This window comes from Wolffia australiana, chromosome 1 (assembly GCF_029677425.1).
Source record: "Wolffia australiana isolate 7733 chromosome 1, ASM2967742v1".
NCBI lineage: Eukaryota > Viridiplantae > Streptophyta > Magnoliopsida > Alismatales > Araceae > Wolffia > Wolffia australiana.
Genome location: NC_135835.1, coordinates 24148476 through 24220564, shown reverse-complemented (window position 1 = coordinate 24220564; position 72089 = coordinate 24148476). Strand labels below are relative to the sequence as shown.

The following is a 72089-nucleotide window of genomic DNA, read 5'->3' as shown; positions in this document are numbered from 1 at the left end:
ATAAAATGAGTGAGGTATTTTATTTTCACAAAAATAATATGAAAGATTAAAATCCATGTTACCAAATCATGAATCATATTTTTAATAAAAAATTAGGAGAATCAGATAAGTCCTTGTAGATGCATATAGTGGTGGAAATTTTATGATAGTGTATAAGTGGACCACCATAGCTCATCAAGAAAATATAATAAAATATTATATGTCATGTAACACAATAGCAAAAAGGAAGATCTAATACCTGAACCAACTATTAGCCCAAAGGTAGAGACTATACCATTAGAATGGCTCCAAATTGTAATATTTGTTGGCTGAATAAAACACAGTAAATAGAACTATGTGGTTAAAAGGCGAATACAGATTTTACTTCTTGTTCAGAATTCATTAATACAAGCCCTATTCATTTTTCAACATGTGAGCCTAATAATGAACTCCATGGATTTTGTCAATAATAAGCCTATTATAATGATAGGATAATAAGATGACTCCTCATTTATAATTTAAAAAACACATTAAATTATTTTGATAGGGTAACCGCATAAGCTCATGCAGATTAGATGAAAATGGTTCATCATGTAACCATTTATGTGGCGACAGAAAGGACGGTTTGTCGATTCTCTTTTGGGAAATTATTCAACCAGTTGACCAGCATGAATTCATGGATGATATTGTACCCAAGTATCAACCCGGTATATGCATGTTTCAGTGGTATCAGTATTCCTTAGATCTCAGAACATAGGATATCTTATAGGTATATGGTTTTGTTTTTACGATTTCATATTGGTCCTTAATATTGTGATTTAAACAGTCCTAGATCAAATATAGGAACCAGTATACAAAGGTTCTCGTGTGGTGAAATGGGATACCCCCCTTTGGGTACGAGAGAAGACAAACTTTGTAGAAACAGGGCAATTAAATCATTGTCCGATGTGGTGGAAATAAGGAAATGAAATTTTCTATAGATTTCCTAGTGTATCTGTCCCTGTTAGGATGTCTGATTATGATTTGAATAGTTGACACTGTTTCAAGTCATCCTAAAAAAACATTGTTTGATAGTACAATCATAAACTGACTAGATCCCCTTTGGTCTTTGAGTTATAATCCGTCAGCCAAAAAAGTTGACATGGTAGATTAGTGATCAATTGGATGGGCTCAATCTTGATTTAACCAATGCGCTGATCCAACCCTTACGATAAATCAATCAATGATTGTCAATATGATCAAACTTTTTTTATCTGATTGATACCTTTGCATATCACACAGGTACATATCCATCAAATGAACAGCCTCCATGTGTCAACATTAATACCACAAGGAAAAAATACGGCCACCAAGATCAAAAGTGATTATAGTATTTCTATCATTTTACATAAATTTAGAAGTTAAATTTTAAGATCTGACATGATGATCTAACATGAGAATTTGATCAAGGATCACCCAAACATGTGAGGTGTTATCTGAATTGAAATACCAGTAACTAGAACTAATCAGATTAAAGACCTGAGTACTAGTAACAGTTAAATCTTTAAAGAAAGTTTCCATGAAATGTTTGAATAAGTGAACGAGTTTTTTTATGAATTTTCATTTTTTATTTTATGGTATTTTAACTTAATTTTTCCACCCTAATTCATGAAGAATATAATTTTACAAGTCATCATAAATATTTTTATTTTATTGAAATAATGTTGGAATTTATTAGATCTGTAGAATAATAATATATTTTATATCAATTTTATGATATTTATACAGAATTGTCTTGTGTTACAATCCTAAAGAAAATAAGTTTATTAGTCATTTAATTATTTAAATATCTTTAGGGGTTTATATTGATCTAATCCACCCTCCCATGTGTCACAATCCAATTATTTAAATAATTGGTATGAGCCAATCATTGATGCCAAAAAATGAATACATCACATTTTTGTGTATTAATTTTTACCTGATCAAAACTCGGGGCCAATAGAATAAACATGGTTTTAAAAATAAATGAGATGACTTGTTTTTTAGATGCTGGGGCACATGGCAGAACAAGAATGAACAGTTAAAACGTACATTAAATGGGCCATTATCTTTATATTCTTTCCTTTTCATTGTTACACGTGGCATTTTCTGATTCTGCACTCCAGTGCAGAAAATCATGTCAATGATTGGGAAATTTTGGCAAAAACAAGGCATGTATCAATGAATTATTGGAGGACATTTTGAGTGAAAATTATGATGGAGAATATTTGGAAATACTGATGATTCTGTCTTTGATAACTATCCAAGACAATGAGAAATAAAAACAAGGGCCTAGATTGTTCAAATGACAATATGTGACAATCTAGGAGTTTTGATCATATTTTCAGGTTAGCTTTGTCTTTATCCCCTTTATTAATCCACACTCTCATGATATAAATGTACTCCTCCATCCTTAAAAAAATGCACCCTCGGATTGTTCCTACTTAGAAGTGGAGGCAAGACTTGTTCATTCAAAATCTCATTTGGTTCCATTGTTAAATTATGTTAGAGTATAGTATGTAGGCCAAATAAGCCTACATCCTCTTTTATGAAGCCCTTATTGGGCTTCCATAATCTAGCCCAATAAGGGCTTCTATGAGAGCGTATCTCTCTCTCACTATCTATATCACTCTATCTCTCCTATTGGGCCTATATTAGCCCATCTACCATTCTCTCTCTCACGTGCCCTATTTAAGGGTTTTATGGAAACATCACATCAATGACCTATGAGAAAACCCTAGTTTCTATCTCCGCCACATCTTTCTCTCTCATCTCCATCTATCTCCTTCTTCCTTCCTCGCCATCTCCATCTTCTACACCCTCGGATTGTTCCTTCTTAGAAGTGGAGGCAAGACTTGTTCATTCAAAATCTCATTTGGTTCCATTCTTAAATTATAAGTGCAGTAGATTAAAGGAGTCACATTCAGGAAAATACTCATGAAGATGAAGCATCATTTGGCCCATTAGGCACTGATAATATTGATTTTCGGGGTTTTAATTCATCGTTGGTATTGAGATTATTCAATAAAAATATATTTAGCTGTACTTAGGAATATTTAGTTAGTGATGAGTACGGATCGCCTCCACTGGGAACAATTACTAAGGATTTAATTTTCTTAGTATAGTGATTATGAGAAGAGATGAAGACAATAATAGAATATGTGAGCTAGTGATATTGAGTAGAAGGATGTAATAGTTATAATTCAACATAAATTAGTAAAGGAAAGAGGAAGTGAACGTATAATTATGTGAAGCGATGTGTGGGTGAGATAGAGAATGTGATGGATATGATAGTGATTGAATGTAGGAATGTTGTGATTTGAAAAGATAGAGACAATATAAGGGGGATGTAAGGAAATGGAATGATAGAGAAAAAGGTTATAATAAAATCTAAGTAAGCTAGCAATGATGTTGAGAAAGAGCAACATAAGGCGAAGATGCTTACCTTAGATCCTCATGTTTCGCCACGATCATAGCAATATGCAAGTGATAATAAGCTCCCCCCTTCTCTAATGCTTTGTCTTATACACCCTGGACACCAAGAACACACTTGATGGATCTCAAAACTCACTATCTTTCAATCAGCCAAGACAAGTAGAAAGCAAGTTCAAGATGAATTTCATAGTAATCTAGAACTCTATTTATAGATCAGAGGGTATGAATGGAAAGATCAGGGGGAGACAAAGCAGTGCTGAAAATTTCAGGTCAATCGGAGCTGTAGATCGTCAGATATCTCTGTTTGAAGTTGGAGCAATCCTAGCCCTTATTTTTTTCTCTCTCCTCATCATCGTCTCTGACGCTTCCTCTTTTTATGTTTCCGTTGAACCTTCATGTCATTCAAAAGTCTGTGTCTTCTCAACTTTCACACTCACGTCTTTCAGATTCGCCATCTGTAGCTGTAGTCGGAAAAGGACAAAAAAATAATCATTCTATTTATATTATTTAAAAAGTTTACTTTATTCTTCTCGCACTTGGCGTGGCATCGAGCTAGCGTGCTCCACGTCAAATTTTTCTTATTTTTTGCCAATTGTCGGCTGATGTACACGCACCACATGTACACGAGGCACCATGTCATTACACCATGTCACCCGCCTGCCATTTTTGTCTTTCAAACAGAGAGAGAGAAGAAAAGGTCAGTTTTTGTCTTTTTTGGCTCGGTCCCCCATGCATTTATTGGGAAAAAATCATCCCTTTTTTTATTGGTCCATGTGACCCCTGTGCCATAAAAATCCAAAAATTGAGTCATTAGTCATAAATGCAATCATGGCTTCTCTAATCATTAACTAAGTTAATGATTGGGATGTCACCAATTATTATCGCTAGATGTAATTCATCGCAGTTCGACGAATGAAATGGCAACACAATGTGGCACGAGATAAAAGACGTGAAAAATCTTCTAATACAAATAAATATATATTTTGACTTAGAAAAATCATATATTTCCCAATTTAATATCATAAACTTCCAAAACATTATATTCTGTCTCAGAAAATTATATTCTTTTACAATCTATTGCCAGAAAAATCCTCCAAAATGCATAACAATGCAGAAAATTCAGAACATCATTCTAAAAATATATTTATTCTTTTAAAGCTTGATAACATTCAAATATAAGTGGTTTAATGCAAATAAACATGTAAATATGATCAGATGAAAGTACTAAAAGTGCAAGTTATCAGGCACATGACTCTAAGGATAATGTGACATTTATCATTTTTCCAACTCATGTCTTCATCCTTTACCTAGGCTACCATCACTGATGTCGTAGTTTTTCACCATCATGCACAGTGCCTCCAATTCTGTTACATGTCAGACTGTATCCCCCTCATCTCCATTGCCACCGACGAACATAAACTTGTCATCAGCTAACATCATTTATGAGGGAGCAGGTGTCATTGAGTTAATAATTTTTTATTAATATTATTGCTAATTCTCAATTATTTTAAGTATAAAAAATGCTCAAAGGAGTACCTCAGAGGTAGGCTTTCTCACTTTAGCCTTCGAATGTCTTCCTATAATACAATGGGTTCATATTTATATGGAAGAAATTTTAAAATTGAATGATTTTTAGCTTAATTAATTTTTTTTGTTTAATCCCCAAAAAAATTTTCAGAATATCCTGAACATCATAATTTTCATTTTTCTAGACATTATGCTTGAATTGTAACCAATTTATTATTTCACACGAAGTAGGTTAGCCTTGATGATTCTTCTCAAAATAATGAATTATTAAAAAGATGTTTGATGAATCATCAAGAGGATATCAAATATAATTGGCTCAACGTAATCCAGTTGTTTCAATACAAGATTGACGATAACATTTAAGCAAGTGGCTTTTCGTGGCTTTTCATAACTTTTGAGTTAAGTGAATAATTTATTTTCAATTTCATTTAGATAATTTAGTGATTCTTAGATTTATTACTTTTAAAGAAAATTGAGACTTCTAAAATAGAAGTTGTGTGTGATTATTTACGTGAATACTTATAAAATAATAATTAAATATAAATATGATGAAAAAACTTAATAGCATAAAATACGACAAGAATCATGACCAATGGAGTGAAAATTTTATCTTTGCTTCTTCATATTGTTCTATATGATGTACGTATAATTATGAAGAAGAAGAATGTCCAGTTTTAAATTTCCGAAAAGAAAGCCATGGGATTGTCAACAATCCCATGCTTTGAATAAGTACGTAACAATGCCCATGCTTATGTTAAAAAATAGACAACACCACAGGAAAAGCCTGTGAACTCCCTTCCATTAACCCTGAATGTTTATCTGGTATTGAGTCACATGCATGATCTTCCATGTTTTCAGTTTAATGTATTACTTTTCATTTTCGTATGCTGTTTATGGATAATGAAATTATACAATGATATAAGAAAAATAATATTATATGTTGATAATAAAATAACTTCTGGTATTCATTTACTATTATAGATGACATTTCAGTAAAGAAAATCTCAATGCCTTTCGAGAGAGTAGATTAAACATATATGGTTTTCCATTATACATTTATAAATAGATGTATATAATTATTTATCTTAAAATAAAATTATATATCATTATATTAATAAATTGAGATATCCATGCTGTTAGCACTTTCGCAAAATGATTTCCCTTTTTAGAGCTAGACTCTTTTATTTTTTTAACGCATTTATTTCGCAATATGATTTAAGAAAAAGAGATCATTTAAGGGTGGGGTGCTAAGATAATGTGTCCCAAACCTGATGGTACATGGGTTCGCACCATTCCCATCATTATAAAGAAATGTTGAATTATTGTGAGAGATTCAAACTTATCTACCTACATGGTGAATATTTGTTGATTTTTAGAAACTAAATTCACCCACTAAATAGAAGGGCGTCCCTTTTCCCTTCATTATTTCTCAGATTTATCTAACTTAAAATAGTGATATCTACCAATCCAAGAAGACTTCTGGGTTGAAAAATTGTTTTTAGTTTCATCTTTATCTCCTTTATCCTCCATCCTCTCAGAACTATAAATAGATCTCCCCATACTTGTAAAATATGCACCCTGAGGTTATTCCCCATATTTATGATTACCAGAGTGATCTTCTCACTAAAAATATTGTTTAGGTCTGTTCTTGCATTCAAAGAGTGATGTTCAAATCATGAATTGTAAAGAAAAACACTCTCGGTCGATTGGGCACATGAAGACGAACTTAGTGTAATCTTCACCTTGTTCTGGCTCACTTGCTGTCATTAAATATTATATCAAATTTTAACTTCGCTTAGCCAATACTTGTTCCATATGTATTTGGCCCTTACTTCTATGTACTTCTAAGGAAACATATATATATATATATATATTTCTAAATTAACCCCACTTTATGATTCATCAACCACAATAACTTGAAATTGTTGAGGTAAGGTTTTATCATTAATTTAACAATTATAGAATATAACTCGTGAATAAGATTAATAAATCCATATTAATATGTTTTTTATGGACATGAGTAACTTTATACTTGGAAAATGATTAAAAACAGAAATATCACAGATGGAAAGTTTGATAAAACTGTTTATTTTTACTTTGCCCATCTTGGAGAACCTGCACTTACCATGGTTATGTAGGTTCCGTCAATTCATCCAATCAAACAATGTATTATTGACATTGGAATGGTGATGACTTTAACATTAATCAATGCATTCTGTATTCACCATTTAATGGACGCAAAAAGTATGGATATCAACACTCATACTTGGTCAATGGCATCTCTTTGCGATGTTCATGTCTAATACTATGAAATATTGACTCAGTGATTGTCATCAGTGGCTTCAGGAGGAGATCATGCTTAATAATGTTTAGCTCTTTGAAACTAGCTTGGGCCATAAAGTTCAAAATGAGTTCAATTCACCACACTTATTTTTTCTTTGAGAACTGGGAATTCACAATTTCAAATTTATGACCTATAACATATATCATCATCTTTTTCAATGCATTGAGTTGTTATTCAGCACGACACTATAAAGATTAAATGTGAGTTAAATGGGGATCCACTGCCTGTGAGTGAATGATAAGAAGAAACAAGGGAAAGCATCACCTAGATTATAATATCATACCCTGCGACAAGTAGGCTTCATTCTTCATGACCACCAGCTCTTTCCAGCATGACAAGGGAGTCTTTCATGCGTATAATCATACTTAGACATGTAGTTGATATAATATTCACTTCACGCTCATGGTGTTGAGATCACAAGGGGAATGGATTTGGGAATGAGATTATTAAGGAACTAGCAATAATTAATTTGGGGGTCTGATACCATGTATTTTTAATAGCATAATCTGACCATATTTACATGTTAATTTGCATTAAATTAATTGTATATGCATGTTATCAAGCTTAAAATATTAAATTAATTTTATGGAATGATATTTTAAACTCTCTGGATTTTTACATATTTCTGGGGATTTTTCTAATATTAAATTGTGAAAGGATATAATTTTTAAAGTCAAAATATCTTTTTTGTGGAATTTTTTGACATCAAATTGATAAGATCCTATTTTTATAAGTCAAATCAAATTATAGTTTCAATCTTTGGGCCTTTATTTAATTTAATATGAATTTTATAATTTTTTAACCCTTTCTTTTTTGCGACACCCCATGCAAATCGAAGGGCAAACCAACCACGGTTAGGAATATTGATTGACGTTAACCAAAAGTTAAATCGGTTAATGATTGGTGTCAGCATATCATTTAACTAAACCATTATGGCATCATGATCAATGGCATAATGCCATCTAATGATAAATGATTTTTATTTTTACTCTTTCTAACATAGGGTGACATGGCCCAATCAATAAAAGGAGTGCATTTTTCCATTATTAATGAGATGTATGGACTGAGGTGAAGATGATTAAAAGACTCCTATTTTTCCTCTCTCTCTCTCTCTCCTATGACTGGTCAAATATTGCGGCATCCATTGAGCTATATCGCAACACGTGGCACCCATGTGTCCATGTGGTGCCTATTTGGTGCTCTCTCTTTGGGAAATCCAAGAGAAGGCACTAACATGGCACGTGCTACGAGCTAGATATTTAATAATAACTAATATTTTTTTATTCTTCATTTTATCTTTTCCCAGGGTGACATGTGGCGCGACGAGAGACGTTGATTACGGATGATGATGAATAATCTCAACCAATCATTGCATTAAATGCCAGGATGAGATGGAACCCTAACCAAATGATGTGATGGCCTTGACGAGGATGAGGAGAGAGATATCTTTGGATTAAATCGACGGCTTAGAATCGTCCAACTTGCATGCTTGATGTACGACAAACGAGAACTCAGATTGAGCTGAAATTTTAAAGGTAGTGCTTGCAGAGGTTCAACATAGAGGTGATGATGTCAAACGTTGTCGATGGTGTCGTTCGATAGGTAATTCACTAAGTGAATGTAACTACATGGCTACGAATGGCCATGGTGGAGAGTACGTGCAGGGTTGACGAGTTGGGATTCACCGAGTTTTGAGCTCCAAGTGAGCGACTGGTGACGGTGACAGCAACCTTCTGACCCTCGTCGGAGCAACGATGGTGTCTACAGCGCCGAACGGAGTAATTCCATAGGGGCTCACACGTAATAGATGACCTCAACCCCTACCTGGAAATTCGCTTGAATCGTAGTTTTCTCGTTAATTTTATCTCACCTAATCTAACTCGAGCGCGGTGGAGTGCAGTCGAAAATACACTGAAAGACGTAATGTAACCAACGAGCAAGGGGATTACATACCTTGTCGGTGGCATTGATCGTCGTTGGGATCTTCGCCGATGTGATTGTTGCCACTGGCAGATGTAGTGAGAGATTGTCGAAAGTAAGCGATAGAGGGCTATAAAGATGAGGCGGCACAAATGATCGGCCGAGGTTCGACCGGTGCGCCGAATAGAAGGATTGGAACGGCCAGAGCAAGGTCGGATGACGTTGTCAACGCGAAGGTGGTCGCCGTACAACTCAGCCTCGAGCAGCAGCAACACCGATCACAGTAACTCTGGATGCGGCCTGAGCATGGTGCGCGAGGATCAGCAACCACTCGAGGGGGAGTTGTCAGCAACATCAGAGACATGCAATGTTGTAGGCAATTGACGTCCTTGTGGTGTGGGCGAAGCCGTTGACCAGCAAGCTGCACAGACAGATCAGCACAAGCACCCTACAGCATGTGCAGGCGGAGGTGCTAGCACATGGTCAGGACAGTGACCAGAGAAATTCAGGTAACATGGCGTGCTATAGGGCGTTCCTAGAAGGAATGGAAGCGGCCACCATGGTCAGCGACCCTAATGCTCCAGCGTCGTCGAGATCCACTAGTTCGGTACGGCCGGAGTACTTTGTCATGTGCAGGCCTCTAGTATCGCGGACGTGGGGGGCACGGTGATCAGGAAGCGCACCCTAGTGGCGTGACGGTTCCTGTGCTAGCCGGTCAACAAGTCGACTGTTTGGTGTGACGAGTGTGGCGCTTGAACTGTCTTGTGTCCAAGTCGCTGGAGGCGACTCTTGGTTCATGAGCGAACTGGCAGAATGACAGATACCTCTTTGCGGTGTTGTTAATTGATGCAAATGTAGTGCGGGTTGTCGGGAACTCAGTCAATGGTTGAATGATGTGAACGGGCTGTCTAAAGGGTTGCCCCAAGACATCGATCGTCATCTGTGGGGGCGGCACACCGGAGGAAGTCCACTGACCACAAGCACTTCTAAACGGAAGTCCGAGAAGCACCCACCGGCATGGAGTCATGAAGATTTGCCTGACGACTCGGGCGGTGACGTTTGAGGCGGGTTGACCGTCGTTCAGGATCTGATAAAATCCACTACTCCGGAATGAAGCACGGACTGGGCTGTGCTGTGCTGATGGTGGTGTTCCCTTTCTTCTCTAGAATCCTCTTTTCCCTCTTCTTCCCTCCTCTTTCTTACCTTCTTCTTCTTCTCCTCACTCTCTTCTCTCTTTCTCTCGTTGGGTGAGATCTGAAAACGTAGAATAACTGCAAAAAAACACTTCCAGATCTGTTCTGAACGTGGTCCCATGATGGCCTTATATAGGGCCATGATGGGCCCCTTACAAGGAGTTCAACAAAGGGGAAGTCCAATAAGAGACCTCCCCCCCATTTCACAACATAAAAAAAAGAAATTACGAAATCCAAAGATGTGAAAATAAAACAATACGGATGGGAATGAAAACACGACGACACAGACGCATCACGACGAGTAGGGTGCACTCGTCGTGATGAACACAAAATTTAAAACGACAGAAAGCAGATAATGAAAACATGAAGATACGGATGCGGACGTGCTCTACCTGGGTTATTTAAACCTGGCATCTTCACGGACGCTTTGGCGTGCCGATCAGGCTGGACACGGACCGGCGGTGATGCTGATGACGATGAAGACGGCTCCGTTGATGATTCGTTGGCGTCGTCTGGATGCGCTCCATCAGGTGGGGAGGTTTATATGTATCAAGAAGACAACTTGATCTGAACAGAACATAGGGATCTAAGGTTAGCATTGATAACATGCAAATAAGAGCTAATAAAATGCTAATTTTATCACATTTATGCGCTTTTAACGTTTGAAAACACTAAATTCCAGTGCGTGTTATCATGATTTTGTGTTAAAACAAGACTTTTCTTAATTTTCAAGAGAAACAATACTTTTGATAAAGAATTAGGTTAATGAGCACATTTTAAACATTTTAAAATTGAATTTTATAAGAAATTAAATGTTTTAATTGACCTATTTCTATAAATAAAAATAAATTAACAATAAAACTTATTTTAGAAATTAATAAAGCATTTATATGCATTAATAAATGGTTTTTACAATTTATTTCAGTTGTTTTTTAATTAAAAATCATTTTTTGTGAAACTGGCCCTTATTGGGCTAGGTTAAGCTCTAATCGGGTGTTAAATGCGCAAGAAATGCATCAAGACATGCGCTGTCTGATCAGAAGTCTCGATGGCATCTTTGGTACGTGACACACACGTACACAACGTTGTGCATGTTGCACACCACAAATAGCTAGCGTGGACCAATAAGGTGCGACTTAACTCACTGTGTGCGATACATCGAGTTAAGTCGTAAGAAACTCGCATGGACCAATGGGATTTCAGATCCACATGGTCCATGTGAGTCTCGTTCGTGTGAATTTCACTTACACAGCACCATGCGAATGAAGTCCAACGTGTACGTGGCGCCATGTGGTCCAATCGTGGCGCTTCGTTCAACCTGCGTACACAGCAAAAAAAAAAGAGTCAGCAATCGGAAGAACGAGTTCTTCTGATTCTTCCATGATAAATTGGGGAAAACCAAAAAATAGGTGTTCTTGATTTTAAGCTTGAGGAGAGATTTCCTGGCTTCCTTGATGACTCTAGAACAACCTGGAGTGCATTTGGAGCTCAAATTGGATAGCAATTCTGACAATCCGGTGGCGGGTTCTTCCCCAAAGTTCAATCATCAATTCATGGAAAATCTGGTTGTTCGTTGCACACAATTCTTTCAAGTTGATTGATAATCTCAATTTTAGGGTTAAAATTTGTCGTTGGTGATTGAGATTATTCAATAAAAATATATTTAACCATACTTAAAAATACTTAGTGATGAGTACGGATAGTCTCCACAGGGAACGATGATTAAGGAATTACTTTCTTAAACTAGTGATGATCAATGAGAGGATTGACGAATGCAAGATTTGAGGACGTGAGCTAGTGATATCGATAAGAGATACGTAATTATAAGCTAATTTAGCTTTGAGAAAAGAGTAAGTGATTGTGATGGATATGACGATGATCAACGGTATGCACGAGGATTGTGGTTGGATGTGGAGTGGTACGATGGCAGGATAGACAGACGAGAGAATGGGGACGTATGAAGTGAAGTGATAAATGAAACGTTGATAAAAAAAAAACTATAACTATGATAACGATGATGTTGAGAGAGAAACAACGTAAGGCGAAGACACTTACCTTAGATCCTTATGTTCCGCCAGGATCACGGCGATTTGTGAGTGCCGGTAAGCTCCCCCTCTTCTCTTTTGTCTCTTCCCACACACCCAAGACACCAAGAACACTCTTGATGGATCTAAAACTCACTCTCTTTCAATCAGCCCACAAAAGTGGGAAGCAAGTTCAAGATGGTTTTAACAATGATCCAGGCCTCTATTTATAGATTAGAGGGTATGGACAGGAAGAGGAGGGGAAGATGAAAAGTTATGGCCGTTGGAAGTTGAAGCAACCCGAGCCTTTAATTTCTTCTCTCTCCTCATCAATGTCATCAGTTTGTGCCTGTTAAGAAGTCAAAGCACTTGGTATTCTGTGGCTTTTCGTATTCCGTGGCTTTTCATATTCCATGCCTTTTTGTATTCCGTGGCTTTTCATATTCCATGGCTTTTCGTATTCTGTGGCTTTTCGTATTACGCAACTTTTCATATTCCGTGCCACATGTACATGTCAAAAGGACAAAAAATAAAGAAAAAATCCCTTTCTCAATGCTGACGTGGCGGCGCATCTGCACGCCACGTCACACTATGCCATAAAAAAAACCAAAATACTTAAAGTTTCATATTAAATCAAATAAAAGCCCAAAAAATACGTATAAATATATATTTTGAATCAGAAAAATCATATCTTTCCAAATTTAATATCCAAAAATTCCAGAAAAATCATATTCTTTCTCAAAAAATTATATTCTTTTAGAATATACTATTAGAAAAATCCTAAAAATATAGAAAATTCAGAAATTTGTTCTAAAAATAGATTTAATCATTAAGCTTGATAACATGCAAATATGAGTAATTTAATGCATAAAGACGCATAAATATAATAATATAAGGCACTAAAAGTGCATGTTATCATTGATTCACAGATAATTCCTGGTATTTCTAGGCTCAATTTGAATTCAATTTACACTTGATTTTGTGCTCAATTTTAGCAATTTCATAATTCCATTTAGTTCACGATTTCTATTTTCAATTATTTTGATCTGGGAATTTCCGTTGTTTCTAGTCGTTTAATATTCATTAGCTAAGGATAAATCATGTCGAATTAAATTGAATTTTCACTCCAAGAAATTTAGTTCCTAAATTCCTTAATTAGCAAAGCTTCCTTAATTAGCAAAGCTTAATCGAGCTCTGCTAATTGAAGATAGTTTACGATTTCTGGATTTAAGTGGGATAAACAATTTAGTCCTAATTCGTTTATCCAAATTCTGGATTCAACTTGGACAAAAAATTCTGAATAGCAGTTTCTGATCCATTAGGAATAGCTGATCCATTCTGAATCCATTCTGAATAGTTGTTATTGATAAAAAAATCGTGAATTAGTTTGAATGTAATCAATTTGCGAAATACATTTTAAATTCACTAAACAACTTTAAAAAGCAAGGCAGATAAATTTAAGTTTTTACATCAAATGAAATATTAATATCTATTATCGACTTCTAAATATTAATATCAATTATCGACTTCTAAATATTAATATCAATTATCGAAACAGGTAGTAAAAAAGGTAGTATTAACATTAAAAAAAATATAAGTCCATTTGGCACATAATTGGTCCAAGTTAGGGGATTACTTAGCAAATCTTATCAAGAATTGCTAAGTAATCATAAATTTGATTCTCATTGATTGCCAAAAAGATAAAAAGCAAGTCATTTTAAGACTCTGATAATTGCGATAACTTGAATTTAAAAAGTTAGAAGGTTGGATACAAGTTACAAGCATTTTTTATTACTTGAGTAAAAAATTTTATATCAGTTAAATTTAGAGTTCTAAACCCTAATTCAATAAAAATTGAACTTCACCATTGCCTCCCTAGGGTTTGACCCCTTACTTGAGCACTAAGGATAAATAAAATTTATAGATTAATTTCAAAACCCTTAATAACGACATTAAACACACATTTTTTGAGCTTATCAAGCATATTGCCTTACATGGACTCTTATTCAAGACACTTAGGTAGTTCAACTATTTTTTTCATCCGTCATCTTCATCCATCACCATCACTCATCCACCTCCATCTTCACCCATTATCTTCCCTACGCATCCTCATCTATTATTCATTTCATGCGTCCCCTACACTGTTACGATCTCATCGCCTATTTCTCTCCTTCCCTTTAAGAAACATACATCACTATATTTCCCACTTTAATCATCATTCTAACTTTTCTTCATCACCTATTACTACACCTTGCACTGCCTTTCCTTCTAGCTAGAATGATTCACTACTTTTACTCTACTCATTTCATCTTCTTAAATTACTACCATTTCATTGCAATTACTATAATCATCCATTCACTACCTTGTACGCTATATGTACCTCTTCTCACATTCTTGAATTGATCCGATCGAGAGAGTTCCTCCCCTAATATCCATTCCATATGGAGACCACCCTTACTCATCATTACCTAATTAAGTGTTATAAATATTATTTATTAAACTCAATTTCACAATGATGTATATGTACCTTAATTTTGAGTTTATCACCTACTTATCGACTGATGTGTTATGCCAGCACAAAAATTATTGCATTGATCTGAAGATTTTTTTACATTTAAATTAATCAACAATTATAAATGTGTTTATCAAGATTAAATCTATTCAATCCATTTGAAAAATCAGATTTTGGTTTTTAAGTATTTTTTTAGTATTTTATGTATTTTTTCTGAAATTTAATTCAGATTGATATAATCTTTCTAAATAATAATATTAATGATCTTTATCCTATTTACATAGTTTTTTTGCTTTTACAATTGTGTCTTTCACCATGTGTCACCATCCGATTTATTAGAATGCCTATTAATCAGTTATGTTTTCTAAGCAGTAGCACAAATAATCACTAAAAAATATGACCTTTGTGGATCACAAATTGTGATGCCAAAATTTTCAGTCATGAACTGGTGCCGTTTTTTATGCTTAGGCATACGCGTCCCAAAAAAAAGGATGTGATTACAATCACAATATACATGATTTTAAGGGAAGGACTCAATGAATGTGATTGTTGATTAAAATTACAGCTAATGATATAAAAATCTATGATTGGGATGGCACATGTATTGTCACTTATTGACTGAAATGACAAAAAATTATTCATGTGGCATTGAAAAAGTTTTACTCTTGCTTTTTTCTGCTACATGGATACATGTCACAACTTGATAAATATATCAGGGAATACTTTGAAATCAGAGCCAATCACCAAAATGAACCTTTGGGGTTTTCAAATCTGCAAAACTCTAAAGAGAAGTTACTTCATAGGAATTATAAAAAAATGACACATATAGTGAAAATTTCAAACCTTCACATTCAACGATCCAGAATGAGAGCTTCATATATCTTCTTCTATCCATCCAGGCCCTCTCATTTAATAGTGCAGGTGCCAAAATGTCGTAAAATTGTCTTTGAATTTTCTTCCTACATATTTAGCCTTCAAAAAAAAAAGTGAGTTGGAGATTCATCATGGTATTTTCTTCGTTCTTTTAGATGATTAAATAAAATAAATATAGAACATTAGGATCTCACATGTATCTTCAAATAATCGCAGTCTCGGCAGAATAGGACCTATAGTTTTAAAGATTCAAGGCCATTGATTTCAACTCAATGTATGGATTTTGATGAATTTACCTTATGAAGTCTACATGGAATTTGGTCCAAACGTGGAACTCTATCAATAAATTACCATTGTATTTTAAAAACCATTTGAAATCATGTCCAGAGATCTTTTGGATGAGTCGGAAATTCAAAACCATCTCATGCATTCACACATCACCTATGCTCAAGGAATGCCCTGTCATATTAAACTTAGCGGGTAAGTTCAATGCATCAGACCAACAAAACTTGACTCCAAATTTACATGGTAGACTATATATTAATTTTTTTTACTATATTTATTAATTTTTAGATCAATTAAAATTTTTTTGGTGAGTCAAAAATATTGCCCAAGATATGGCTTCTCTTTACGGGTAACCTTGAGTGATTTTCACTAAATATTTTCTACAGTAAAATACAAAGTGAATCAAAATATGATATTTAAATCAAAATTTATCTTATAAATTAAGAATGCAATATATTTTATTACATAATTCTCTGAATAGATATGTATCAGATTGAAACATTAAATATCAGTTAAGTTATGCATCTCATTTTTAAGTCAATCATAAACGAATTAATTGTACATTTTTTATATTTGATAAAGATCAAATCATTAGGAGTTTTCAACATAAAGTATGTGATATATTAAATAAGCTTTTAAGAAATATTTTTTCGTAATTTTATGACAAGTACTCGAGAATGTAGGTTGTACACATCAAAAAAATATATACAAGTTGACAGTTGACCATGCTACCTTGCCTTTATGTTATAATATTGATTTCTTATTTACCTGCACAATATGATGCCATTTTATGGAGTTCAGGGTTTTTCTAGAATTCCCAAAATACCTATTCCACAAAGTTGTTCTGGTAAAAGAAATAAAAGGGCAATGAATGTAAGTTATCTCATTTTAATTCAAAAGTTCTCTGCCTTAAATGCTGCCACCAACTATTTCTTAAAGGAGAAGAATGTCCCCTTATTTTAGCACTAGTTTTTTGAATTTGAAAGGTTTTTCCTCAGGCACTCTCTCTTCAACCAAAATCTCCAAACACAGATAGAGAAAGCCTTCAAGCTTTTTCTCCCATTGTGATCATCTCTCAAGAGGCAACTGATGAGCCAATTTTAAATTTTATAGGGTTAAATTTTATGCAATTTTAAACCCTTGTCGTTGTCAATTTTAGCTTATACAATAAATTTTTTAAAAACTCTACTTAAGATGTGTAGTGATAAGTACGAGTGTCGTCCAAGGGAAGCTAGTAAGGAATCCAATTGATGTTCTTCTTGAATAATTTGAACCTAATTGGGGTTAATTTAATCTTCAGCAGAGATTAAATCACCCTAATTAGATGAGAAATTTGGAAAGGGGGGTAGAAGAGATGAGAGGAGTAGATGAAATAAGGGACTCTAAGTTGAATTAATTGATCCAATTGAAAGCATCAACGAATTCAATTAGAGAGATTAAGAAGAAATTTTAGAAGTGTTTTGGTTGGTTCTTTAGGTTTGACAATTCAGTAATAACTACTCTATTGGATAATGAAATGGAAATTTTAACATCCCAGAATGTTAATCCTTTTTATAAGTTTTTTTATATTTTTCATTTATATGCACTTGAAATAGCTAGGAAATCTCTCAATGTCTCCTCTAAATCCTGGTCAGTGCTTGTACATTCCACTTAAGCCAAGCGATTTAAAAGTTCAGACAGGGATCAAGAAGAAAGATTAAGAAATTCAACTAACAACATCCAAAATACACCAAAAGTTCAAATACAAAGAAGAAAAAGGTACCAGATAGGTTGATCCAAGCTGGAGCTCCTCTCTGTCTTACGATTGTGATAGAGCACCATCAAGAATGACCCCCTCCTCTCAAAATTCGGCTTTTATACCTAGGTAAATGGTAAAAATTACCATTTTACCCCTAATTAGAAATTAATTTTTATCTATCAATGTAGGCTTGATCTCAATGATCCTACCATAGATAGAAAGAGGGGATCAAGACGAGCATATCCATAAAAAAGTCATCTCAATCGGACTTCTGGATCAAAAGTTATGAATAAATGAATTTAAACCAATATTAGCCATTGGATTTGAATCATTTATTTATAACTTTTTTCTTTTAACCGCTCGCTGAGGTGTCGTCCTCTCACTGGCGGCGACCTTTCAACTTCTTCAAGTGGGTGCATTCTCGTTGCGCCACGTACCCCCTGGGGAAAATAAAAAAAGAAAGAGAAAAGGTGAAAAAATAAGCACCGTAAATTGCGCGAAGCACCTAAGGTGCGTTTGTTCACTGCGATATCCACTCGCAGTTCGCCACGCCAACGCCCGTGCGTGCGCTTTGTATGCGCCGCACAGGCGGTAAACTTACCGGCCAGTGGCCGCTATCACTACCCGCCGTCGGATTCTCATCCGACGGCTTTGATGAGGCCACGTCGTTGCCAACGAGGGTCGCCCTGCCATTTTACACATCAATCCTTTTTAAAACATAAAATTGCCGCCCGACGCCGCCCAAAAATAATTGTGTATATACCCCTTGCGCATTCTCTCTCCTCTGGTTTTTCCTAAAAACATTAAAACAAATATTAAATAATTGCAATAAAACCCTAGAATAATTTAAATGATATCTTTACTCCTGCAACCACAACCGAGAGCTGTTTTTGAGGGCATCATTGCAATGAAAATTTACTAAAAGTGCTTCAAAGATTGAAAATAATCTTAATACTCATTTTTTTCTTATAAATATATCTTTTTTTCTTAGAAAAAATGCATTTCTTCCTCAAATAAATCTCAGAAAAATCCAATAACATCCTAAAAAATCCTAGAAAATTCTAGAAAATTCACTGTTTCATCCCCATACTAAAAAATCTCAAAATTAAATATTAAACTTGCCATTTTCATTCAAAAATAATTATTTCAAGCTCAAATAAATCCCTTAAAATTCATAAAATTAACAGAAAATTAGGGAAAAATCAGAAATCACTTGAAAACAGTATTTTTATGTAAATACATGATAACAACCCCATTTTAAGCTCTTTAAATGCATAAAATTGTGCTAGTAGCATGAAATAAAAGACGAAACTTAGGGTGTTATCAGCAAACAATGAAAGAGGAAGAATCAAGGATTAATTATCCATTCTTGTTACATCTGGATTTATTTTCTCTTTTTGTAATGATTTCAGGTTTATCAAGAGGAAGATGAAAGTTGGAAAAAGAAGAGAAATAATGAGCATTCAAAGGGAAAAGATAAGAGGGAAAATATCTGAGGTTTGAATCATCAAAAGGTACACATTTCCATTCTTAAGTGTGATAGGTTTTGAAGGAAAGGAATTTTTTTTGGATATAGATAGACAGATAGTTTGGGTTAAATCGAGAAAAGTTAGAAGATTTATAGAAGCAATAAGGTGCGAAATATTCAAAAGAAAAATGAGATGAAGTTGAAGATTAAAGAGAGAATAGAAAGAAAGGGGAATTATAAATATATATTTACCACCTGAAATTCAGTGAGCTACATTACATATCTTTTTGAATACATATCTTTTTGAGAACACAGTTGATAAGCTTAAATTTGATTTAAGCTTATGCAATAAATTTATAGAATTCCCTTTCTCAAAATATAGAAAGTTTAGGATGAGAAAGGGGTCAAACCACAGGGAGGCCCTTTGAAAGAATTTTTGTGCTAATTCAAATGAATTAATTCAATGATGAATTAATTTAGTGGGCCTTAATTGTGTTTAATTTTATTTTGTAATTAATCAAAATTAAGCAAAATCTTAATAATGATTTTAATATTTTCAGTCAAGACACTCTAGATAGGATAACTTTGATATTTGAATCAGCTTAATCCATATTATCAATCTGATTTATCAACACAATTTTTTATGAACTAAAATCAGGAATTTATGAGCAGGAAAAAGATTTTTAAATTGGGCTTGAAGATGGATGAATGTTTCAATGAAATGTTGGATTTAGGTTTTTTATATCTTGAATTGAACTTTAAAATAATCAATTTCTATATCTAGAGAGAGAAAGTAAACGAATTAACCGAGAAAGAGAAAATAGAAGAATTTGGGAAAAAATGAATTAAAGATGAAATTCAACCCTAATCTAGAGATCTAAGATGCAATCTGAGATGAAAATTAATTTAGAACTAAGAATTAAGAGTCATATCTTGAATCAAAATCAAATTGCAATGCTAATCACCATAAAAATAATTTCCCAGGGCATGTACATTTCACCCATGCCTTGGCATTTTAGAATAGTTCAAGAAGAAGTTCAAACAGTGAAGAAGAAACTTACAACTTTGAATAATGAACCAAAATGTATCAACTTCAAAAGCAGCACGTGTCCTTCCTCGCCAATTTCTTGGGGGAGAGCTTCCAAAATGAATTTCCCTTTCTTCGCGAGCTCTATTTCAAGATCCAACTGTGTGGATCGTAAAGAGTGAAAGACAAGCCTACCCTCAAAGTTTGAGAGCGATTGGACCGGCTTGATCTCAAGATATCACCATTTTACTGACGAGTACTCCTAGCCATTGGATTTTTATCTCTCCTCCACGCAGCTAGAACATACCTTTTTTTTTCTTTGCCTTGTTTTCTCCGCCCCCGGATCGCGTGCTGCCACGTCGTTGTGTGCACTTTCAAAGGGAGCATTGATTTGTTGATTTTTATTCCTCTTGAGTGGCTAGGACGGCGCCACATCACCTAATCTGCGTTCCTATAAAAAGTTAAGAAAAGAAGCATGTGTGTTTTTCTCATTTTTCATTTTCCTCAATCAATGCGCGCGGAATCGATTACCATATGCAATCAATGCCTGTGGCTAATCGATTCCTCATTCATTGATTATGTGGAAGATTCTTATTTCATAAATGCACTGAAAGATCGATTCTCCGCATGCATTTATTGCACGAAAAAGCGAATAAAAAAACAGAACATACTCCTCGCCGCCCGCGCCAGGTAATCTCTTCAAAATAATGATTTGCTCATTATGATATCGCGCATTGCAATGCCATAATGAGCCAATAAAGCGCTCATTAGAAGCGCCACGCCATGGCGCCAACGAAGACACCCGGCGCATCTATCGTATTTTGATTTCCCGCCATATTCGTTAGTTTCGTTTCGTGTTTTTTTTCGGAATCATCGAGTCGTCTACATCGCATCGCGACACGTCCGTCATTTTGCCCGTGCTCGTGTGTCTTGTCGTTGTGTAGGGAGGGATCCTTAGCCATTTGGACTCCCTCCCTCTTCCCCTTCCTTTTTTTTATGTTGTTTTTTCCTTTATTTTCTAATGGGGGGGGGGGGGGCAATATAAGGGCCCCCTAATGGACCCCTAATTTCCCCCTCTTTGTTGACCTCCCTTTATAAGGGAAGCATGGGCACCCTAAGACAACAGACCAGGTAATTGTGTTTTTGTGAATGTATCGTTTCCCCATTTACTTGGTCTCACCCCTCCTCTATCAGGAAGATGGGAGGGTGAAGAAGGGAGGGTGAAGAAGGAAGACGCTGGTGACGCATCACAGATTGCCCCTTTCTCCTCCACCCCTTCTAATTTTCTCACCCAGTGGTATCAGCTACGCGTTCGGTTTTCCAAAGCTCGTTGGGTAATTAACTAGACTGATGCATGGACCAAGAAGGTGACACACAAATGGTCTTTTAGATCTCAAAGATATCCTTTAAGTATATGAATTTTATGAACAACTTAACACATGAACAGTCTTGAGTTTTATCAATATGAACCAAGGTGATTTGATCGTTGGTTTTAGAGTTTGCTTGTTTAACGTCTTCTGCTACATGAATTGTTGTGGCAATCAAAGCCCTAGAAGCCAATATTGACAACTTAGTTCATTTCTCAATAAAGATGAACTTTGATCACAATATATTTATGAGAATAGATTTCATAGCACAATAGTAATATTTTTTTATCTCCATTTCATTTCACTACGCAAGGGATGACCAAGTCAACGCAAACCCTGGATGGAATGGCCTCTCCTTTCACTAGAAAAATGGACAGCACTCAAGAGCATAGTAGACAGAATATAGAACCTTAGGGTCTTCACCTCCATTTTTTCATGCATAAACATCTCTTTTCCATTTTGCGAAACATGTTAACTTTTAATAGTATTCATGATATGCTATGCTCACACAAAACCATTTGCATTATGATGATGCATTGGATCTACGTAAGAAACACCAAATGTATACAGTCGACATGCGCCATCTTTGACCTACTCAATGGGCTTCATGTTTTTATGATAACTGGAATAGTCCCTGAATAAGTATCAATATATTTTAAGCGAACAATTTTTTACACGTTGTCCTCATTCAATCAATTGTCATCCTACTATCTTGAATGTCAAATAATCATTAATGGGGTGGAGAGCCATTGGGAAAATGAGAGAGGGATAGTGCTTCACAAGGGGCATAATGAAGTTAAATGGAGGAACTATTTTGTTTTTATAATCAAAGTTAGCCAAGACCTTCAGAAAATGTACTGCTAATTATGCCAACATATGCATTGACTTGACAGAAAATGCAAAACAAACCATCCACAACAGATTAGAGACTTTACAAGGTCAGTTGAAGAAGGACGAATAATCGTGGCCAAACTCAAATCATGTACTCGTCTTACTTGCAAACTTTGCGATGGACTGTCCAACATCGGATATCGGGACGAATACCGAATGGTGACGACATCTCCACAGGGATTTCTTGGAGTGAACATAATATGAGGTTTTCTACATGGTTTTTTTTACATGGTCATAATGACCAAAAAACCCTCTAAACTCTTTTAATTAAACTCATGTCCTTAGTCTAGAACCTTCTTCCAGACTATCCGTTAGTCCCTACAATCCGTTAATCGCATTGTTTACTATATTTTTTCGCGTCCACCTCTTCAATCGGCGTTTCGTTTTGAATCTCCGCGGGAATTCATCGCTGCTCGTCGCCGCCGCCAAGAAATCGATCAACGATTTGGCAGCTATCTTGCCGTGGAAGAGGCCGCCAACTACAATTCTTGCGGTGAATCGATCTCGCAGTTCACCAGTTCTTTCCAGTTCTTGATTACTATATATTTTCACGTCCTCGTCTTCAATCGGCGTTTCGTTTTGAATCTGCGCGGGATTCCATCCCTGCTCGTCGCCGCCAAGAAATCGATCAACGATTTGGCAGCAATCTTGCCGTGGAAGTGGCCGGCAACTACAATTCTTGCGGTGAATCGATCTCGCAGTCCACCAGTTCTTGATTTCTATGATTTTCTGAAGAAATTACCTCGCTCACCTTCTTGTCGCAGCCAGACCGGGGCAAAAATTCAAGCAGCGATCAATCCGCAATGTCCGAGGAGACGGACGAAGGTCGACCGCGATCGGGGCAGAAGAAGCGACCGCCTTCATCCCCTTCCTCGAGCGCTGAATCTCGTCCTCAACCGCAAATCGATCAAAACTCCTGTCCAGCGACGAAGCGGAGGAAGACGACGCGGCCAGATGACGGATCTCGGTTCAAGATCCTCGGCCCCTTGCATCTCCCAGATCTGTTCCAAGTCCATGGAACCGAATCAGAATCTCAGAGACTGAATCAGAGGCTGGCGTCCATCAACCGACGGCTGAGATCTCACAGATCGAAGACTCTCATGGCAGAGAAGCAAGCCATCCTCGAGGCGCTCATCCTCAAGAATCCAACCTTCAGTCCTCCATCAGACCACAAGAAGAACTGTTCAAAGAAGAGGATGATGTTCAAGAGGAAGCTCTACCTACCTTCCAGAAGGTTCCCTTTTTATAACTTTGTGGGCCTCCTAATTGGGCCCAAGGGGAGAACTCAGAAGCAGCTTGAGAGGGAAACTGGGGCCAGGATCCAGCTTCGTGGCAGGGGCTGTGGGAGGAAACACTCGAGGCCCGAGGACGAAGAAGACCCGCACGTCGTCGTCGAGGCGGATGACGAGCGCTCCCTTGACGCCGCCTCCGCCGTGGTCGAGAGGCTCCTCGTTCCCGTCCCCGAGCCCGCCAACTTCCTCAGACGTGCCCAATTCCGGGAGCTCGCCAAGGCCAGCTGTGGGCCCCCCAGGCTGTGGGCCGTGCAACCAACCCTGCCTTAAATTGATGGTGATGGTGATGTTGATGGGATTGCAGCAGGCCGGTCTTGTCGAGGCGTACCCCTGACTGTTGATGTGGCCTGTCAGCGGCAACTGTCATTTAAGCGAAATTCAGCAGCGGCACGCTATTTTAGGCATGGGAGCGAACGTTATCCAGCAGACAAATAATGGTAGAGCTTTTGAAGAATGACTACAATCTAGGGGTCGGGGATTCGGACAGATCGTTCGAATGTTCGATCGAATCGGGCATTCGAACGATCGAGTCCGAACACCGATCTGTCCAGTTCAGATCCGATCCGAACACGATCCATTCAGATTGGATTGTTTGAACAAGATGGCTGTTCCGATTGAATGTTTGAATTCGATCCGATTCGATCACGTTGTTCGGATCGAATGTTCGATTCCGGATATGGTGTTCAGTTCAGCTCCTGCAATACTGGGTTAGCCAGCGGACGCGAGCCAGCGATGGCCGGCCAATGACCAAGTTGTTCGAATTTGTTCGAACAAGTTCGAACAAATGGCCAATCGAACGCGAACGAACCAAATTGTTCGTTTGAAACTTTCGATCGAACACGAACAAAGGGTCTGTTTGATCGAAAGATTCGAACAGATCTGTTCGAATCGGCATTTGTTCGTTCGAATCTTTCGATCAAGATTCAAACGATCCGATCCGATCTGATCCCCAATGCCGACTGCAAACCATTGTAAGATAGCATCGCCATGGAGGAGAGGGTTCTTGTGGCCCTCAAATCTTTAGGTGTTCTACACGGGGGCCACGTGCCACTGTAGGCAGTTGTCATTGGCAGGTGCCGCCGAGAGTTGATGTCAACCATCATATTAGCTAAATTTCAGTTTAAATGAGAGATGGTAGAGGATAAATGTCTGTCTGTCGTCTATATATGTTAGTTTACAATTGTCGACGAGGTCAACGCCCAATCGTCAACATCAAAGACGATCAGTCTATTTCGTCATCTGCCATCGGAATAAACTGAATCAGAGAGAGGGAAGGGTCACTGAGGGAGGGGGACACACTCGAGCTCGATCTCGAGCTCACCGGACTCGACGTTTTGGAGCGGGATTATCATCTTCTCCCGCCGCTGAACCAACGGGCCGATCTTGATCTCAGCCTCGCCCATCCGGTCATCTGTGCTGAATTTGTCCTTGTCAAACACCTCCAGTTTCAATGGCGGGGTTGGACTGGGAACAGACAGCATGAGGCTCTCGTTCCAGATTGGATTCAGGCTGCGCTTCACCACCTTCGTCTTCACCGACTGAGAAGAGAAAACTTATTTAAATGTTCAATAAAAATTCTCTTTGGCATCTCCCCTCAGTATTTCAATGCCAAGTAAATCAACTTTGGAGTCAATCATAGAGATTTAAATAAAATCTATACTCGTTTTAGTTACAAATTTTTTGTTGGAATTAAGTAGAGGTGTAATGCATATTACTCTTAAACTGAGCACTTGAAAAAGATTATACGTTTTACAGAAGAAAGTGAACTTACTTGGTGGCCCAGAGTGAGGACGACGTAGGGGTCACTGCTCACCACGTCTCTGATCGCCAGGTTGGTCCCTCTGAAGATATTCACCTTGATCATGCCCACAAACTCCACCATCCCTCTCTGCAAATAATTATCTCCCCACTGGAAATCAATCCAAAAAAAAAAATTAATTTTTTTTTGGTGTTGGGGGGGGAACTCACAGTGGAGAAGCTCTTCGCCTCCTTTCTTCGCCAGCTATGACGGAAGGCCTGGCGAACCCCCACACGGTGTTTTGCCTGGTTTGTCTCCTCCTGGGCATGGTCGTGGTCGCTACTGGGGCCGAGAAATTGCAGCAGATCATATTTTCTTCTGAAAGTCAGATAATTTTTTTTTCAATGGGTTATTTTAGAATTTCAGTGAAATGGATGGGATTTGTGAATTCTCAGACCGTATGAAATCAGAACGTTCTTCAGTGGAAGAATCCGGCCCGGGCTTGCTGATGTTCTTTGGAATGAAAGCTTCGTATCTCATGTTTACTGTGGAATTCCCACCACCATCAATTAGTGTATTCACTTGTTCTTCGGTCCATTCATCTAGTTTTACGGACAGAACCTGCGGAGGAAACGATATATTTTTTTCATTTTTCATTTATTTGATATTTCAAATAAGAAATGCAATATTGTCCCCATTTCAGAATTTTGAGACCCTCTACATTTATTTTATTCCGCTCCCACCAAAAGCTGTACGAATATTAATAATTAAAAAAAACATAAAATATGGTTGAATTAAACTATGTACTGAAAATGAAGAAATTGACTTATGCACTTATATTACATTTATTCAGACAAATACCTTTGATATGTGAACACCAAGGCTCCTGTGGACACCAGAGCATTTTATACAAATAAAGACGCCAAGATTGAAGGACCTGATTTCATCAGACAAATCAGTAAAAAATAGGGCACTATCGACCTCTGAAAATATTAACGCACTGAATCAAGATGGCTTGGAATGAGAAATTTAGAGAAAAGGGATTCTCCTGTCATTATACATGTATCTGCCACAAACTTTTCCTGCAGGTCCCATGACATTGATTTTTCTCTGAATTAGGCAAGAAAATTGTTCAATGGCAGGAAAGAGTAAAAGTAAACCAAACCAACAAAAGCATACAGTTCAATGACTAATATCCTCAAGGAATATCACAGCAGTTCATTGACATGAGTTATTTTGGCCAAAATTAAGTACCTAAATAACATAACTTTCATGAAACAATAATCGACGACTTAGAAGGAAATCACAGTGAGGCATGGAAGGAATAGAAGAAAATCAACGACAATTTTTTTATGAACATATGAGGCATTGAAGGAAACAGAGAAGGGCATGGGGTGCAGTGAGAATTTCGCACCATGTGCGCGAAAATTCGATCACAATAAACCCCCTTGTCAGGTGCAGTGCAAATTTGTGCAGAAATTCACATTGCACGTCACACAAAATCGGACAATTCAGGAAGAGAAAGAGAGATGGGTGTGAGAGAGAGACGACCGAGTGAAATAGAGAGAGGAGAGGAGCAAGCAAGATAGGGAGAGAGAGGAGTGAGATAGAGAGAGATGGAGAGGAGCGAGCGACATAGATAGAGAGGGAGAGAAGAACAAGTGAGAGAAAGAGAGAGAGAGGTTTCCATAAAACAGAGCGAGCAAGAGAAAGCTAGAAGGAGCGGAGCACACAAGATAGAGAGGGAAGGAGATATGAGTGAGTGAGTGAGGCAGAGAGAACAATCAAGAGAAAGGAGTGAAGAGTGAGCACGAAAGAGAGTGAAAGAGACTCGGGAGGAAGGGAGGAAATAATTATTTATTAAAAAATTCGCACAGAGAAGCACATTCGCATGGCATAGGCTTCTGTTCGGTGTACGATGAGATTTTTGAGTGGGTGAGTGATGTGCGGTTTGTAATTTGAACTCCACTGCACACCGCACTAAATTATGACTGGTCGCACGAATTACAAATCCCTAGAAGGAAATAAACGACTATGGTTGCCAAAAGTTTTTAAAATTTATTGCCATTTGAAACGCTGAGGCTTAAAATGTGGTAAAAATGAGGAAAACTATAATTTACCCGATTTATTTAATATTGATGATAACCCAGTGACAATATTACTTAATCTGAATATGTGAGACGAAACTAACCAATCTAATAATGAAAAAATAATTCGGAGCCAGATACATACACCCATTTAGGATCTGGGGAGCCACAGTCGGCACAAAATCTATTATCTGGTTTCTTCATTAAAATTTCCAGCCGATCCAGTGGGCCTACCAAATGCGACAACAAACAATGTTAAAAGTGATAAAATTTAGTTCATTGGATGGATTAAATAACCGGAAAAGTTCAATGAAAGCTGTATGTTTAATAAAACTTTGTATATTATGGTGGATAATATTCTAGATTTATAAAATATAAATCAGGCTTGAAATTGCCTCCACTAAACAAGAATTAAAGGTATTCTCTTACAATGCGACATGATATTAAATCTAGTATATCAGCATTGATCAATCGATGAGAAGGTCAAAACCATAAAAGATAAACACCACAAAATCATAGAAATCATAAAGTAATGATTTTTCTTCATGAAAGAGTGAGGTGAAGGAGTTGGACATTACACAAATTCATTGAAAATTTATGTTCATCTGAAACATATAAGAAAACGTTTATTTGAAACACAGTTCTCTCTGGGAAGTTCCCCAGCATATTCCGAAGAATTGACTCCGTAACCTAAAGTCCAACCTTCTGAAGCTCAGAACCCCACAACCTTGAAACATTAACTTTTGATAAATATCAATGAAATTAAAGGTATCCTCTAACAACCCTACGCTCGTGTAATCCACCAAATTATGTCCAGAAGATCCCATCTGGAGAAGTCACCACAAATGCCTAGCTGCGGTAGAAGATTAATCCTAACGAGAAAAGAAGCTAAATATTTTGAAAGAAACAAATCAAACATAAGGGAATCAGTACCGAATAGAGTTAGAATCAATCCTCCGAATTCCATTTCAACATCCTCAGCGCATTAAATCTTGAATACTTCTCGGCAAAGAATAACAACGCATCGTACTTTTTGTAGATTGTTTCCAATGTTTGACATACAAAATTGGTTTAAGAACAAAATATAATGTGCATTCTTCTGATCAGATCAGAGAGTGGGATTGAATTTTACACACTTAACTGTGGCTAATCTAATATAATGTCTTCCCGCGACCAGTTTCCAGTGGAAACACCGATTCGGCCTAGTCGAAGAATTTAGGCGATATAGTTCAAACCAATCCGTGATGATTGATCGAATACACAAACTCCAAGCAAATGAGAAGTTGCAGTCGATGAATTTCGGCGATTAAATTCAAACCAACGAGTGATGATTGATCGAATGCACGAACTCTAATCAAATGAGAAGTTTCGGCGATTAAAGAGGAGACAACGCCTAAAAATCGAATTCCTTCGCCATCACGAACTGATGGAAAGCAAAGGAGAAACACTAACCAGAATGTGAGCTGGATGCCATCGATCCTCAGGCAAACGTCATAGCGCTAAAAACGAAGCATCAGCTTTCAAAATCAGGACACAGGCAACAAAAATTGGATTCGTCATTCTCCCAACGAACTCCCGTAGCAATCATTTCTGATAGGAACTCAAACGATCAATCGGATCTCATAAAAATAGGCTTCTCGGAAGAATCTGATTGAGAAAAATCACGAGAATACGCTCCATCGGATTCCGTCTGGCCGTAGCCCTCGCTACCCTTTTACAAATCGGAGAAGAGAGAAAAATAAGAGCGAACAACAGAAGAGAGAAAGAGACGAGAGAGAAATAGAGCGAGCAATAGGAGATAGAAAGAGAAGAGAGAGAAATAAGAGCGAGGCAGCGAGCAATAGGAGAGAGAAAGAGAAGAGAGAGAAATAAGAGCGAGGCAGCGAGCAATAGGAGAGAGAAAGAGAAGAGAGAGAAATAAGAGCGAGGCAGCGAGCAATAAGAGAGAGAAAGAGAAGAGAGAGAAATAAGAGCGAGGCAGCGAGCAATAGGAGAGAGAAAGAGAGAAGAGAGAAATAAGAGCGAGGCAGCGAACAATAGGAGAGACAAAGAGAAGAGAGAGAAATAAGAGCAAGCAACAGGAGAGAGAAAGAGAAGAGAGAGAAAGGGAAGAGAGAGAACGAGGAGAGAGAAATAAGAGAGACGTTCTATTGCCGTAACGAGTACGAACGACGCTTTGGACCGGGGGAAGAAAAAGCCGGGGCCCGGCCCGGTTTTCCGGTTCGAACCGGGCTGAACCGGCCCAGCAAACCTTCCAGTATTATATTACAGCAAAACCCGAGTCCGATAAATCCTACCACTCGTCCCATCCATAAAAAGGACAGAAACACAATTTCCCTCCAACCAGGCTGAATTCGAGGTCAATATATATACACGTCATCAGAGCCCGGGAAGAAGAGACCAAGCGAGAGGCAGCTCCTGTCCTCTTCGGCATCATTCTTTACCCTTCTTCCTCGTTTCCTCGTTCGGGAGATTTCGACTCTGGCGATTTCGAAACCATGCCGGACGTGCACGAACTCGTCAACGACCTCGTCCTCAAGCTGAAGCGGCGGTATTTCCTTCTCTTCGATCTCGTTCTTACCTGATTTTTGAGCTGTTCGCGTTGGATTTGGATTTTTTTTTCAAAGTTGTTTCGGCTCCTCTGATGCGAGAAATTTGGCGATTTGATTTTGAATTTTTTGGATTTTTTATAATTTTTCTGTGACATTGTCAATGTGTTCGCTCAGGAGGATTGAGGGATCGCATGCTTGCGCCAAGCTGACGGCGGAGTTGCTCCGTCAAGTGATTTCTCAGCAGAGAGTTCCTCACACAAATCAGGCCGCTGCTTTAATCGATGCGGTTAAGTCCGTCGGCGAGAAGCTGATCAGTGCCAATTCCGTCGGTATTTCCTGTCGCACTGATGCCCTTAGATCTCAGTTGTTCTTGAGTTTTGACAGAGTTTAAAAGCTTGCTTTTGCTGTTAATTTTGAAGATTTCAGTCTTATTTTGAACTCCATTTCTATTTTGTGGTTGTCAATTGAATTTGAGGTGGAGAACTTTGGTAGACAGAGGTGACAGTCGGTAATAATCTTAGTCGCGTCCTGCATGTTATCATATCTCATCTCCGTAGATCTCAATATTTCTTGAGTACTAACGGAGTTTAGAGTCTTGTTTTGGCAATAAGTTATCTCCGAATTAGTCTTATTGTCAATCACATTACTATTTTTTTGGGGTTATCATTTGAAATTGAGGTGCTAAACTTTAGTTGACAAAGCTGGCAGAGGGGAATATCGTAAGACGTTTGATGCATTTAATTAGAGAGAACGACGTTTATTTCTCCTTGTCTCCGCAGATCTCAATCTTTCTCGAGTTGTAGCGTAGGTTAAGGACATGTTTTGACAATTAATTATCTCCGAATTAGTCTTATTGTCAGTCAAATTACTATTTTTGCGGTTATCAACTGAAATTGAGGTGCCAAACTTTGGTTGACAGAGCTGGCAGTGGGGAATATCGTGAGTCGTGTACTGCATATTATCAGAGAGGAAGATGTTTCTTTGACATCGTCTGCATTGGAAGGGCTTGGATTTGGCAGCGATGATGAAGAAACCCTTGCAGACCGTGAAGAGCAACATCTGGGTGCATCTCCTGCAGTGGCAGCTGCGGCTGCCAGAAGCGCTTTAAGAGCTCCTTCTTTGCACACGCTTCTGGAGGGCATTCCAGATTCGGCAACGGTCCCCCACCCTTCCTCTTCTGGCGGGGATTCTGAAGGCAGAAGCAGATGTATGATGTTTTCTTTTATGTATATATATATATTTAATTTACTTCAATTACTTTTTATTCTCTTTGGTTATGGAACACGATATGGTAATTATTCTGGAACTCAAAGTTAGTTTTTCCTTTGATGCTCTTTTGATGCACAGCTGATAAAAGCTTGAGGACGAGGAGGTTAAAACATGCAGTCATTGAAGCTATCAACGAGCTCATTAGCGACATTGATACTTGCTGTGAGCAAATATCTGAGCTAGCAGTCGAGCATATTCATCAAAAGTACGGGCCTTAATTTCATTTTTGATCTAGTTTCTTGTGATTATAAATTGCTATTTTATTAGGGGCTGCTGGTGCAGTCACGTTGTTGATAGTGTGTCATGCTTAGTTCGCTGCCCGATGCGCTAATTTCAATGAGAAAGGCTGTTATTGATTGTACAATCACATTTCTTCATTTCCGAATCAATTTCAATTGTGTTAGTCTTTTAGTGCTAATAATTTGAAGCCAATCAGCCTGGTCGGAGTGAATTCTAGTTATTTCCTGCCCTCGTCCACTAATGACTCCATAAAGACTCTTCTAAAACCCTTGCCACATTTTTATGGCTCCAATATTTTTCGTTTAATATTATCCTCGAAAAGGTATGCCTAGTGGAGGGTATACTACGAAAAACTGTAGTGTGTAGAATTTTCTTCTCCGATGAGAATACTAGTAAATTGAATAGTGTTCAAATAGTTGTTCTAGATTTTATCTGTAATAAATGTTTTTGAGCGCAAGGTAGTGAGGCATGGAAAAGTTGTGATTTTATGAAGAAATTTTTATCGGTTTTATGAACTCTTTCCTCTTCTTTCTCTCACTGAGAAAATCCGCTGTTGTGTATGTGTGGTATATGAGTCAAGTTTGATCAGACGCCAATTATATCAAGGCATATGTTCTACCCAAAATTGAGAGATTGAAATTGATATCTTCATGTATTTTTGTGAGCCTTTAATACCATCTATTGCTATTTTTATTTTGATCTTTATGCTGTTATATGATTAATTTTGATCTTTACTCGCAAATTACTGGTTTTGTGGCCATTTTACTAGATTTTAAAACATTCTAATACTCTGGTGAAGGAGGTGTCACTCGACGCTCTATATCCTACGTTTTTATTATGATGTCGCATTCATTGATCCTGGTGCATATTGAAACCCAGGTTGACAAGCTTCTCAATTTATCTATTTGGATATGTCTTTTATCTACTTGGAGTACGTACACTTAATGCAACTTAGAGTTTCCTTGTTTTCCCAGTGAGGTAATATTGACCTTGGGACGTTCAAGAACGGTTAAGGAGTTCCTTTGTGCTGCCAAAGAAAAGAACCGATCATATCGCGTATTTGTTGCAGAAGGTGCTCCAAGGTCCAAATCCACGCGTTTTTTTGTATACATCAATTTTATTTTATATCTAGCCATGTGACCGGTTGGATTTGAGGACAATGATAATTTTGTCACTGTCATGATCGTCCTCTCATGGTGATGATGATGATGTGACAACTTTAGATGACAAGGGGACGAAAAAGAATGTTAATTTAATTATTATATATTTTAAAATATTTAAATGACGGTTACTCTCCTCTCTATATATCTTTCAATCTCTCTATCTCTCTCTAGCTTCTCTTTCACTGTCTCCTCTCTCTCTAGCCTCTCTTTCAATGTCTCCTCTCTCTCTCTCTCTATCTTTCCCCGCTATGTCTGTCTCCCTCTTTTCCTCCCTATCTCTTTCTCTCCCTCCATCTATCTCTTCCTCTGTCCCTCTCTATCTCTTTCCCTCCCGCCATCTGTCTCTTCCTCTTTCCCTCTCTATCTCTTTTCCTCCCGCCATCTATCTCTTCCTCTGTCCCTCTCTATCGCTTTCCCTCCTGCGTTCTATCTCTTCCTCTTTCCCTCTCTATCTCGTTCCCTCCCGCCATCTTCTCTTCCTCTTTCCCTCTCTTTCTCTTTCCATCCCGCCATCTTCTCTTCCTCTTTCCCTCTCTTTCTCTTTCCCTCCCGCCATCTTCTCTTCCTCTTTCCCTCTCTTTCTCTTTCCCTCCCGCCATCTTCTCTTCCTCTTTCCCTCTCTATCTCTTTCCCTCCCGCCATCTATCTCTTCCTCTTTCCGTCCCGCCATCTATCTCTCTCTTTATATCTCACTTCTTCTCCTCTTTCTCTCTTGCTCCCTCTTTATATCTCATTTTTCTCCTCTATCTCCCCCCACCTTTGTCTTCGTCATTATCTTCAGCCAAGATGATGAGATGATGGAGACTTGTCATCATCTTCAGCCAAGATGATGACGATGAAGACTTGACATCATCATCTTGGGGTGCAAACCCTGCACGTGAGCTTACTTGAAATTATTGTGAAACATATACTCTGTGTAATCTCAACATTTATGTCTCTACATCATCTATGTCTCCCATAATTGATTCTCTGACATGTTGGTTTAAACAGATATCAAGGACATGTTCTTGCCAAAGAGCTCGTTGCCAAAGGCTTAGAGGCAACAGTTATCACTGATTCTGCCGTTTTTGCCATGATTTCTCGGGTGAACATGGTAAGATAGAACCAGATTATCTCTTCCATTGTCATGATATATGTCTTCCGTGTATGTCATGGTTTGCCTATTAATAGGTGATAGTCGGTGCTCATGCAATCATGGCCAACGGGGGAATCATGGCACCGGTCGGGCTGAACATGGTCGCCCTAGCTGCGCAGAAGCATGCCGTTCCTTTTGTTGTTGTCGCCGGTAGCCATAAGGTCTGAAACTCTCTCCCTAGAAAATTAACGATTCACATGTCAGTCGCTTCTTAATGCATTATCTTTACTTAAAAGGATAATGCTATAAAAAATAGTATTAATGTTGAAACTAACCATTCTCAGCAATCCTCTTCCTGTGCTTACCTTCTGTAAAGGTTGATGTTTTTACAATAATTAAATTATTAAACAACACCCAGTCCAATATGGTTAAATTATTCTTCCCTCTTCCCCTGTTTTGTTTGAATAATATCTGATGTAAACCTTGATGTGGTTTTGTTTTAATGAAAGGCTTTTTCCCTGACGAAGAGATAGAACAAGAGGGGATAGAGGAGAGATTAATTGAAGACGAGGGAAGGATTTAATCAGGGGGAAGCGAGGTGAAGAGCCAGGGATAAAGAGATGATCGTAGGGTAAGCAAATAACAGAGGGTTGAGGGGAAGTACAAAGTCATTGGAGGGCAACGAGGTGGCAAAAGTATTAATTCTCAATCTATTTTTGCTGCCCTCCAAAGGAAACCACCTTAAGGGGAAAATGATAAAACAGCCCTCCTGGGGTCAATGGATTAAGAAACACTTTGGGCATAGGATAGCATCACTATCCTGGCGATATCAGGAGCAAAGTATATGGATATTAGTGAATCTTCCGTGTAGCCAATTACTCTAGTCAAGCACTGCAAGGGTCTTTCATCCCTGAGTGCAACAGTGTAGATTTAGGGTTTGAAAGAAAAACCTTAATATCGTTACTCAGTGATTACTGGCTTAGTAATGCTATCCTTGATATCTTTAGTCGGTTACAGGTGGAGGGCCAAATAGAAGTCTTTAGTGGCTCCAGAATAATCAGAGGCAATATAACTCAAGTTATCCGGTATGGGCCTAGTTGCTTACTCTCCAATACTGGTTACGAGGCAAATCGATAGAACAACACAGCGGAGGATGACCGTTCTAATGACTTCCCTGAACTGATCACCTTTTAGTTAGAGTTTTGATAAGATAACAGATGAATGATCCACTTGTAAGGTCATGAGAGGGATTTTTGATGAATGATCAACTTGTGGTTCTTGTCACAAGTTGCTGCATCGGGCTGTCGTGAGGGCAAGAACTCTCGATTCGGAGTTTCTTGAGGGATCGGTCGCCTATCTCTCTCTCTTCTTCTATCTTACATCTTCTATCTCTCCCATTCTCCTCTCTCTCCCTCATCCCATTTCATGAGTTTGTTGGATCTCCATGGAGATCGTAACAGTACCCTAGAAGGTAAGTGACCAAAATGCCGTCATGGGTGATTTTGACTAATATACCCATGGGGGCATAGGGTTAAACTGCTTTCCTGATGACATCTGGAGCAAAGTATCTGAATGTTTGCTGTACTTTCAGCATAGCCGATTATTATCCATGGCACCCAAGAAGGCAAATGAGTAAAATACCCTTCCTGGGATGAGTTGACTAAGATACCCCTGGGGGCGCGTAGAATCGTATCACTCTCCTGATGACACCATAATCGAAGTATCAAGATGTATAGCGGACTTCCAGCCTAGCTTATTACTCTCGTGATACGATGGAATATTGTAATTTTATATTGTACAGGATTGAATTTTATATTTATGATTCCCTTATCTGATTTGAGAATCTGGTGGTTGTGACAGATGTGCCCACTTTATCCCCACAATCCGGAGGTGTTGTTGAACGAAATGAGGTCTCCATCCGAGCTACTGGATTTTGGCGAATTCTCAGACTGTATGGATTTCGGCAGCAGGAATGGGGCCCCTCTTCTTCATGTGATCAACCCGGCATTCGATTATGTTCCGCCAAATCTTGTCAGCCTCTTCATCACTGAGACGTAAGTCAGATCTTTCCTTTAAATTTGATTCATTTCTCCCTGACTAAATTCAAAAAAAAATATTGCGCTAAATTAGTGGGAAATGACAAAGAAACTAGGAAAAATGACAAAGCATTGATACTTTGATTTCTTTGGTGATAAATTGCTAAAGTTTGCTACATTTTTTCCGTACTAAATTGGAATATTTCAATGTTGAATTGTTATTAGAGCACACAAACTAGGAAATAAAACTTTTTTTGTGACATCTGGGCATTGGTCTTTCAAATGTTGATTTTTTTTTAACGTTTTCACTGATGAGGAGCTGAAGTTCAATTTTTAATTTGTATGACCGTAATGGGTACTCAGATTCATTGGCTTACCAATTTGGACAACTTTTTATGGGTATGAGTAGCAGCTCATTCAGGCCATTTCTGTTATATTTTTTTTCGTCATCATCGCAGGGGAGGATACAACCCATCATACATGTACCGTCTCATAGCGGACTATTACTCTGCCCATGACGTCATTGTGCAGCAGCGGAGATCAGGTTCTGGGATATAATGAATAAGAATTGAAGAGTCTAATTGTGTCATCAGTTATGATTTGTCTTTGTAGCCAAAATGTTGAGGTTGATGCCAAATTTTGAGGATTTATTGGCATTTCCCGGCATTCTATTCTCTATATGTATCAACACAGCTTGAGATGGCGAGAAGTTTTTTTTTTACTTATTTATTTATTGGTTGAGAATCTTTTGTTGACATCATATGAAATTAGCGTCTTGAGTCATACTTTCTTGCTGATTTTTCTTGCGCTGACCTCAAGGTTTATTACAAATGAATAAATAGCATCTCGGCAAAGTAATTCTATCCAGTTTGACTTATGTTTAAATCCTCCTGTTTTATGGGCCATTGATCAGTCTGCGATGACTGAACTGCCCAGATCCAGTTTAGGGTTCCAGACGATTATGAAATTGTCAACATTGTCAAAAAACATTGGTTGAGATGGCGAGAAGTTTTTTTTTTACTTATTTATTTATTGGTTGAGAATCTTTTGTTGACATCATATGAAATTATCGTCTTGAGTCATACTTTCTCGCTGATTTCTTGCGCTGACCTCAAATTTTATTACAAATGAATAAATAGCATCTCGGCAAAGTAATTCTATCCAGTTTGACTTATGTTTAAATCCTCCTGTTTTGTGGGCCATTGATCACTCTGTGATGATTGAACTGCCCAGATCATGAAATTGTCAACATTCAACATGGCAGCCATGTTGTCCATGAATCAGCAGAAATATTTATACGGCTGCATAGAATATGTGAGCATTGTCCATTTCATCACCAATTTCTATGATGAGGATGATGATGATTTTTTTTGTTAAAAGTCATCGAAAGCGCAGACGAGTGTCAATGTCGATGATGACTTCGTCATTCTGGTGAAGATGAATGGCGAGGGTGATGACGAGGACTAGTCGTCCCTTCGTCGTCTTTATCATGGACAAGGACAAATCCTAATCCATATTTTGTTTGAGGCCTCATTCAAAATCCAAATGGTATTTCATGTCAATGTTTTACTAAGGATTCCTAGTTTGAAAATATAATTTCTCCTTGATATTTGCCTTTTGCCTGATTTATATGTTGCTCTCATCCTCCATGACGACAGGATTAATCCTGTTTCTGAAAATAGAATCTCTAGAAACCCTAAGAGAGTGAGGAAGAGGACAAGAGAATCAAGAAACAAAATAACAGCTTGTTCAATTACATGCCAAGTTGTACATCGACATGTGCTGATAATTGCAGGCCCTTTCGACTTATAGAGGAAAAATAACAAAAAAGAAATAGAAAAAAGGGATTGTAACTGTGTTTTGGCAGACGGACCTTAATCATTGAATTTTATGCTTCCAGGTAAAGTTTTATCATAATGAATAAACATGAGGCCTTCTGATATTATATGATAGATTCTTAGATTATTTGTTTATATCTAATGTATGTAGCGCGGACTCCCTGATTAAAAAATAATAAGATATTAATTCATCATTTCATCATTTGGGGGATGAAATAAATTATTAACTCATTAAATTAAATTATTGCAACAATACAACATATATTAGTTAGGACCTTCATTTCAGCAATATCAAAGTAGCATGTTAAAGTGTTACATGAATAAAAGTTCTATACACCTACTAATCTAGTTGTACATGAGTCACATTTTTAATTATTTAATTGATCTTAGTGAACGAAGGGAAGTAATCAAATGTTTTCTGAATATTTAACATTTTAAAATACATACTTATTTATCTGTTTTTGTTCTATGACAAATAAGTTTGTGGATTTTTGTGGCTGAAAATTATGTTGAATGAGAAAATTAAAAAAAGAATGTTGTCCAGTTAGTGATTTAATGAAATCAATATCAAAATTCCAAGAATAAAGGAAACAAAAAGTGGAAATGTTGTTTCCAGGTCATATGAAAGAAAATGTGATTAATAAAATTTGTAGTACCATTTACTTATTCCAGGCAAAAATAGGCCACATAATCCCCATTTTGAAAACTCTTTTTCCATCATCCCCAGACAGTATTTTGAATTATCAGGCTGCGACAAACTGGTAACATATTTCATTTAAGAAGGTTTTCTGAAATTATGCATATAAATGAAAGAAAATAAATGGTGGTATCCCGGTCTTCTAGAAAATAACTTCATGGTGGCTATTTTAATTTTGATATCTTCCCAAAGTTCCTAAGTATTTCATGATGACTGATAAATGAATCGGAGCCCTTACTTTATCACTTAAAAAATGAAACTGTACTGTCTGATAAGGTTTGCCATTCAAATACCAGTGATGGATAGTGGTATCAGGAACTGGTATTAGATGTGGTTAACGGCACCAATGGTACTCATCAGCATCAAATTACTTACAACAGAGTTGTACAGTACCCTAACGTTATCAATACTGGATAATGCTATGACTACCCATCATGTTATGACATAACTAAGGTTGGATGGTCTAGGAACAGTCCCATTTTTAGCAAAGAACTATACCTAGGGAAGGACAGTCTGGTATCAGTCCGATTTTATTGAAAACCTAAACTAAACCTGAAGTTCTGTCTGGTCTCGGTCTGAGCTCGGTCATTCATAGCGACTAGTCAATATGAAAGTCATTGTCAGGTTTACTTGGTCGTCTCACTGCATCTAGCAAGATTTAATCTGCATGTTGCCAAAGTAGTGTTTGATAATGAGAAAGTGAGAGAGGGGGAGTGCGAGAGGGAGAGGGAGAGGGAGAGAGAGAGGGAGAGGGGGAGAGAGAGGGAGGAAGGGAGGGGGAGAGAGAGAGAGAGGGAGAGAGAGAGAGGGAGAGGGGGAGAGAGAGGGAGGGAGAGAGAGAGAGAGAGAGAGAGAGAGAGAGAGGGGGAAGGGGGAGAGAGAGGGGAGAGGGGGGGGAGAGGGAGAGGGGAAAAGAGAGAGAGAGAGAGGGGAGAGGGGGAGAGAGAGGGAGAGGGGGAGAGAGAGGGGGAGAGAGAGAGAGAGAGAGAGAGAGAGAGAGAGAGAGAGAGGGTGAGAGAGAGAGTGGGATAGAGCAAGATGGAGAGAGGGCGAGAGTGAGAGTGGGATAGAGAGTGAAAGAGATAGGGAGAGAGTGAGAGTGGGAGACAAGGAGTGAGAGAGAGAGAGGAGAGAGAAAGAGAACAGGAGGGAGAGAGGGAAAGACAGAGAGAGGGAGAGAGTGAGAGCAAGAGTGCAGGGAAGAGAACAGGATGGAGAGAGGGCAAGACAGAGAGAGGGAGAGAGTGAGAGCAAGAGTGCAGGAAGAGAAAAAGGAGGGAGAGAGGGCAAGAGCGAGAGAAAGGGAGAGAGTGAGAGCAAGTGCAGAAAAGAGAACAGGAGGGAGAGAGGGCAAGAGTGAGAGTAGGAGAGAAGGTGAGATAGAGAGGGAGAGAATGAGGGAGAGAGAGGTAGGGAGAGAGGAAGAGAGTGAGAGTGAGAGAAAGGGAGAGAGAGAGAGGGAGACAGAACTCGATGGAGAGATTGAGAGTGGGAGAGAAACAAGAGAGAGAGAGAGAGAGAGAGAGAGAGAGAGAGAGAGAGTGGGAGAGTGGGAGAGAGAGATAGAGGGAGAGAAAATGAGAGGGAGAGAGGGCAAGAGAGTTAGAGGGAGAGAAAATGAGAAGGAGAGAGGGAGAGAGGGTGAGCCAGAGAGATTGAGAGGACAAGACTGAGAGGGAGAGAGTGAGCGAGAGCCGACGAGAGGGAGAGGGGGAGAGAGTAAGACTCAAACACGGAGAGAGGGAGAGCAGGAGAGAAGGTGTGTGTGGGTGAGAGAGAGAGAGTGCACGAGGGCGAGACTGAGAGATGAAGAGGAGGAGAGAGTGAGAGAGGTAGGGTCTAAGAGAGAGATAGGGGGAGAGGGAGAGACTTATTATATTATAATATTAAATATTATAATTATATGAACCGTCTTCATTCTGGTTCGACGTGCGAACTAGACTCAGACCAAACAGTCGATCAGCCCTACAAAGGCTAAGGAACAGTTCCACTTTGGTCCGGTCTGACCAAATTTTGGTCAGATCATGTCCTTCCCTACCAATACCTTACCTAAACTTCTGTTTGGTTCATTTCCAGTCTTTTCCCGTCCTGTTCTGATACCAGTCTAGTCAAGTTGATTTACCAGCTAGTTTATCTGTCTCCCTGGAGCCGACATCCTCCTTGTATTTGTGAGCTGAACCCTCTTATATATTTCTTAATTTATATTAATTTTTTTAATTTGATAAAAGCTTTGGGATTTTATTTTTGGGGGGAAGGTGCTACAATACACGTCAAGAGTTGGATGCAGCTAAGCCATTTTGAAGATGCAGGAGGTGTTGATAGCAGAGATGATGAAGAGGGAAATGTAGAAAATATGTGACTCAACTCTTCTCAAGGCTGTTCAAGGTTGAATGGGGGAAGGTTGACCAGGTCTACAGCCTCGTCAGCCGCAAAATGTTGAAAATCTGAAGAGTCAATTTTATATTTTCGTTCAGGGTATTTTCATTTTTATACTAAGCGGTATTTTTTCATAACCCCCCAAACTTTAAGTATATCTTCTGATGTCCAAACGACCATTTGTGTGTGAGCCTCTAGGCCGATGTATTAGTCTAGTTAACGATTCCACTGGCTCAGTAACCTTGATTGACCTTATAAGTTAGTTTAACATATAATCATATAGATTAATCAATATATTGATTTAATCAAATTGATAGGTCGAGTGTCCAGTCTGTGGGGTGTGAAGATGCACTTAATGCTCTAGAAGATATAAAGGAGTGTGTATTGACTCATTCATAGAACTCTTCAGTCATTGGTTATTGTGTGTGTATAGTCCCTCATCTTCTAAACACTCCTGGGATAAGTTAGGGTTTGGTCAACAATAAAACCCTAATCAGTTCTCTGAGTTGGTACTTATGTGTTTGAAAATCATCGAAGAACTCTTCTATGATATTCCACAGCCTTGGCTGAGCACTTCATTGCATCATCTTCATTTATATGTCTTATACCGAAGCCGAATAATCCCATCTTGACCCCTCAATCCTCTTTGTGAACTTCTTGATGCACTCTAACTAAGAATTTTTAGAACTCCATGACTAGGAACTCATAGTTCATTATCAAAGTATAATCATCCATCCACAAGACGTCTTTCATGTCTCAAGTTTGAGGACGACATACACAATCATGGACGTGAATCAAACTGATTGATAGTTTTGTATAATACCTGAATGGTATTCATATGGATCAATTCAGAGATCTCTTTTATCTGAAGAGCATCCACTATCTATCCTTGGTGTATCCTTATGGCTATGGGAGCAACCATAGGCATCATATGAGTGAGACTAGATAGCATTATTCTATCTGGATACTTTAATTTATTTCGAGTATCCTTCAAATATGAATATTCAGAACACATGCTAAAAATACTAGTGATATCCTTATTATAATCTCATCAAAATTCACTAAATTTTGATTTGAATACATTCTATTGATGAACAATAAACAAAATCTGAAATGTGTGATTGGCTTGGCGACCACATATATTTCATCACCCCTCTCTCGATCTCAATGTTCATCTCTCTTGTTTCTCATATATTGTCTCTCTCTCTCTATATCGTTTTACCTCTCTTTTTTGTGTTTCTCATATCTCTCTCTCTCTCTCTCATTTTTCATTTTTCATTTTTTCTCATAACACACACACACACTCTCTCTCTCTCTCACTTTTCCTCTCTTTCTCTTGTTGCTCATCTCACTCTCCTCTTGAGTGTTGTATGATTTTATATTATGAATATTATTTAAATATTAAAAAATATGCACACTTGGTGTGAATATCTGCACCCCACCACTCAACCATCCCAAGATACAGATACCTGATGTTGTTATGGACCAATTAAATTAATAGAGAGAAATAAGATATAGTTGATGGAGCAATCAAAATACTCTCTTATCTCTCTATGACTTCATTTGGACCGTATCAATACCCAGTATTGATATCTGAGACCATAAAACTTTCTCGTATCTCTCCCTATTGAATTAAATGGTCCATACAATATCCGGATATCTAATATCATGAACTTATCTTTCTCTAATACCACAATTGTTCCATATCAATATCTGGTATCGATATCCGATAACATAAACTCTCTCTCTACTACTTTAATTGAACCATAACAGTATGTCAGATCCCATAACTTCTCACTTACCTATCTCTATTATTTTAATTGGTCCATAACAATATCAATTATCTATATCCCATACCATAAACTCTCTCATATCTCTCTCTATTACTTTAATTAACCCATAGCGGTATCTCAGATCCCATAACCTCTCACTTACCTATCTCTATTATTTTAATTGGTCCATAACAATATCAATTATCGATATCCCATACCATAAACTCTCTCATATATCTCTCTATTACTTCAATAGGTCCATAACATACCCAGTATTCATATCCGATACAGCCTTATCGGGTATCGGATATAGATATCGATTTACATATAGTTGGTCAGAACAGAACCATGGTATGAACTGCTTTGAGCTCGAGGAGGAAGCGAGGAATCCCTAGATCGAGCTCGCTGCAATCTTCAATGGCGGCGGCCACCGTCGCCGCTCAATCTCCAGCGGCGGAGGAGGCGGTGGACTTGGAGGAGACGGCCATGGCGACGTTTCCTCCGTCGTCGGTAGGAAGGTGGAAGAGGAGAAAGAAGGGGACTTCTGTAGCTGTCGATCTGGCGCCGATCAATTGCCTCGACGATGGTTGCCTGATGCACATCTTCAGCCTACTCAGCCCTATCCCAGGTTATGTCCTTTTCTGATTCCTAATTGCTGTGGACCGATTGATGTTTTTTGGATTATCTCTTTTTTTTTCTTGATTTATCCGTTAATAGGCAACTTGGGTATCTTTAATTTGTTGATTTGAGATAGTTTTTAAAGTAAATCTTGCTCGTCGAACCCACCTCGAAAAACCCTACTAGGACTTTGGGAAAAAATCTGTTTAAGGCATTGTTAAAAGGTATTACATTAGAATTTGTTATATATTCATCATCTATCTACCTGATTCTCTCTGAAGTTGGTTATTGGATTTTAGGACTGTGGTGATTTATTTGTGGACTTTAAATTGCTTGTGCAAAATAAACGACGCCTTCAAGTACTCTTTGCTGATAGAAATGTTCCGAGCTCAATCGTGGTGACCGTTTGAGCATGAAAGTAGCCCTGTCCCTGTTGCTCTCTGTTAGGTATTGTCGAGACCCATCATCAATTTTCTGACAACGAATTGGATGAAAATGCTTTTAGCATCCATCATTTTGTGCTTAATTTTTGGCATTTGAATTTCATATGGGTAGGTCTTCCTCGTTGTTTACACATTTATGTGTTTTTATTCCGATTCTATTTTATGCAGATCTTTTGGGACTTTTATTTATCTCCAAAATTGACTGGATGAGAGCTGAAATTTCGATTTTTTTTATTTGATATAAACATCTAGAAGAGCTTGGCCTTCTCTGTTTTGGTGCTAGCAGATCCAGTGGGTGTCCACTTGGTGTTTTCATTCGTCTATCAAGTTTTTGACGGGAGTTGGGCCAGATTTTCGGAGAGTGAAGGCTTTCACGTTATGGCTTTGGATTGATGCTTGATCGGATGTCTTCTGGAGGGGGTCTTTGATACGAACCAAGATCTAGTATCGGAGGGAAGTTAGAGGACGAGGAGAGGTAGAATTTCCCGGGGTAGAGAGGTGAGACGGGAAGAGGATCGGAGAGGAGGCCGAGCAGAGGAGGTTGGGGATCGGCCGAGGACAAGCTGCCTGGAGACGCGGTGATGCAGAGACGATCACAAGTGGGATCTTGGAGGGAGATGGAGCGTGGATATAAGAAGGGACGAGAGGGAAGGGAAACCAACAATTACTTAAGAACCAACTTCCAGTCTGCCCTCACAGAAGGAGGGCTGGGCTATTTAAAGGAAATATAGAGGGAAATGGGCCCGGCTGCCCTTAACATTTAAAGGAAACATAGAGGATAATGGCCCCAGTGCGGGCCCAGGGAATCCTATCAGTCTTGAATTTCTATTGATAGAAAACTTCAAAATAGATTTATGGCCTAAGTTTATTCCTTTGATTCCATGTCAGTTTTTCTCAATTTGGCTACTGGTCTATCAATACTTATTATAAAGTCCTTAGAGAAGTAAATGGAAGGCAAAGTCCCCCTAATTTTGAAGAAGAGTCTTTTTTTCGATTACTGGGTGTGAGTTTGGCGTCAAGTATTTTACTTATGGTAATATCAGAAGTTGGAGCCGGCTTCAGCCTTTTGAATAAAGGGTTTTTAAGGAGAAGCATCTTGCCGATATTCATGAAATTCCACTTTCCCTTCGATGTCTTTTCTCTCTCATGTAATATTTCCATTAGCCCTTCGTCATAGTTGATGAAGTAAAGCTTTCCTGCAAAACCCCTACATTATGTTGGCAAGCGAATTGGGCATGGAGTGTAAACGGGGTTCAAGCAAATAGAACTGTTGGCTGGAGATATTTTAATTTTTGTAATCAGAAACTTTTGGCAACTAATTTGTGTTGCATCTCTAATGGGCGTTTGAAGATTTGTCTTTTTAAATTATTTACAGTGCTCTCTTATAGTAGGACTGCTCTAGTTGTTTGTTCAATTGATGTTTTCTTTGCAAATTTCTCATGCTTGCAGATCGGTACAGCACCGCTCTTGTGTGCCAAAGATGGCGGCACCTGGCCTGTCACCCGCGCCATTGGTTACGGGTTGAGCGGCCTAGTAAAGCCCCCCAGGTGCCCGGTGTCTTCCCTGATCTCGAGTCTGCAATCTCTGCTGCCAGGTTGGCATCACCCGCTATTCTTCCTTCAGAATGGTACAAAGAGCTCGTAAAATAGCCAAAAATCCTGGTTTTTGAAGGCCAGGTGACACAATTCTGATATCTGCCGGTGGTTCTCATCCTGCATCCGACGTCCAAGTGAGGAAGCCTCTCTGTCTCGTAAGATGGCCCCTTCTATTACTCTATAAATTGTGTATTGGGTTCCGCACGTCCCAAGTCGGGGTCGGGTGGTTGGGTCAGATGGTTGGCTCGGGTGTCGGCTTAGTTGACCCAACCACCAACCTGCCCTCTTGGGTGGATTGGCTTAGTCATCCATGGGTAGTACCGAACCTTATTTCCACAATTTCCCTTCCTATTTGATCTCTACATTTTTTATTAGGTGGGTGGGGGGGATATTGCTGATGACACCATTTTGACCTGCTCCCGGGGCTCGGACAGGTACCCATTTCTGTTTTTCTCCTAATGTGTTCTTGTTTCTTCCTTTTTTATAACAATTGTTGAGATTTGGATAATTGGTTGGTGCTTTTATGTTGACAGTGCAATTGAGTTTCTATCAACATGCAAGGTGGTGAACTTGACCGTTAGGGCCGAGCTGGGCTGCTGCTTCCTACACAGGAGTGGACGACTGACCATTGAGGATTGTGTGCTGCAGTGTGAGGAGAATGCTCTTGATTTTCTCTCCTTCCCAATTGTGAGCACTGCCCAAACCAGCCCTTCCTCGTCGTCAAGGAAACACGGCGAGGACCGTGTCACAGTTGCGCAAACCCGCATTGAAGGGGGCGCCAAAGCTGTTCTCTCTTGTGGGACTTTGACTCTTCAGCATGTTCGAGCCATTTATGCGCCCAAGGCCATCTTCTTCTGGTTTGAAGCTGTAGAGAAATAGAGGTTTGAGACCAAAAATGTATATGTGGGCTGTGTTTGTTGGTTGAAATTTCTGTCTTCTGTTAAGTTCTATTGTATTTATATTTCAGCAGATGCAGATTGTGTAGATACATCAACAGCTTGGAAGTGTACTATGTTAAAGCCATTTATGCCTGTCAAAGCCTTTTGATATGTAGAGTGCAGGGACGCAGGGAGATGGTTTTTCATCCCTGGAAAAAAAGATCGTCTTGTTTGTGAGGTCAGATAAATAATGGTACAGAAATTGTCCTGGGACAAAAAGACAGGATGGTTTTTTCTACCTGAAACAAAAAAATCATCCCACCGTGAGGCGATGAGGGACGGTAATGACGAATTTTTTTTGTTAATTTGCTCGAAAATTTTTCCCAGGTAATTAACTTTCACTTACATCGAATTGTGGGGTATGAAAATTATCCCCCCTCTTGTGAAGGACGAACAAAGCTGTAAGTTTTTTTTCTTCCATCTAATTATGTCTAGATAAAAGTTTGATGCTTCAACAATATATTTTACAACACGTATGAATGTGGCTGCAGAAGGTCTAGAAAGTTATAGGAATCCTTTCAAACATAGGCAGTATGATTTGCTATAAAGTTTGTCTACGAAGATTCAGGGATAATGTAAAATTACAAGTGGGACAAAGTAAAGGCCAAATATTTTTTTCCTGGACATTAAATGTTATTCAGCATTGACAGGGTCTTCAGTGTTATGTCCTCTTCAGGACTATCAACAACCGGCAAAATCAAAGCTCCAAAGCTTCAAATGGTGAGACAAAAAAGTCAAGAACAACCAATTTTGGCAATAATGAACTTGAACTGAAGTTCTTTTACTCATCATGAAACAGCATAAAAAAAAAATACCTTCGCTGAGTTTAAATGGAGAGTCAAAAGTCAGTCAAGAACAAGCAAGTGACACAACAATTCCACAAGTCCTTTTGCTTTATAAGAAACAACAGAAAAACTTCCTTCACCGACCCAGAAAAATCTCTCCTTCAAATTGACCATTGATAGACGATCCAAACCATGAAAAACTTTTGATTCATTATGATATACCCTGATCATCAAGTAATAAAAATGGGTGGTTTATAAAATTATGAATAATGAATAAAGGAACTTGCTTTCAATTTAACTTAGGGACAGTTGAATCATTTCAATTATTCTTCTGATATCCAATGAAAGTTATTTGGCATGCAAGAACTCAAAAAATCAAAACCATAATCGAAACCACACAAGGGCGTACTAAATAAAATTTCTAGTGTCGGCCCAGTGTTGATTGCACAAAATCAGTAAAATCCCCAAAATAGAACCGGCAAAGTTCTAATAGAGGATAAAAAGCCAGTCAAGCATTAGTCGTCAATTACAACAATAAAATCAAAGCAAAATTCTTGCACTTCAGACAACCATAAAAACTGAAAGGGCCCCAAAACTTCAATTGGAAATTCAAAAGATCAGTCAAAAAAGTCACTAAAAACAACAATCAATTTGAATGAAAACAAAATCAATTAGAAGCCCCTTTGCTCAATCACCACTCACTGTAACCTCAATCGGAACTCTAGAGAGAGAGATAAGAAAGAATAGAGAGAGAGAGTGAGATAAGAGAGAAATAAGAGAGGGTGAAAAAAGAGAGAAAGTATAGAAAGAGAGTGAGAGAATAGAGAAAACATAGAGAGAGAGAGAAAGACTAGAGAAAAAATAGAGAGAGAGAGTGAGAGAAGAGAGAGAATAGAGAGAGAGTGAGAGAAAACAGAAAGTGAGAAGAGAGAAAGAAGAGAGGGTGAGAGAAGAGAGAAAGAATAGAGAGAGAGTGAGAGAAGAGAGAAAGAAGAGAGAAAGAAGAGGGAAAGAATGGAAACAAAGTGAGATGAGGAAAGAAGTGCTAGAGTGAGAGAAGAGAGAAATAATAGAGAGAGAGTGAGAGAAGAGAGAAAGAATAGAGACAAAGTGAGAAGAGGAAAGAAGAGAGAGAGTGAGAGAAGGGAGAGAATAGAGATAATAGAGAGAAAGTGAGAGAAGAGATGGTCGGTCCTTGCTTACACATTTCTTTGTACTTTCCGTCATTGTGACTGCTGCCTTTGCAACTACCACTTGGGCTTCCACTTTATGCATACGGACAATAAAGTAAAATATAGAAAAAAATAAAATATGAGAGTGAGATGGAAGGGATGCATATAAAGAGTGAGATGGCCGAGAACATAGATGGAAATAGTAAGACATGATACATGTTAAGACAGATATTAAGCCATGTGTAGTTCTCAAATTCTAAACGTATTTCTACACCAAGTTATAAAGAAATAAGAAAGCACGATCAATAGTCGTCTCTTGTTGTGTAAATAGAACCAGTAGTTTGAATAGCAGTTTGAACTCGCCTTTGATGTGTCTGAAGATGTGCATTATGTCCCATAGAGTGCCTTTTGGGTGTTCCCTTTAATTATTCTGTTAGATGGAGTAGACATTATTCTTAATAGAAAATATAATTATGCAAAAGAATTGAAGTGATTGAACATAACTTACCGGTACATAAATTGTCATCATTGTCGTCATCATCATCAGAGCCTAAGGAGCATTGGTCTAGATGACATAACCGTGCTCATAACATCATCAACATCTCAACTCGCTTTGAATCAAGGTGTGATCTTTGATAACTAATCATGCCTTGGCCGACAGAAAAGGTGTTCCAGTGTTGCACTCGTCGGTGATAATCTCAATTTTAGGGTTAAACTTTGCCATTGGTGATTGAGATTATTCAATAAAAATATATTTCATCGTACTTAAAAATGTGCAGTTAATGATGAGTACAGATCATCTCCACAGGGAATGATGATTGAGGAATTACTTTCTTATACTAGTGATGATTGACAAGAGGATCGATGGAAACAAGATTCGAGGACGTGAGCTAGTGATATCGATAAAAAATACGGAATTTATAATTAAATTAAAGAAAAGAGTTAGTGATTGTGATGGATATGATGATGAACGATGGTATGAACGAGGATAGTGAAAGAATTTGGAATGGTACAATGGGGAGGATGAAAAGACAAGAGTAAAATAAGAGTGCAAGTATGATTATAAACCCAAATTATGTTAACTTTAGTGACAGAAAAGAGACAACATAAGGCAAAGACACATACCTTAGATCCTTACGTTCTGCCACGATCACGGTGATTTACGAGTGTCAGTAAGCTCTTCCTATTCTCCAATGCTTCTTCCCACATACTTAGGAAACGAAGAACACTCTTGATGGATCTCAAAACTCACTATCTTTCAATCAACCCACAAAATTATGAAGCAATTTCAAGATGAATTTTACAATGATCCATGCCTTTATTTATAGATCAAAGGATATGAATAGAAAGAGGAGAGGGAGATGAAGCAACTCTGAAAATTTCAGCTAAATCGGAGTTGTAGATCAAAAGTTATGGCCGTTTGAAGATGAAGAAATCCTAGCCATTGATATTTTCTCTTTCCTCATCATCATCGTCATTTTCCATGCACATTAAGAAGTCAGAGAGCTCCAGATTTCGCGCCGCTTTGTATTCCGCGTGCGCTTGTCATTTTTTGCACGGTGGCTATTGTTTTCCGTGCCCCCTGCGCCTGGAAAGAAGACAAAATAACAAAAGAAGAAGAAAGACAAGAAATAAACAAATAAAAGATGAGGGAAGATTCACGCTTATGTGGTGGCGCATCAGTGCGTGCCACGTCAGGCGCATGGAATATATTCTTTTTTACTATGTGCATGCACGCCACATCACTGCTGCTGGAAACCAAAGAGAGGACTAGAAAAGGGAATTTTTGTCCTCTTTCGCTTAGGTCTTCACAGCAGTAATTGCGAAAAAAATGACTTCCTTTTTTGTTTTTTTGTTTGGCCACGTCACCCTGCACAGAAACACATTTGAAATATTGGTGTCGTTAGTTTGACTGCAATCATTGCTTCATGAATTGCAAAGCGATGATTGCATGTTGAAATGATTGGTTGACACCAATCATTAAAATAACTTCTTATTCGCCACCGTTCGATTCAACGAACGGCGACGCGTGGCGTGCAAAATAAAAGGGCTATAAAATATTTAAAAATCCATAGTAATTAAAATAAAAGCCCAAATAATACATATAAATATATATTTTGACTCAAAAAAATCAAATATTTTCAAATTTAATATCAAAAAATTCTAGAAAAAATCATTTTCTATCTCAAAAATTATTATTTTTTAGAATATATGTTTGGAAAAATTCCAAAAAGATAGAGAAAATTTAGAAATTCATTTTAAAGATAGATTTAATCATTTTGAGCTTGATAACATGCAAACATGAGTAATTTAATGCAGATACATATGTAAATATGATCGTAGAAGGTACTAAAAATGCATGTTATCAGATGCACTTAAGGAAAGAAACTAGAGCGCAATTTTGGACAACTTTGGAAAGTATCCTGTGCCGACCTCCTTCCACAAACTCAATGGAGTATCTTCCTCCTCACTACATGGGACTTTCAGATACTTCTCTAGCTCTTGTCTGGACATTGAGCATGGTCGATGAAGATGGCTCGATCGCATAAACTGACGTCTTGAGGAGACGTAATATGGTGTTCGCTAGCCTTCTAACACTTGTTTCTGCTTTGACTGATAGTCACTAGCGTTTGGATCTGATGCATAGTCCAAGAGGTTGCGAAGATAGGAGAGCACATTCTGGCGGCATGATGGATCCACTACCTCTAATTTTGTTAATGATCTAATATCGCCACAGTAGCAAAGGTTTGATTGGCCCAAAGTAAGATTGCGTATTACATCAACTTAGTATGCAGAGAACTGCACGCGGTCCGTAATGCATCCCTCTGCTCTAATTTCAATGCTTCCCCTAAATTCTGCATAGCGTCTTCAAGTTGAGCTGTGAGCTCCATGATTAGTGGTGTAACTTCAGTGATCGGTAATTTCTGTTGGATTCTAGAGGCCTAGATCTAGATGAAGATGAAGATTCCACGCAGCGGAAGATCGTGTTTGTGATTTCTTGGATCCCAGAGTAAGAAGAGTCGAGCTGCTCAATTGTGCAGCCTCTAGATGTATCCACGCAATCCTCGCCACGTCAAATCTTTTCCTTCTCATTAAGGAGCCCCGTTCTTTCTCACTTCCCGATTGCATCATTGTTACGTCGTCCCGATCGCATCAGACGCGGAGAGGGGATGTGGAGAGAAGGGAGAAGAAGGGGAAAGGCCCGTGAACAACTCTCACTTGGGTGAATTTCATTCAGAGCCTTCCCCTATTTATACTAAGTGGATATTTTTCATAAAACCCCCAAAACTTAAGTACATCTTCCGATGTCCAAAAGACCATTTGCATGTGACCCTCTAGGTCCATGTATCTATCTATTTAATGACTCTAGTGGCCCAATAACCTTTATTGGTCTTATAAATTAATTAACTATATCATCACATAGATTAATTAATGTCACATTGATTTAACCCAATCAATAGGTTGAGTTTTCAACATGTGGGGTGACAAGCTACACCTCGTGTTCTAGAAGATACAAAGGAGAGTGTATCGACTCACACATGGAACATGTTCGTCATCAGTTACCATGTACGTATAATCCCTCATCCAATTGACGCTCCTTGGATGACTTTGAATGTGGTCAACTGTCAAGCCCTAATTGATCATCTAAGTTAATATTGATGCATTCAGAAATCACTGGAGAACTCTTCTCTTGATATCTCACTACCTTGCTCAAGGACTTCGGTGCATCATCTTCCTTCAGCTGTCCCATCTTATACCGAAGGTGGATGATCACATCTTGACCACTCAATCGTCTTCGTGAACTTCTTGATGCACCGAAACTAAGACTATTTAGAATCCCATGATTAGGGACACATTGGCCATAGTCAAAGTACAACTATCCATCCACAAGACTTCTTTGGTGTCTCAGATCTAATTACGACATACATAATTGTGATGCGGATCAACCTAATTAACAGTTTGGTATAATATAATTCAAGGATTCTTACAGATCAATTAAGTGAACTCTTTTCACTAAAGTTATGGCTACGAGAGCGATCGTACTCATCATATGAGGGAGACTAATAGAGTGATTCTATTCAGATACTTTAATTTCCTTCTTGAGTATCCTTTAAATATGAATATTCAGAACACATGCTAAAAAGACTAGTGATATCATTATTATGATCATATCATAATTCACAAAGTCTGATCATGTATTCATGGACTTCATTATAAACATCACACGTGCACTATAATGAATAAAGTTTATTAATGAGCATGGAATGAGCTATGAAATGTGTGACTGGCTTACCAGCCACATATATCTCCATCAATTTCTTTGTTGAACAAAAATATTAAGAAGCGTCCCACAATGGACTGACGATGCCCACATATTCATCAAGCATGGCTCAGTCATTTTGACAAATGTCGTAGTCCTTCTTTGATGTGAAGATGAACCATAGAGCAATATTATCGAGCACTTCTCTCTTGGAAAGAGCACCCTCTAACACGTCAAGTGTGGAGTTCCAATGCGTTGGGCAATGAACCTTTATTTTGTTTGATTTTGGAAGTTCAAACATTTTGCAAAGGTCAACATATTTCTCCATTTGTTGTGTGGAGCCCTGAATGGCATGAACAAAGGCTCTCACGCAATCATTAATTGCTCCCAAAGGTGCAGGTTTAGATGATGTAATATCATCCATGGGTGATTCAGATGGTTGATTGGTGTCTTGCAATGTGTTTGTGCAAAAATCTTGTACGTGTAGTGTACTGCTCCTTGGGGCTTTTGGATTATGAATAATCTTCAATCCGGACTAGACTACGAGGTTGAGGATGTGGACAACACATGGTATCTGGTTTTCCATAATAAATTGAGGATTCACGGTCTTCAGTGAAGACATAATTGCAGCCACCATCATTTTGTTGTTAGATAGTAATAGCACAAAGCTTTAACTCGATGCCATATTTGTATGAGGACCCTTGTCGGGTTTGTACTTCTATATGATCTTTTGATTTTTGGAGACCAAGAAGTAGCTTATAGAGATTCCAATCAGTGCCAACCCAATGGGCAGTGACACCTAATAAGGCGATTTTATTTCGGGATGTCCAAGCATCTATTGTGAGAGAGACACTATGGGTATCAGTAAAAATGCCCACCAATTCTGTATACATCCAGACACCCAGACCTGGGACCTTTCCCACCACTTATGTCCCATAGGACCATACTCTTTGGAAGGACTTCTTCTTGACAAGTCTCCAAGGCAGGTCATTATCGTAGATAAACCAAACAAATTCCTCCTTAGATTTCTCCATGGTGACACCACGTAGATACAACTTGTTGGAGTGCAAGCCAAAATGGAGAATTGTTATCTGCTTCATCCGAACTCCCCTAATGTGATCATACAATTTACAATGGGCTTTCTCCAGATGTCTCCAAAACACGTTTGTACTCTTATGTTTATTTTGCTTGATGATGACCCTGTGTGTGGGGTTTTGCGCTTGAAAAAGCTTACACTAGTACTCGTTCGGACCAATTTCAATAAATTGATCTAAAATTTTGGACTGATTGCATCTTCTGCTTTGAGACGAGACGTTCTCATCAACCTCTATCCTAAGATATTCAGCAGATACTTTTGGGATAGGCCTAGCAGTCAAATTTGGGATGGTACCCGATGTAAACTCCATCACTTTATTTTTGTCACCATGAAAGGAGCAGGCATTGGAAAATTAATACTAAATAATGATTATGAATCATAAATGCCAAAAACTAGAAATGTCTCAGTGGACAAAGAGGAATAAAATAAAAAGATATGCCAAATAAAATTCTGTAGTTGAAGCCCTCTATATTATTCATTACATTAAAAGATAAAAAAATAAATAATTTGTCTTCATAAGGAGAGGGGAGAGTGAGATAAGGGTGGAGAGCGAGGGAGTAAGAGATGGGTGAAGAGAAAGAGAGGGAGAGGGAGTGAGAGAGGGGTGGATAGTGAAGAAGTAAGAGATGGGTGAAGAGAATGAGAGGGATAAGGAGTGAGAGAGGGAGGAGTGAGAGATGTGTTAAGAAAGAGAGAAAGGGAAGTGAGAGGGGTGGAGAGAAAAAGAAGGGGGGTGAGAGAGGGGTGGAGAGAAAGGGAGTAAGAAATGGGTTAAGAGTAGAGCGGGGAGAGAGAGTGAGAGAGGGGTGAAAAGAGAGGGAGGAGTGAGAGATGTGTTAAGAGAGAGAGAGGGGGAAGTGAGAGGGGTGGAGAGAAGGGGGGGAGAGAGGGGTGGAGAGCAAGGGAGTATGAGATGGGTGAATAGAAAGAGAGGGAGAGGGAGTTAGAGAGGGGTGAAAAGAAATGGCGCAGCCTTAGTACATGAACGGTGTAGGAACAGGACTTGAATCCAAAAGCCTTGCACTACTAGAAGGAGCCAAGTCCTAAATCCACAGAACTAGCTTCTCCAACCCTTGAGATCCACAAGGGGTTTGCTTGAATCCACAAGCAGCTAAACACTCTCTAGCAAAGAGAACACTCACAAGGGAGAAACAACAGTTTCAACAAGACAATAAATTTCAATAATATTCATTCAGGGGTACATGGGGGCCTTATATAGGCCACAATAAGTTCAGGGTCGTCCATAATGAATGTACCCATGAAATGACAAGTCAAAACATAGAAAAAAACAATTCTAACAAACTAAAACATAGGATAAGCAGCCTGACAAGCCTGAGCAGAGATATCCTACAGATTCTAGGGCATATAGAAGCTGTCAGGAGATATTTGTGTGGCTCAAGAAGATCTTGATGGGACAAAACAGAAGATATGCAGCTCTGACAAGTTAGAGCAGAGATCCTGGAAGAAGAAGAATTGGTTAAAGGATTCTGTCAGAAGATCCTATCAGAGAAAATGTTGTTAGAGAAAATCCTGTCAGAAGATCCTGTCAGAGGAAATCCTGTTAGAATATCTTGTTAGAGAAAAATATGTCAAAGGATTTTGAAGGGCTCTAGGAAACTTTCTACAGATCCTGTCAGTTCTAGAAGAATCTCCTTCTTGGGCCACAAGTTGCAAATGGGCCTCAGAAAGTGGGCTTCTGGGCTACATCAGAAAGTGGGGCAGTAAGAGATGTGTTAAGAGAAAGCGAGGGAAGTGAGAGGGATGGAGAGAGGGGGAGTGAGATAGGGGTGGAGTGCAACTGTGGGAGGGAGTAAGAGATGGGTGAAGAGAAAGTGAGGGAGAGGGAGTGAGAGAGGGGAAAAAATGGGGAGGGAGTGAGAGATGTGTTAAGAGAGAGAGGGGCAAGTGAGAGGGGTGGAGAGATGGGTTAAATGTTTTAAAATTTATATTTTAAAATGTATCCAGTATATTTTTAAAAAAACTCTACGTAGGCATAATTTTGGAACCACATGTCAAGAATAAGATTGTTAGAATCTGAATCAAGTCAATGACATCAGTATAATCTGAGCTTACTGCCTACTTAATAGAGTGAAAGATATCAAATCAAATATGAAATCATGAATCAAGTAAAAATAATTAGCATCCATAGTGAGACATAATTCGATCACTATGTTATGTCAAGAATTATCTAAGAGGACATTACTCAATGATATGTGAGTAGCTTTAGCTAAAAGGAACTAATATCTTCTCATTTATAAAATTTGACATCTAATATGAAAAGTAATGGATACTGGGGGATACAAGGCGATCTTCATTGTTAACATTGGCATGGTAGCAATAAAGAAAAAGAATCAAAATTATAGACTTGAGGAGCTGGTAAAGTTCCTACATTTAGCAGGCCCATAGTACCAAAATAATAGTCTTGCACTTAATATAGGTCAAAGATGCAACGGAGACAAAAAATTCAGATAATTCTGCATGACGTACAAAATTAACACAATAGAGCCAGAATCAAACAACAAAATACCCAGCAGAAGAATTCTAATCATGCTCAAAAAAGAAAAAAAAGAACTCACAGGTTATGACGATTGATTGAAGTAGCTCAATGCTCTTCCTAGGACGGAGGGTGAAGAAGAAAACTTGGACTAGATTTTCATGTATACAGTATACCTGCATGGCTACATCGAGTATCTTTATGTACACCATTCACACATCCAGATTATTTAGAGAGGCACCGTCGCACCGAGAGGGAGAATAAGATTCGAGGGGGAGAGGTAGCGAGCAAGAGGGGATTATTTTCATGACCTATTTGTTTCGCCCCAAATGTGGGACGGGACGAGTAAAACTCAGATGGGAGGAGTAAAACTCAGATGGGACGATTTGGGCCGAGACTTGACGTGGACGAAATGTGGTAATATGGGACAAACTCCTGGACATGACTTTTTGGATGAACCTCCAAATATTGAGACATAAGACGGTATGATCTTTGTCACGTCCTGTCTATTGTCCTCGTCTAGGATGATCCGGCTCTACATTGATATGATCTGCAAACCTTTATGTTAGGGGTGTGCTGGTCTTTCCCTTTTTGTTGTTTTCTCTTCAAAAAAGGGCTGAATCTCCATGTGGTTAATTCTAAATAAAAAAACTAATGTTTTTTGAATGAATTTTCATTTATTAAATTCATTTAAGGTCTGAAATAATACATGTTTTCTGAATTTTATTCAAGAATAAAAAAAATTAAGATTTCAAGTATTGTAAGGTTATTTTCTATATCAATTGTTAAAATTGGATAATTGATATTCGTGTATGATTCAGATTAATATATAGGAATGGATTATTTACCTAAGAAATGGCAGGAGAAAGCATTGTTGACATGTTAAAATAAGTGTCAAATTGGATCACCATACAATTACACGACATGTTTTCATGGCCCTTCAATACAGCCTATGCTCTAAGAACAATACTACAAATTTACTTTTAATTTTTATTTTCCCCTCCTCTATTTAGGCTGGTATCATGTGTGTCTGAAGAAATCATCCCAAACAGCTTAAGCTTTGGACCTGTCCTATTTTGAATGCTCTAAGGTTTATAAAAAATATTTCTTTAAGAAACTCACACTTGTTATGAGAGATCTTAGACTGGTTCCCTCCCCCTATGATGTATGCAGGCCCATCATTAATGCTACTTAATAGTGGCAGCCACAAGTATGATTGGTATGTTGGTGCACCAAGTTTGACAATCCTGATAGTTCTGGGCTTTCACGATGTGTTTCTTGGATAACTCAACATACTTAAAAATGCTTAGGGATCTAGAATAACAAGTATAATTGATCTCACTTTAAACTGGGCTTCTCACATCATCATTCTTGTGTGATTCCAGACAAAAAGTTGGTGATTTGTGCCCACGTATTATATGAGATTTTTTTGAACATAATACATGCCTCCATTTACTACGTCAAAATGAAAAAGAGTCTAATAGTAAAAAAATGTCAAATTTTGTCATTAATATTTGATTACAAGCCTAAATCCTTGATTTGGAGCACAAAATATTCTTGCTTTGAATAGACACACCAAATGATTATACCCCCTTAAGCAAGAACAGCTCTCTGAAACCCATACATCTATGAATTGCAACACCCTCACAACAGAGTATCCTTCATTCAAAACTATTTCATTGAAGGTGTATGACCTTTAAGGTAAGCGAGTCTGGATCAGTCTGAGGGGCTTCCCATCACAACTCCTTGAAGGTGTATATTTGAAAATGTTAAGGGGGAGCCAATGAGATATCCAAGCTCCACCCTAATGCTTGCATCCTCATCACCATGGCTGACGATCCACCCCCAATAAGGATGCAAGATGATGATAACTGATGTAACATGGACAACTAAAGGCCACCTAAAGATGTAAAATACCCCAAATCAGTGATTGATTTGAACCTTTAAATCCAGAGAACTTAATCATGGTGCAGCCTCTTTCCTTGATCAAAAGGAGGTGTATTATCTTACAATCCCATGGTAAAAACAAAGCTCCAAAACCAAAATATCAAACAAACCCTCACATGAATACATGAACCTATTTTACTAAACCTGATGACATTGGAGAACACATGTAAAAACACAGGAGAAAATAATGGGGATACAAAGATTAAAGAGTGGACATGCCATTCTAACAAAACATGGTGGGGAAATGTAGAGACTTGAATAAGGGTTTGATGGGGGGATGGTTGATGTGTTCTTTGATAGTGCCTACCATGGGCCAGTTTGTAGGGTGTCAAAGGGGAAGTTGTGCCCTTACAAGGTTCAAGGTAGTGCTCCAAAATGTCTACAGTAGATGTGGTGCACTAGGGGGTGGAGGTGGTGCGTGAGGGTTAGAGGCAATGCGCTGAATGGTGGGATGGCTTGACATGGTGGTATTTGGTGGGGGCATGGGAACGAGAGTGGTGAGATAGTGACATATTGTGCAGTGAGTAATAACTCAGATTTTGGGGTGTATCAGTGATTAAAAAATCACTAATTATAGTCGTTTAGGTGATCTAAATCAAAACAACAATATTTATAAAACTTACTAGTCTAAAGAGAGTAAGGGTTGATCGTCAAATAACAAAGTAATAGTTAGTGACTTTTCAGTTTAAAATATTTTTTGGTAGATTTGTACTTATAATTTATTACCTATACAGAAAAGTAACTAGATTTAATAAAAATATAATTACTAAATTTTATCTATATTAAAATTAATCCTAAAAGGAAAAATTAGATAAAGTATGATTTTGTGGGAATTTTTAAAGGATTTTTAGGAATTATTTTGAATTTAAAATAAAATAAAATAAATTTAATCGTCTAGATGTAGGCTAGCTGCTCCAAGATTAACCTGCATAAAAAGATAAATAGATAGGGATGAGGGGAAGAAATAGTGATCTAACCTCTCTGTCACACCCGCCAAGGCCCAAGGTGATCAAGACTCTTCCACTTCTTCAGCAGCTCTTGCTTTGGAACTCCCCAGCCCTACCCAACTCTCACTAAAGGTAAGAGGACTCAAGAAAAATTGCACACAGGCCACTAAATATTGGATTTAGATTGAAACAAGAGGGAGTATTACATTAGATTGTGAGGGGTTTATATAGTGAAGAGAGGGAAATGACGACCCTTGGATCCCCCAAGGTCTTGAATGGTCCAGATCTTTTCTTCAGACTAAATCCTGGTGAAGAGGTGTCCTCCAATCAATTTTAAGTCCTCTGATTGCTCCCCATTATGGTCACTCACTTGGCTTGCCTTTTCTTTTAAAATATTTGGCCTTAATGAGATTAAAGGCTCATTAAAGTCATGGAAACTAGAACTTTGGGCCTTTCCTGGAGCTCTGAACGTGGTTGGGCCTTGTTTAACCTCTTTTCCTTAGCCCAACAACCCTCAAATGAGACATAAAACTGAAAATGTAAAAAACTCTAAAAGAGAAGTGAGATTAATTCCACTTGACTCTATAAGTCAAGTTGGGTTAGTCTAAAAAATACATATAAATACTCAATTACTAATTTAGGGCAACTTCATGAATTAAGTGCTAAATGATGTTTAAATGATAAATTTAAATAGTAATAGTCATTAAACAGTTCACAATTATATCATTTAGCACCTACTATTTGATTCATGAGTAAGGTTGTGGCACAATGAGATAATGGGGTGGCACGATGCGTAGGGCGGTGAGACACACTAGGAAGGAGGGGCACTAGCACAACAAAATGGTACAGTGATGAAGCAATGCACATGGCAGGGCAACATGCAAAGCAGACTGAGAAGGCAGTGCAGTGCATGCGGCGAGATGGTAAGGTGGCATAGCACGCATAGCAGCATGACATGCTAGGAAAGCAAGGTGGCATCACAATGGCATGGAGAAGCAAGATGATAAGTACACAAGGACAGCCGCCTCTCAGTAGTGGTGGTGATAGCAATGGCAGCAAGTGGGACTGTAGTAACAGAGAGGAAGCTAGAGTATTTTTAGAGAAAAAATCAATAACAAAAATTACCAAATGATAAATTATGGAAATGGCCGTTTTATAGGGATTAGTGGAGAGAGAAAATTTATCAAACTTTAAGTTTGAGAACTATATAATAAATAAAATTAGGGTCTCAGATCTAGGGGTTGATGTTGAGAGCTTATAATGGCGACCATTTGTCTCCTCTAGAGTTGGTGGCATTGCTAGTGATGTCAGGACATCAGCATGTGCCCGCAAATGATCTCAAATATAAAGGTTAAAAGGCTAGTATTTCCCAATAGGTTCATTTAAATTATCACAATGAATGAGTCTGATTTTTTTCCAAAAGACATGTCTTCTCATCAGAAGTCCACCATTGTTGTAATACATCCTCTACTGTAGGTTTTTGTGGCAGTAGATTCTCCACACATAAGGCATGAGTAAATTAGTTCATTATTGAAAACCATTGGAACTATTGGTCCCCCTTTCGGTTATTGTTTCCCACCTTACTATACACACTCCTCCCCCTCCTCAGAATTCTACATGAAAACCTCCTTATCCCCTGTTTACCTTTTGACTAAATCATCTTAAGGTTACATACAAATATACATATGCACAATGTAATAAATATTTAACCAATAATGAGCTAATTTATATATATACACACAATTTATAAAGAATAAAATGAATATGAGAATAAGATTAATAAATTTTAAATTGTCAAAATATTCAAATTTTAAAACTTAAATAAATAAATACCGTATCCCACTGAAAAGTAATAGTTAAAAAATATACACTAACTTCAGGAAATTAATTATTAAAATGAGCAGAAGTGATAAAAATTAAATAAATTATTTTAAATAAAATATAGTATTTATTGAAATATATATATTTTCATAATTAAATCAATACTTCTAATACCATGAATGAAAATAAAAGTAAGATATGATACCATACTAACGAAAGTAATAAATCAATATTTAATTGATTTTTACACCTTCCAAATTGTATATAGTTAAAACATCTATAAAGTGAAACATGAATACATACGCATATGATAAATAAAATAAGAAACAATTGACTACAGAGAAGATTAGTTATTAAATATAACTTTAAAATACAAAAAATAATTAAATAAAGAAATATAGAAATATAGAAATATTAAATATAAATCATTTAATGAAACATAACAATCAATTTTAATAGAGCTAAAAACATAAGGTTCTACTATTATGAAAGTTATGATTAGTATGAAATTACTTAATGGAGGAAAAAACAAACAATTACTACGTAAAATTTTTAAGAACGTAATTTAATCTTATCTAATAGAGCATAATTTTATCAAAAATGGAAATATAAAATTATGATAAAAATCATAAAAGCAATTATGAATACCAAGCACATTTTAAATCATAAAATAGTTTACTGAATTGACGAAATCAAAAAAAGAGTGTATGTGAATGAAATAAGATTTTCAGAAAAATTAAAACTATTACTATTTATATGAAAAAAAAATAAAAATTTAACTATTTGACCATATTGATAAAAACACAATAGGTACTTCAATTTTCAAATTTAAATATTTTTTACGTACGAATTTAAATGGAAATTATTATTATTTTACTTATATAGTTGATTGAGAAGATTATTTTATTGACTATTTGACCACATTGATAAAAACACTGAATAGGCACTTCAGTTTTCAAATTTAAAAATAATTTTTTAAACATGAATTTAAATGGCATTTATTATTATTTTACTTATCTAGTTGACAGAAAAGATTATTTTATCATTTATTAAATAAAAGTAAATAAAAATATTGCGGATGAAATGAGCCCAAATTTACTCTGAAATTTCCCCAAATGCGTTATAGTTCCCTATATTTTTGATAGTTTTTTTCAAAATTTCAGGAGCATATTCATATATATATATATGTCTACAAGGACTTTACCAGTTAGGGTATTATAGTTGGTAGAGTAGAGGACTACATATTTTTTCCCTACAGTTCATATATATTAAGTGACTGATAAAATGGTTTTTGGAAGAATACAATTTTTTTACAAGCTCGACAAGAAAGATAGGTTTGGTTACGTAAATGAAGCTTGATATATGTGAAAAAAAGAATAAGAGGGGTGTGTAGCCACTGACTTGAGGGTCACAAGTGATGTAACACTATGCGCCAGGATCGAACGGCTCATGCTACACCACACGGGGAGGAGGGCTGATCAGCGGAGCGGCAGCATAGGGCGGCCGCGTGGGTAACAGTGATTGGGTGAACCTCGGCTACGATTTGTTATAGGCGACAAAGACAGACGTCGGCGTTGCAGAGTGACGGCTGTATATCCTGCGACGGCATGTACTTCACGGTGGTGAACTAGCGGCGGCATGCCATCCGATGATCGTCTCCCTTGAAGCTACTACAGGAGAGTGTAGCGGGCGGCATAGGATGGCGTAAAGGCGCAGCGGCATAGGGCGGCTGCATCAAGGTACTATCAGACTTCAGCGATGACAATGTTTGGCGTCGTTACGATGACGATGAGGTTGTAAGCTAACTACTAGCGGACGGAGGTAGGCATCGGCGGCGACAACAACAGTGGTTCATCTTGCGGCGGCATGTACTTCGTGGCGGTGAAGTGACGGCGGCGGGTCATCCATCAATTGCTCTCCTCGAAACTACTCTAAAGAAAACTAGGCGCGTGTGTGGCGCGTGTATGCATGGCAGCAGGCTGAGAGGTGAGCGTAGTGGTGGAAATGGTGACAGTGCAGCTAGGCGCAATGACGGGCTCAGAGGCAAGTATGGTAGCGAGGACGGTGGTGCAACTAGGCGTGGTGATGGGCTCGGAGGCGAGCGTAGTGACGAGGACAGCCGATGCGCAGCTAGGCATAGTGACAGGCTTAGAGACGAGCACAGTGACAAGGACGGTGGTGCAACTAGGCGCAGTGACGGGCTCGGAGCCAAGCGCAGGGATGAGGACGGTGGCGGTGCAGGTAGGCAGCGGCGACACGGTGACACCACGTGGTGGTAGATGCAACCCAGGTAGGCGACTGTGGCTGCGCGGCTGCGGCTACTACACGGTTGTGCAGCTACGGCTGCTACGCAGCTACGCGACTGCGTGGTTGCATGGTTACATGGCTGCGTGACTACGACTGCTATGTGGATACGCAGCTACGCGGCTGCGTGGCTGTGCGGCTGCATGGATGCACCTGCCTGCTACGTGGTTGTTCAGCTGCCGCTGCGCATTGCGCCTGCAGCTGCGGCTGCATGGCGGTGTGGCTGCACGGCTGCTCGGCTGCGGCTGTGCGGCTGCGTGGCCGTGGACAACGACTACAGGCGCTACGGGCGGCTACAGCCACTATGGGCGGCTGTAGTCGTTCCAACGGCTTAGGCTACTATGGCGGGTGTTCTCTGACAAAGTCACGTTAAAAACCCTAACACTTCGCTCTCTCTCTCAAAGGGGCATTTTGGTAATATCTGAACTCTAAAAAACATAAAAAACCAGGAAAATACTAATGGACTACATTTTTACTCTTTCTTTTTCACTTGGCTCTTCTCTCTTACAATGGGCACCCCCCCTCTTATAGGGGAAGTATGGGCCTTCCCCCTTAGAAAAAAGGGAAGAATGCCCAAAAAGTTTAAAGGAGGGCCTATGCTAGGGAAAAAATATACAGATACACGCGCATGCGAAAAAAACATAGAAGATATGTCTTCAAGGCTAGATGGTCCCCATCAACAAGTCTCAAGCTGGCTCATAAAAAAATAATTGAGCCTTAATTGAAGGTTTTGGTTTCATTTGAAAAAAATTGTATACCACATACAACACTGTGGTCTATTTTTTAACTTTTGTTTTTTTATTACAAAAAGAAGCTATCTAATATCGATATATAACGTCTGGTCCCTTGTCTTTTGGACTGTATCTAAAATACAAATACAACACTCTGATATCCCATATCTGGAAAAAAAGACTGATATTAATGATGATTTCAAGTATCAAGAAGATTTTGATCTTGGCTATTATAAGTATCAGATATCAGGGCATATGTTGTTATCATGCAGATGGTGATGGATATTGGTACCAGGTATTGTATATCAGATATCAAATACCAATTATGATATCAGGATGTCATGATGCAATAGAGAATTGAGGAAACATGTCCCATATAGGTAAGTTTTTTAAAAAATACTTGTACATACGGTCCTTTGTAATATTTTTCTTGCTTACTTAATGGAGAGAGAAATATAGAAACATGACTTGGTGCACATAGTTGTCCATGCTTTTGTTCATAAGGCATTATAAATATTTCTCTCTCTCTCTCTACTTCCGCCTGTTGGAAATATATGTGGGCGGCAAGCCAATCACACATTCCACATCTCGTTTCATGTTCATTAATAAAACATATTCATTATAGTGCACGTGTGATGCTTATAATGAAGTCCATGAATACATGATTGGACTTAGTGAATTATGATGAGATCGTAATATGGAGATCACTAGTATTTAAGCATGAGTTCTAAATATTCCTATTCGACGGATAGGGGAGAAGGACATCAAAGTATCCTGATACAATAACACTATCTAGTCTCACTCATTTGATGAGTATGGCCGATCCTGTAGCCATTAGTGTGTAGACACTAAGGATAGATAGTCTGTGCTCTTTAGTCGAAAGAGTTCCCCGAATTGATCAGTACGAAACCCTGAATGGTATTATACCGAACTGGCAATCAGGTCGATTCACGTCACGGTTGTGTAAGTGGCCCTTAGACATGAGACACCAAAGATGTCTTGTGGATGGACGGTTGCACTTTGACTATGGACAAAGAGTCCCTAATAATGGGATTCTAGACGGTCTTAGCTCGGGTAATCAAGAAGTTCACGAAGATGATTCAGTGGTTAAGATGGGATCATCCACCCTTGGTATAAGAGTTGACAGCTCAAGGAAGGCGATGCGATGAAGTCCTTGGCCAAGGCAGTGAAATATCAGAGAAGAGTTCTCTGATGCCTTCTGAATGCATTAGTACCAGCTCAGATGACCGATTAGGGTTTGACAGTTGACCATATTCAAAGTCGTCCAAGGAATGTCAAGTGGATGAGGAATTATACATTCACGGTATGTGATCACGAATAGGTTCCATGCGTGAGTCCATACACACTCCGTTGTATCTTCTAGAACACGAGGCGTAGCTTGGCACCCCACGTGTTGAAGACTCAACCTATTGATTGGGTTAAATCTATGTGACATTAATTAATCTATATGATGGTATAATTAATTAATTTTGAAGACCAATAAAGGTTATTGGGCCATTACAGTCATTAAATAGACATATACATGGGCCTAGAGGGTCATACGCAAATGATATTTTGGACGTCGGAAGATATACTTTAGTTTTGGGGTTTTTATGAAAAATACCCTCTTAGTATAAATAGGGGGAAGGCCGTGAACGAAATTCTCCCAGGCCAGAATTGTTCAGGGGTCTTTCCCCTTCTTCTTTCTCCCCACACCCCCTCTCCATCCCCGATGCTATCGGGATGACATAACGATAACGACAGAGATTGAACGGGGCTTGTAAATGAGAAGGAGGAGATTCGACGTGCCGAGGTTTGCATGGATACATATAAAGGCTGCACATTTGAATTGCTCGACTCGGCTCGCTCCAGGATCCAAGAAATCATGGATGCAATCTGTGTAAAGGTACTTCATTTCATAGTTTTAATGATATCGTTTTGATTCCGATTAAGGCTTCCGCTATAGAATGTTTTGATTTGTTCATCCATGTCAAGGCCTGTAGAACCCAACACTGCCATGGTCAATGCATAAGTTGGCTGAATGTGGCAAAGTCTCTTAATAGTGCTTTAGAACATGAAATATAAAACTAAAATGTAAAACCATAGTATTTTACAAATTTAATAAAAATAATATACCTAATAGTGAAAAATCTGATATCCGTGCCTAACATCCAATATCGGCATCATAACCTCAAGAAAGAGGATGCCTGAGAATACACAAATTATTAGGTTAATACCATCAAAATTATGTTTTATGCATTAAAATATTTATATATGCATGGTATCAATAGTTCAATGGTTGAATCTATTTTTAAAGGAATATTCTGATTTTTAGATTTTTAAGATTCTTATTTTTCTGAGATGGAATACATTTTATATGAATATTTTGATATTATATATAGTCAGATACTCAATTTATATTTCAAACTTAAATTATATGTATGACTTATTTAAATGAAGTCTTTTTGTCTGAATGCCTGCCCTGCCATACACCGCTATTGGATTCAATTGAATGACAATAAATCACAATTTTGGAGCAATGATTACCATAGCTAATCATTGTGAAAGTGGCCATTATCAGATTACAAATAATGATGCCATAATTCCATATAATTAGCTTGTATTTTTTTTTAATATGCAGGAGTAACATGGACCAAGAGAAAAAATGGGCTAATTTTAATTCAAATAAATAAGGTTGGGGTGTGGGGACCATAATTATTTTAAGATATCCATTATTCTATGAAAAAAAAGTCCATGTTTTTGCCATCTACTTAGGATGTATGCAAACACGTGTGCTGGTGGCACACATCCATGTATGTGGCACACACACATGTCTATACATTAATGATGATAAAAGAAAGCAGATCTGGCACACAGGCGCATCCCCCCATCATGTATATACATTTATACTATTTTATTTTTAAGTATTCTCTCAAAGATATGGTGGATAATGAATGAGGAATAAAAATTTTGTTTTATGGCTTCAATTATATACTACATTATTTAAAATTTTTTTTTACGAGCATGGGGCAAGAAAAGATCAAATCCAGTCAGAGAAATTATTGAATGAGTGAACTAAATTATTAATAGAAATTACATTTTTATATTTATTTATTAACTAAACCAAATTTAACGAAAAAGACTAGTAAAATTAATTCAAAATGATTTTTGGAAGCATAGAAAATATATATCCTACTTAACCTAATTTATCCGAATTTCCAAAATATTTTTAGTATTTTTATAATTTTATAGTGATAAATCCTAATTAATTCTAATGAAACACCTTAGTTGGTGTTTTGGCAGTACCGAGTGATGGTAGACGGTGTGGATTGAATGGAGTGGATGAATAAAATACTGCCACCAGATGTGACATAAATGGTGAAGGACACATGCCAGCAAGAAGCAGATCAGGGCCAAGCAATGTGGATTTATCCTCACTAGTAGCATATACATACTGAGGAGTGGAAGAGTTTAAGGTGGTGTGCATGGTGGTGAAAAACAAGGTTGTTAGTGATGATGATTAAGAAAAAAGGACAATGAAGTGAGTCCACAATAGACAAAGATCACACTGGACGTGACAAAGATCACACAAAATGAGGATATTTTCATGAGTCTTGATCTGAACATCATTCCAATCATTCACTATTGGATGGCAAGAACAGAGCATAATGAGATTTTGAATGAACAAATCATTACACTAATCATAATTAGCAACACAATACAAAGGTGTTTTTCTTGCAAGGATGGGTATTTCTATTTTGATAGATCCAAGATTTGTGGATAGAGGAGCTAAATATGGAACTACCCTAAAAATTTCATCGTGAAACTCCATTCAATCATATGATATCCTCATTTGACACTAAAATCCACAAAGTAATCCAATTTATTTCTTCCCTGATCTGTGTTGCGGAGTATTGATAATCTCAATTTTAGGGTTAAAATTTGTCGTTGGTAATTGAGATTATTCAATAAAAATTATTTGACCATACTTGAAAATGCTTAGTTAGTGATGAGTACGGATCGTCTCCATAGGGAACGATGATTAAGGAATTACTTTCTTCAACTAGTGATGATCAATGAGCGGATCGACAAAAACACGATTCAAGGATATGAGCTTGTGATATCGATTAGGAAGTGCTAAATTTATATGTTAATTCAACTTAAATCAAAAAGTAAGTGATTGTGACAGACACGATGATGAACGAAGTATGAACGAGGATAGTGGTTGGATGTGGAGTTGTACGATGGCAAGGAGAGAGATTCGAGAGAATGGGACGTAGGTGAAGTGATAAATGAAATGTTGATAAAAATGCGAGATCAATTAAAGGCGAGGTTTGCTTCAACTTCCACCAGGCATAACTTTTGATCTTCCCCTCCTCTTTCTATCCATACCCTCTAATATATAAATAGAGGACTGGATCATAGTAAAAATCATCTTGAACTTGCTTCCTACTTTTGTGGGCTGATTGAAAGATAGTGAGTTTTGAGATCCATCAATGAGAGGAGAGAATACTTAATCAAATGAATGAGCTAGATTTCTTCCGCCGTTGCATCCACCTAGCTCTATAACTTGAGGTATGAATCTTGTAAAAATAATCACTGAAGCTGCTTCCTACATTTATAGGCTGGTTGAAAGAGAGTCAGTTTTTATATCTATCAATTTTTTTCAAAACTTCCTGGGTGTTTGATCTGAGTAAACAAAGAAGAGGGTATCTTACCTGCCATCATACTTTTATGTGATCCTAGTGAAACATAAGGATCCATAGTTAGTTTCATCACTTCACATTATTAATTTTCATCGTCATTGTTAGCTTATAACCATATTATCATCACATCACCTCTTTCTCTTACCAGTTTTATTATGTCTTTCACATCATAATATCTTTAACTTGTGAGAGAATTTTGGGAGATTCACTCAACGATTGGTCACAAGATCAATTACTGCTTATTATAAGTTCTATACTCTTAAGAAAGTTCATTCAAGAGTTTGGTGCATTTTTTATTCTTTTATCCAAAATTTAAATGGCAATGACACATTTTTTATGGGAACATATCACATGGTCATTTCAGTACATGATTTGTCAATCCAACAAATAAACAGGAAACTCAATAAAATTTGGAAACATGAGTATGATGATGAATACACATGTTGAATCCACAAAGAGGAAGGAGCGGCTTTTAAAAAATGGTTGACTGGGTCAAACTAGATTTAATTGGATGAAAATACAGGCATGGATTAAGATAATATTTATCTAATTAAATTTAATAAGTATTATGATTCAATTAAATCAAAACATATCAAAATAGAATTAAAAAATATGATTAAAAATGAATGATCAAGTCGATTCATGAGAGTGTGTTGACCAAGTACACTCATTAATCAAAGCATTGGCTTCAACCAAGGCTTTCACTATAGGTGAATTCCAGGTTAAAATAATAAAATAAAGTAAAAAAAATTATAGTCTCATAAATGATAAACGTAATTAATAATTATCATATAAATTTGGAAAATATTTGGGATGGGATAAAAGTGAGATCAAAATTTCAAAGTCAAGTAATTAAAAATGACCTGATTAATGACATCTGGTCAAAGTCAAGCAGCTGACTATGAAATTGATGATATAGTTGGATCAATTACTTATGGATTTAATGATGATGAAAGTGTTTAGTATTTAAATTTTAGATGCAGTAATTTTCTCTGGTCCACATCCTCAAGTTCAATTGTAAGTTTTTTGCAGTAAGTTTGAAGATGTTTTTCTCACTCATTGTTCAACCTTATCTCATGACTTTACATGCCACATATGCAATTTTGAGCCTTCTTTAAACGGATACCCAATCATTTAAGAATCCATTGAGACTTGACCCTCTACCTTTTTCTTTGACCTCTTCATCCTCATGTGACTAGCAATTTTTGGGCATTGAATTGCAGAATCCATATCGCTGTACCTCAATCTTAATGTTTTCCAATATAAATACAATTTTAGCTCATTATAAATTTTAAGTACCAAAGAGTACATCTTTCCAAACCAGAAACCTAAAAAATTGGCCTTAAATCAAGTTAAAACTTGTGAATCACCTCATTTATCTGTTTTGGAGTGTTCCTGTGTGTAGTAATTGGATACCAATGTTATGACTCACATTATTCCACATTTATCTGAATAAAATGCAAAATAGTCATCACATATGGAAATATTAAAGTCCTGAAAGAGTATGAAAGGCTATTATTAAAATAATATGAAATGAATCCTCTTGGGTTCTTATGAGCTACACTGTGATGCACCGGGAACATGTTGATGTGCTGTCTGGTTGGAATACTTTTACATTACATCATACATATAAACTAATGTTGTACACCCATGCCTATAACTTTTGTTTTTGCATTTTTAGGCCCTAAAAATTGTTTTAGTTCTGAAATAAATGATATGAGTGGGAAATTCATATCTTTTAATTGATTTGGAAATTTTTAATGAAATTTTCTCCATTGGTTTCCAATTTTAATCCTCTTTAACTTTATGCAACCTGAAATAAATAGTTAGACATAATAAATTTTATTTAACGTAATCAATTTTTTGACATGAAAAGTCAAACTAGGACAACATTGATTATTCTAATCTTTACCTTTGTCTCTTGTTTCCCTGTTCATCAGCTTAAATCCTAAAAGAACTAAAGTCAATCCATGTGGTTAATTTCAGTTTTTTTGGACTTGAGAAATCTCAAAAATGAATAAAATATATAATTAACCTTCAAATAGTATAAATTTATGACTTAGTGCAATGACATGGTAATGGTGAAATAACCATAAATAAGGAATACATGCCTCATATTCGTGATAAGTAGGCATTAAACTAGTGAATGATATTAATGAATGAATCAAATCCATGTAATCATACCAACAAACTGGAATCATTCGTAGTCCCTTAGAAATATAAATATATAAAATGTATAATAAGACCAGCACGTGACCTTCAAAATCCATGGGTTGAGAATTGACAGAATTGGATGTAAAATTTTCACCTCGAGCGGTATTATTCTACTTTTTATTTATTTGAGATTTTTGGGTGGATTCATTCCTCCCATGAACACTTCAGTCCACCACTATGACTAAGAGTCCTTGCAATGGAGACTCTTGGTGAAAACAATTTACCATATCCAAATCAAGTGTTGATTTCCCCTTGCATTATGAAGAATGGATGAAAAGATCACAAGAAGTAAAAATAACTATTATCCTTTCTATACATAATCACTATAAGTAAAATTCTCTAAAACGCATGGGAGGTAGGTTTTCATTATTATTCTACTTATTTTTTTCTCTTTTTTTCACATTCCACTTTTTAAAAATAGTTTCGCAAATCTTCAACTTGATTATTGGCTTATAAGAATGGATTTTAGATGATGAACGGAAAACGGAGATTAGAAGCTGTAGAGTCACATAATTTAAGGTTTTTATGCAGTTTAAACATACAAACTTACAGAATCACTCCAAATGGTACCCATTCTATATAGATGCCGTCCTTAATAGATATACAGCTTATTTACCCCAAGGGGATTCACTCTATCAGTAAATATTAAATGCCTGAAAGGTGATAGATGCCAAAATTTGGTATAGTGTAACTCACTGTAATTCATTGCATGTAAAATAATCTTAAAATTTTTTTAGTGGGTTTAGAATAAATTACTGAGCATTACTTCTTTTCTTGCATTAGATCATCCTTATTTTAAGTTTCATTTGGAACACATTTCTCTCTTAACTTACCTTGTGAAAAACAAACAAAAAAACACAAAAAAGGAAAATATGGAAATAGATGTTTAAGCAAAGATATATGTGGGGTTGCCTCCCAACAAGCACTAAATTTAATGTCATCAGCCGGATGTAACTCATTCTGCTCATGACTATGGAGGGGCCAAATTATCTAGAAGTTGATATCTCACAGTGTATTCTGATAGGTTTTCCACCTTCCCAATTTAGTGTTTCAACATGGAAACATTATCTGATATCGAGATTTTTTTTTAATCAAATAATTCAAGAACCACATGAGGACCATCCCACCTTGAACGAAAATTTCCTGGAAAGAGTTTGAAGCAAGAATTATAACGTGAAACTTTATCATTGACATTAGAAATTATTCTATTATTGTGCTTGTCATGAAAGCCTTTGTTTTTGGCTTTATTAATCTCAACATTTTGATACTCCTCATTTTGTA

At 37.7% G+C, this 72089-nt stretch overlaps 3 protein-coding genes across 6 annotated transcripts; 2 read left to right on the top strand and 1 right to left on the bottom strand.

Moving 5' to 3' along the window:
• Positions 1 to 22591: 22591 nt before the first annotated feature.
• Positions 22592 to 29783, bottom strand: LOC144711859 (putative ADP-ribosylation factor GTPase-activating protein AGD11). Of its 4 annotated transcripts, none has more exons than XM_078585963.1 (7): positions 29171 to 29783; positions 27864 to 27948; positions 26493 to 26568; positions 26089 to 26252; positions 25862 to 26009; positions 25665 to 25781; positions 22592 to 24253 (listed from the first exon to the last, which is right to left on the bottom strand). In XM_078585963.1, exons 1-7 carry the CDS (start codon positions 29190 to 29192, stop codon positions 23864 to 23866), a joined length of 1002 nt encoding a protein of 333 aa, XP_078442089.1. In that variant the 5' UTR covers positions 29193 to 29783; the 3' UTR covers positions 22592 to 23863. The 4 variants fall into 4 exon arrangements, with proteins under 4 accessions (XP_078442089.1, XP_078442095.1, XP_078442104.1 ...); XM_078585988.1 differs by lacking the exon at positions 22592 to 24253 and adding an exon at positions 25029 to 25431 and having other exon boundaries at positions 29171 to 29755; XM_078585969.1 differs by lacking the exon at positions 29171 to 29783 and having other exon boundaries at positions 27823 to 27929.
• A 326-nt stretch (positions 29784 to 30109) lies between these two features.
• LOC144711850 (NagB/RpiA/CoA transferase-like superfamily protein) lies at positions 30110 to 36808 on the top strand. The gene is made up of 9 exons (XM_078585951.1): positions 30110 to 30269; positions 30445 to 30599; positions 31190 to 31477; positions 31618 to 31744; positions 32754 to 32861; positions 33933 to 34035; positions 34113 to 34238; positions 35878 to 36071; positions 36512 to 36808. Exons 1-9 carry the CDS (start codon positions 30217 to 30219, stop codon positions 36609 to 36611), a joined length of 1254 nt encoding a protein of 417 aa, XP_078442077.1. The 5' UTR covers positions 30110 to 30216; the 3' UTR covers positions 36612 to 36808.
• A 6279-nt stretch (positions 36809 to 43087) lies between these two features.
• Positions 43088 to 46423, top strand: SKIP5 (SKP1/ASK-interacting protein 5). The gene is made up of 5 exons (XM_078585939.1): positions 43088 to 43364; positions 45247 to 45391; positions 45469 to 45547; positions 45768 to 45826; positions 45926 to 46423. The coding sequence occupies exons 1-5, from the start codon at positions 43154 to 43156 to the stop codon at positions 46269 to 46271; spliced, it is 840 nt and encodes a 279-aa protein (XP_078442065.1). The 5' UTR covers positions 43088 to 43153; the 3' UTR covers positions 46272 to 46423.
• The last annotated feature ends 25666 nt before the right edge of the window (positions 46424 to 72089 follow it).

Bases quoted from the DNA above. Each gene is read 5' to 3' on its own strand.
- LOC144711850 (XM_078585951.1), top strand. From the start codon at position 30,217: ATGCCGGACGTGCACGAACTCGTCAACGACCTCGTCCTCAAGCTGAAG. The intron at 30,600-31,189 runs GTATTTCCTGTC...TTTGGTTGACAG, and splicing joins GATCAGTGCCAATTCCGTCG to AGCTGGCAGTGGGGAATATC. The intron at 34,239-35,877 runs GTCTGAAACTCT...TGGTTGTGACAG, and splicing joins TTGTCGCCGGTAGCCATAAG to ATGTGCCCACTTTATCCCCA.
- LOC144711859 (XM_078585963.1), bottom strand. From the start codon at position 29,192: ATGGCATCCAGCTCACATTCTG. The intron at 26,253-26,492 runs GTATTTGTCTGA...TTTCCTCCGCAG, and splicing joins TTGGTGTTCACATATCAAAG to GTTCTGTCCGTAAAACTAGA. The intron at 26,010-26,088 runs GTCTGAGAATTC...TCTGACTTTCAG, and splicing joins GAACGTTCTGATTTCATACG to AAGAAAATATGATCTGCTGC.
- SKIP5 (XM_078585939.1), top strand. From the start codon at position 43,154: ATGGCGGCGGCCACCGTCGCCGCTCAATCTCCAGCGGCGGAGGAGGCG. The intron at 43,365-45,246 runs GTTATGTCCTTT...TCATGCTTGCAG, and splicing joins CCTACTCAGCCCTATCCCAG to ATCGGTACAGCACCGCTCTT. The intron at 45,392-45,468 runs GTTGGCATCACC...TGGTTTTTGAAG, and splicing joins TCTGCAATCTCTGCTGCCAG to GCCAGGTGACACAATTCTGA.